The following is a 72,089-nucleotide window of genomic DNA, read 5'->3' as shown; positions in this document are numbered from 1 at the left end:
TTGATTCCTACATACTTGCATATTGCACTTGTTATATTACTCTATGTTGACAATTATCCATGAGATATACATGTTACAAGTTGAAAGCAACCGCTGAAACTTAATCTTCCTTTGTGTTGCTTCAATACCTTTACTTTGATTTATTGCTTTATGAGTTAACTCTTATGCAAGACTTATTGATGCTTGTCTTGAAGTACTATTCATGAAAAGTCTTTGCTTTATGATTCACTTGTTTACTCATGTCATTACCATTGTTTTGATCGCTGCATTCATTACATATGTTTACAAATAGTATGATCAAGGTTATGATGGCATGTCACTTCAGAAATTATCTTTGTTATCGTTTTACCTGCTCGGGACGAGCAGAACTAAGCTTGGGATGCTGATACGTCTCCGACGTATCGATAATTTCTTATGTTCCATGCCACATTATTGATGATATCTACATGTTTTATGCACACTTTATGTCATATTCGTGCATTTTCTCGGAACTAACCTATTAACAAGATGCCGAAGAGCCGATTGTCTGTTTTCAGCTGTTTTTGGTTTCGAAATCCTAGTAACGAAATATTCTCGGAATTGGACGAAATCAACGCCCGGGGTCCTATTTTGCCACGAAGCTTCCGGAAGACCGAAGAGGAGTCGAAGTGGGGCCACGAGGCGCCGCCACCATAGGGCGGCGCGGCCTGTGCCCCGGCCGCGCCGACCTGTGGTGTGGGGCCCTCGTGTGGCCCCCGCGTTTCCCTTCCGCCTACTTAAAGCCTCCGTCGCGAAACCCCCAGTACCGAGAGCCACGATACGGAAAACCTTCCGGAGACGCCGCCGCCGCCAATCCCATCTCGGGGGATTCTGGAGATCTCCTCCGGCACCTCGCCGGAGAGGGGATTCATCTCCCGGAGGACTCTTCACCGCCATGGTCGCCTCCTGGAGTGATGAGTGAGTAGTTCACCCCTGGACTATGGGTCCATAGCAGTAGCTAGATGGTTGTCTTCTCCTCATTGTGCTTCATTGTTGGATCTTGTGAGCTGCCTAACATGATCAAGATCATCTATCTGTAATACTATATGTTGTGTTTGTCTGGATCCGATGGATAGAGAATACTATGTTATGTTAATTATCAAGTTATTACCTATGTGTTGTTTATGATCTTGCATGCCGTTATTAGTAGAGGCTCTGGCCAAGTTTTTGCTTTTAACTCCAAAAGGGAGTATTTATGCTCGATAGTGGTTTCATGCCTCCATTGATATGTGGGACAGTGACAGAAAGTTCTAAGGTTGTGGATGTGCTGTTGCCACTAGGGATAAAACATTGATGCTATGTCTAAGGATGTAGTTGTTGATTACATTACGCACCATACTTAATGCAATTGTCTCGTTGTTTTACAACTTAATACCGGAAGGGGTTCGGATGATAACCTCGAAGGTGGACTTTTTAGGCATAGATGCAAGTTTGGATGGCGGTCTATGTACTTTGTCGTAATGCCCAATTAAATCTCACTATATTTATCATGACATGTATGTGCATTGTTATGCCCTCTCTATTTTTCAATTGCCCGACCGTAATTTGTTCACCCAACATGCTTTTATCTTATGGGAGAGACACCTCTAGTGAACTGTGGACCCCGGTCCATTCTTTTATACCGAAATACAAATCTGCTTGCAATACTTGTTCTTTACTCGTTTTCTTGCAAACAATCATCTTCCACACAATACGGTTAATCCTTTGTTACGACAAGTCGGTGAGATTGACAACCTCACTGCTTCGTTGGGGCAAAGTACTTTGGTTGTGTTGTGCAGGTTCCACGTTGGCGCCGAATCTCCGGTGTTGCGCCGCACTACATCCCGCCGCCATCAACCTTCAACGTGCTTCTTGGCTCCTCCTGGTTCGATAAACCTTGGTTTCTTTCTGAGGGAAAACTTGCTGCTGTGCGCATCATACCTTCCTCTTGGGGTTCCCAACGAACGTGTGAGTTACACGCCATCAATGGGCCGGCCCGTTAACACGATAGTGGGACCCACATGTGTTTTTGGCCCGGCCCACTATCTTGTTGGTCCGGCCCACTTGATATATGGTGGACCCCGCATACTAAATGGGCCGGCCCTTTAACAGGAAGGTGGGACCCACCTGTGTTTTTGGCCCGGCCCACTTTCTTGTTGGGCCAGCCCACTTGCTATATGGTGGACCCCACATACTAAATGGGCCGGCCCTTTAACACGGATGTGGGACCCACCTGTGTTTTTGGCCCGGCCCACTTTCTTGTTGGGCCAGCCCTCTTGCTATATGGTGGACCCCACGTACTAAATGGGTCGGCCCTTTAACAGGAATGTGGGACCCACCTGTGTTTTTGACCCGGCCCACTATCTTATTGGGCCGGCCCACTTGCTACATGGTGGACCCCACGTACTTAATGGGCCGGCCCTTTAACAGGAATGTGGGACCCACCAGTGTTTTTGGCCCGGCCCACTGGCTTGTTGGGCCAGCCCATTTGATATATTGTGAACCCCACGTACTAAATGGGCCGGCCCGATAGTAGGATAGTGGAACCCACATGCTAATTGGGTCGGCCCAATAACTTCTTGGGCCGGCCCACTTGCTTTAATGTGGACCCCACTTGGTAAATGGGCCGGCCCGATACCAGGAAAGTGGGTCCCGCATGTCTTGTGGGCCGACCCTTTTCCCTGTTGACCGGTCAAACGAGTGCTTTCGGCCCGGCCCACATGACCATTTTAGTTTTGACCAGTCAACCTTAGAGGTTAGGCCCGGCCCACGTAACTAATGGACCAGCCCAGCTATATGCTTGACCGATCAAACTAAGTTAGCTGGCCCGGCCCGCAAACTTAATGGGTCGGCCCGCTTAAGACGTGACAGGCCTCGTGTGGGCCTACCATCTACCACGGGGTTTCAGCGGTTAACGCCGTTAACCGCCGCTAACGGCGTCCGCCACGTGTCGGCTTGCATGACGTCGCGCAGTCAACGGGCTCCCGAAACACTTCGCAACGGTCCGATTTTCCGTGGCGGAAGGGCGCCCAAGCGCGACGGACCGAAAAATCGTCGTAGGACTTTGCCTGACGCAGTTTCGACAACAGAACCCATATCGTCGGGTTAGGCCCATAGGCGACGAAAAATACCCCTTAGCGGACGATTTTGGGACGTTGTCTATCAGAACTTTTTCTTGTAGTGTGTATCCTATGTATTGTGGTTAGTCTAACCATTTTGGATCCAACTTCATGAAGCAACAATGATCAATTGATGCATTCCGGCTTGAGTGGAGCTTGAATAGTTATCATCAAGGTCAAGCGGGATGCACAAGGCAAAGGTATGGCCTTGCTAGGTTTTCCTTTTACCGGTCTCAAGGTGGTTGTTGGGAGACCGGGTTATAGGATAGATAGCCGCACTATCAAGAGGGGCTTTCGGTTGGGTAACTTGATCACACCGTCTTAGTGAGCTCAACCCTTTGCATACTTTGCATATCCCCATTACTTCTTGGTGTTTATCTATGTGAGGTTCTTGAGCTTATTGCTAGCTTTACAACAAGCCCAAGTTCATCGAAAACGGAATCCACATGCATCTTCTATTGCGTTTTCGAGTTTGGACGTCTTCACCATTTCTTGACGGTGGGAGACTCCCTCTCTAGAATCTCTAAAAATATCCTGTGAGGAGTGTCCATATTTCCAGTTTTTGTTGGGGTTCTATTTGTCGTTATCTTTCCAACAAAATTAGTTTCATGTCAATCGGAGTTTGGGAGCATTTTCTGTTTAAAAAGAAAAAAAAAAGAAAAGGTCTTCAGGGGTCCTGCATTTTCCGGTTCCACGCCCGGCAGTGCCGGCTGTCTCACCGGCTGGCCCGGCGCCAATCGGCCCTAGGACCGGTGTCATCCGGGCACATTCCAGGGAGCCTGGCACCATCGCCCGGTGCCCGCCCGGCCTCACGTCCGGTTTCAACCGGTCGGCCCGGTGCCTGGCTCGGTGGCGCCGACCTATGGACCGGACATCCCGGCACAAGCCGGCTCCTGCTCCGGTGACATTCGGGCACATATACTGTGAGCCTTGAAGCCGCCCGGTTCTGGCCCGGTACCTCGCCCGGCAGCTGCTGGCCTAGCCCGGTCTGAGACCTGGAAGGACCGGGTGTCCCACCGGCCGGTCCGGCGCCACGCCCGGTGAGCAGGCTGGCTGACCGGCTAGGTCGTTTTTCTGCCCGTTGTTCTCCCCAACGGTTATATTTTCCCTTGGGCTATAAATAACCCTTCTTCCACCTTGGGCTGAGTAAGTTCTTACACTATCTCTCCTCCATTGTTGACTTTGAAGAACTTGCCCTATCTCTTGATTCCCCCCATGATTCTTGCTCATTCTTGAGGGATCTAAGAGAGGAGATCTAGATCTACAATCCCCACTAATCCATTTCTCCTCTAAGTGAAGGGAACCCTTTGGATCTAGATCTTGGAGTCATTTGTGGATTTCCTCTTTGTTCTTCCTCTCTAATCTCATCCTAGCATTTGTTACTTTTGTGGGATTTGAGTGTGAAGGATTTGAACACCTCTAGTGTTCTTGCTTTGCATCATTGCATAGTGTTGAGCTCTCCACCACGATTAGTTCGAGTGAGAGACCGTGAGCTTGTTACTCTTGGAGGGAGACCTCCTAGTTGGCTTGGCGGTTGGTGCTCCAGTGATCTTTTCAAGAAAGATTGTGAGGAGCTTGCCATCTCCGAAGTGGAGGAAAATCTAACCATAAGAAAAGGGCCATTATCCTTCGTGGGTTTGACTCGGAGAATAGGGTGAGCCTTCGTGGCGTTGGGGAATCCTCCGTGGGACCTCCACCCCTCCAAACGTGACGTACCTTCTTGCAAAGGAAGGGAACACGGGAATACATTCTCGTCTCCGCGTGCCTCGGTTATTTCTATGCCCGCGCTGACTTTCCTTGTGATAGCCATCAAGCTTAAAGTATCTATTATATCTTGCTATCACTTGTTGTTCATATATATATATATCTTGTGCCTATCTTGCTTATCTCTAGTTGTTGTTGTTGCACTTAATTGAGCCTAGCATATTTAGGGTTTGTGCTTGTAAAATAAACATAGTTTAATTCCGCATTCTTACAAGCCAAATTCGTAAGAGTTTTTAAAACGCCTATTCAACCCCCCTCTAGGCGATATCTCGTCCTTTCAATTGGTAGAACTTGAATCGAGGATGATCGCACTCAAAGAAGCCAAGGCGATGAAGGAGCTCTTGGCCGAGGAGAGGGAGATCATGATGATGCGCACCGAGGACATGGACGAGGATCAGCTGGCATGGTGGAAGGAGACCAAGGCGGACATCATGGCGAGGAAGATGCTTGCGCGTCAAGCTCGTGCTGCAAGTGCTGTTGGTGCGTCGACTCATCAAGGTGAGTCTCCGGCGAGTGGTGGCGGTGCTGGCGATGGACTCGTTGATGGTTGATCGCATTGATGGTGTTGGTGGTGGCTTGAACATTGGCTATGATCGCGTTGTGATGTAAAAACTATGTATGCATCACATGTTTTGGATGTGCTATGTTTGATCAGAAATAGTTGTCTGAAATAGTTGTCTAAAACCCTATTTAGAGGGGTTGGAAACTCGTCCGAGCTAGCAGACCTTGTATCCCACCCCGTAAAACAGAATATTTTCCGGGTGGGGATACGGGGCTGCTAGTTCGGACGAGTTTTCGGTCGATGGAAAGTAAATACAGGGTCCTCTACTTACATTTTACGGGGCAGAAAAATAGAGGGGTCTATTAGAGATGCTCTAAGCTAGATAAATTAGCTTAAACAAGGAGCTAGTATGGCTAATCTTTCTATGGAAATCATAAGCATAGGGGTGCAGCCCCTCCTCGCCCCCCATGTCTTTGTTCCTGTATGTACGAGAAAGCATCCGTACGTATGAGAAAAAAAATAGCGAGTGCATGAAAAAAATTTAGCGGATAAAATAGGTCTCATACATGCATGCATGAAATTTTGTTCACATTGATTTATATCATGGCAGTGTTAAGAAATAACTGAGTCATGCAGATCATAAAGAACATCCACGATAAGTCTAGATGAAGAACATGCGTCAAAGTCGAACCTTGTACCAGCTATAGCTTTGATCCATTCATATGGTGGTGGAATCCATCCATCCGATCCATGTTCTTGTACTTGTCTAATCATTGGCACCACATACTTATCACTGAAAACATGATGATGAGTAGTAGTTATACCAGAAGAAAATAACTTAATTGCGAAGAAGTCAAACCAAAACAATAATTATGGCCTCAATATCTGAAAATATCATATCACAGACGATTGAGCTTGTGATGAAGACGAGTTATGTCACAGTAACATTTCAAGTTGGACTTTGGATGTCAAGTTGTCGTCATGGTGAACAGACAGATGCCATGGGATGGCTTAAGTTAGGGTCGAATGTGCGCTAGAGGATTCGGGGAAGGGTTTTGGTTACACAAAGGTGGATTTCGGATGGAATACCGATATCTTTATTGATGAACTTGGCCTTGGCCAGAGGTTGAAGAAGAACAGTACAAGCTCTATCTCTCTGATGAACCGTCTAATGAGTCATGTCCCCCGCGCAGGGGTGTGCTCCCTCTCCTTATATAGGGGAGAGGGTGGCTTACAGAGGAAGAAACCCTAATGACATTTTTGACTAGACAAACTACTTTACAAAGCCTCTTTGGCACCAGGTGACACCGGTATGTCTTTAATCAGGGAAGATGACATCCTCCGGTAGCTTTTACGTCATCTTCTGCTTTGGCTTCAGAGCTTCGATTAAAGCTGACGTGCTTCGCTCATCCTTGTCATTTAGTCCTTGAGGGAATCTTTGACCGGCCTGCCGACGTGCTACAGTTTAGCCCCTGCCGGTACCCCGGTATCTTCTTAGCATATTCCGGTATACCCCTTTTGGGATACCGGTACAGTTTCACTTAAGAAGGGGTATACCGGAATACGCTAAGAAGATACCGGGTACCGGCACGGGCTAAACTGTAGCACGTCGGCAGGCCGGTCAAAGATTCCCTCAAGAACTAAAGGACAAGGATGAGCGAAACACATCAGCTTTAATCGAAGCTCTGAAGCCAAAGCAGAAGATAACGTAAAAGCTACCGGAGGATGTCATCTTCCCTGATTAAAGACATACCGGTGTCACCTGGTGCCAAAGAGGCTTTGTAAAGTAGTTTGTCTAGTCAAAGATGCCGTTAGGGTTTCTTCCCCTGTAAGCCACCCTCTCCCCTATATAAGGAGAGGGAGCACACCCCTGCGCGGGGGACACGACTCATTAGACGGTTCATCAGAGAGATAGAGCTTGTACTGTTCTTCTTCAATCTCTGGCCAAGGCCAAGTTCATCAATAAAGATACCGGTATTTCATCCAAAATCCACCCTTGTGTAACCAAAACCCTCCCCCGAATCCTCTAGCGCACATTCGACCTCAACTTAAGCCATCCCATGGCATCTGTCTGTTCACCACGATGACACAAGTGTATCAGAATATGTGATAATAGCAAAGAAGAGCGTTGTAGGAGGGACTCCTAGAGATGTAGGACTACACATCATCAACAAACATGCGTGCCATTTTTTTCAGCATGTGTGCCGGTAGACGCTATATTGCACGACCTTAACATTGTGATTCTTGTTGTACAACATAACTCATGTAAGTTGGCATTGGTATGGCATACATGGAATCTTACTTTATAGCACGCACACAAGAACACTAATATCCTAACACGTAATTTTCCGCCTCTTCCTCCCTACCCCCTCATAAAGCCGCCATGCCCACACACTCGTGACGCCCTCGCTCACTTGGCTGCCACGTCACTCTTTGATGCGCCTCCCCTCCACAACTCGCTGCCAGTTTGAGGTCGCCCACCCGCCGATTGCTGTGAGCTCTAAGCCTCCACTTTTTAAATTTTTACTTATATATTAATTGTAATGTTATTGTATAAACTGTTAGTGTAGATTATTAGATGCAAATTGTTAGTTTTTTTTTTAGATTGCAATATTATTAATTGTAGAATAGTTTGTAGTTTTAGAAATTTGTTAGTGCACAAAAGTTTGTAGTTTTAGAAATTGTTAGTCAATTTGTTAGTTCAAATTTAAACTAAAACTACACCACTAATTAGTTTACATTTGTTATTGGTTATTTCTTGATCGTAACATATAGCAGATCAGAGGCATTGTCGTGGTATCCATAAAAAATACCAAGGTGCCCACACGCAGGGAGCCACGATCACCCTTCTGGTAAGAAGAATCGGTATCTTGGCATGCACGCGGAGGGTCCACGAGCTAGCAGAACGTGCCTGCAACTAGGAGGCAATTTAGCACTTAGGTAAAAAGGCGCAACTCAACTCGCTCGGTGACCGGGAGATCGTGCACCTCCTCGCGGCCATGGATATTAGGTTCGCCACCAAGGATGAGGAGAAGCAATACCGCCTTGCCGAGATGCGGTTGGCATTCGAGCGCCGGGAGGACCTCTTGGTGCAATGGTGCAGCATTACTGCGAGGATAAGTGATGGCATCCAGCCACCAGTTCTTTGAGGGCGCCGGGGCGGGTCAACACGACCAGGAGGCATGTCCCTATGGTGTGGTCCAAGAGGAGGACTTTTTTAGTGACTGCGAGTTCGACTTTGAGGACAATGACTTCGATTACGGGAAAACGATTATATGGAGGCATTGACTGGAAGGCGCTCGCATCGCAGGACTCAGATTGACTAGGACTTTGAGGATTAGCTATAGGTTCTATCTTCAGATGTGTTTTTAGAATGTTCTATCTTTAATATGCAACTTTTCGTTATGTAGTTTATCTATGTTCTATGTTTAATTAACATGTGGAATTTAGTTTAAGTCGTACTATGATTCTCTGATCACATGCATGTGTATTGTTGTTACTTGATTTCGATGATTATTAATGTTGTTCATAGGAGACATGGCGACGTGCCGAACATGCAAGAGTGAGTGCGCCTCTCGCTTGCCATGTGTGACGAGCTTGAAGATTATATACTAATATTTTTCATTCTACTTTATATCATTATTTGCGGTGCATTCCCCTTTGCTCACTATTATTTTGTTTATGGAAATGTTAAGTTGAAATTCGATGAAGTAGTCGGAGAGAGTGTGCGCTTTCAGATGCTTGGGTGTATATATGTCAATGCCGTGGAGAAAGAAGAGACATTGACCTGCATGGGAGGTGAAGGTTGGAAGCAATTCAGAATCGTCTCATCAGAGGAGAAATGGTATGCTTTTTCTTTGAGAGGACAACTCACGACGATTACTATTGTCTATCTCAGTGGTGGGATGACGTCTCATATGATGATGCCATTGTCTCCCCAAGCTGCAACCTAAGCGACTATGAGCACGTTAGCCTCTTAGAGATCTTAACGCCCCAATTCCTTCATCGGGTACCATTTGTGACCCGTTTGAAAAAAGCAAGTCTTGCCAAACACAACATGGTATGTTCTTTTCAAGTTAATTCTTCTATCCTTTCCTAGTTTCTTCTCTTCATACATTACAATTGTATTGGTCTCATCCAACTTCATTATTACTATTTTGGCATCCCACAAATTACCTAAGAAGGTGGTTTCGAAGCTTCACATACCCAATTATGGCTTCACTGGACTGTGTGTTCGAGAACACTCTCCTTTGACGGGTTTGTGAGCACCATTCTATACACCACCGATGAGCATGGCCGCCTAATCTTTAGCAAAGTGACGTGGAGGGTGTTCCATATAGAAGAAGACGATCTACAAGTAGGACAAGCCATGATCATCGCTGCTACGACCATCACACACCTGATCTTGAGCATTCTCTTTGTCATTGACATCATCTAGTGTAGTTGGGCGGTGTTCCCAATTGTGGTGCTCTGTTGTTTGTTTATTAACCAAGAGTATAGTTGCTTATTGTTGTTGTTTGAACCAAATTTGTATGTTCTTTGGTAATAAATTTGATTAACCAAGATGAAAGCTTGTTGCCTGGGTTAATAATGTATTTCGGCTGTGTTTCTTGTATTTTTCTTTGTTGTCGACTTACATAGAAGCAAGAATTTCCTTTTAATTCAAAAAATAGTTGTGACGTGGCTTATTACCACACACGTCACTAGACCATTTGGTACATGTGACATGTTTCTGGCAAGTACATCAAAAATACATGTGGTGTGCTAAAGACCTGCCACTGGTACCAAATAGTACTAACGTGATATTAGTGACGTGACAAATCCATATTACTAGGATGGCTTTGCCACACAGCTTCTATCTGTGCGATTAGGATTATAAAAATCATGTGCTTCACATCCTTTTGTGCCTCATTAAGGCATAATATTAGGGTTAGCCATATCCTTGCAAACTTGGCAAGGGTAGAACGGCGCACTGCAACTTGGTTATGATCGGGACCTGAAGTAGTTCTTCAGGTGCTTGATCATGATTGTATTGTAAACCCGCCTGTTTAATAAAGTTCCCTTTTTACCCGCAAAAAAAACATAATATTATTTTCAGTGGATGAGACGTTCTAATCTATAGTGATACAGTCAATAACTATTTCAAACTCAAAGTTCCACCATCCCATTCTTCACTACATGATGTGTACTATTGTTTGCGTGATGTTACAAGAGAAAAAAGTTTAGCAAGAAAGGTATGGTAGTATAGATAACGGAACAAGACTTACCTAAGTTGCTAAACCTGAACAGCTGAGTTTGAACAATATTCTTATGAAAATAGACAAAAAACACCATTTTGTGAAATACTTTTAAACCCGGTTCATTTTATGCCGAAGTTTCAAAAGGTCCCATTATTGTCCATCTTCACGATATCCTCGAATACCTTTGTTCTACTCCAGAAAAAGCTATGCAGGATTATCTTCCTAACCGAACAAAGCGCACTATAATTCTTTACCGGCTAACGAAAAGCCACTTCCACAAAAGGTGAAGCAACCATACTCACGTGCTGGCCCAAAAGCGAGTTTAATTTGTTGTAGCACACAACAGTACTATATTTAAGACGAAAAGACTAAGATTCAATGTTCCCAAAAAGGACCATAGTTCATGGACAGAAAGAACTTTCGGTTTATTCAACTTTTTGGCTAGAAAGGATGGCAGGTATATCTTAGAGTAAGTTCAGTAGTATAGTCAGTTGTTAACTATAAGCCAAGTGCCATATCATCTATAGTCAACAGAGAGCTAACATGTACAATAGTGTGCTATAAAATTGTACTAGGAGTACTACTTTATCAATGCATGACCCACTTTTCACTCTTACAAAAATGCCTAGGAGCACGTGCTAGAACTGACTCTTGCATTAGAGCCCACCCCTCTTCTCTTTCCTCCTCTCTCTCTTCCAACTAGGCAAAAATATATTATTTTATTTTTTGTAGCCAGCCAACTAAGCCTTAGAGCAAGTACAATAAGGCTGATTCAGCGGACAGGGTGTTTCTGCACCCGGGTGCATATGCACCCTTTATTTGAAATGCATATTAAACATATTTCCAAATGTTAAAAAAATAAAAACAAAAATTCCTCGTGTATACCTTGACATGTTACATGTTCACAAAGTTGTTTCAGCAAAAACCGATATGTTTTGTGCCCTGTACTAAAAAGACAAATTTTTGATGTTAAAATAGTCTATTTCTCGAGGCATTATTTGTCTTTTTTACACATGGTACAAAAATTGTTGGTTTTACGTGAAACTTTATGTGTACACATAGAACATGTCCCTCTACATGCTAAATTTTTTTCCTAAATTTTTTTACTTTCTGAAATATGTTTTATACATACCAGGTGCATATGCACCCATGATCAGTTTTGGTTTTCCGTGATTCAGCAGGCTATAAGAATTAAAATAGTGTTGTTTTGCTTAGGTGGATGAAAGAGAAGTGGAGAGAGAAGAGAGATGGGCTCTCATGCAAGAGTCGACTCTTGCACGTACTCCTAGGCACTTTGTGAGTATGTGTGGTGGCCCTTTTACACATAAAGTTATCAATCCTTAAATCCAACTATTGTACAAGTTAGCTATAAGTTGACTATAGCTGACCTTATAGCCAGCACCCGGCTGCACTATTGTAATTGCTCTTATTGTACATGCTCTTACTAGGAAGAGAGTGTTATCACCAAGATTTGACCGAGTCGGAGGGGGGCCGCAGTCAAGATGGGCTTAAGGAAATATACGTGGAGAATTATATGAATCGGCCTGTTATACCAAGTTGGGCTTAATTGCCCGTGTATCTGTAACATATTAGATCTATTTTAGTTTAGAGATAGAATCTTAGTCGTGCACGGTTTAGTGCATGACCACATTAGAAAGTCCCCTGGACTATAAATATGTACCTAGGGTTTATGGAATAAACAACAACTCACGTTCAACCCCAAAACAAACCAATCTCGGCGCATCGACAACTCCTTCGTCTCGAGGGTTTCTATCAGGTAGCGACATGCTGCCTAGATCGCATCTTGCGATCTAGGCAGCACAAGCCCCACGTTGTTCATGCGTTGCTCGTACCGAAGCGCTTTTGATGGCGAGCAACGTAGTTATCATTAGATGTGTTAGGGTTAGCATTGTTCTTCGTTTAAGCATGCTTACGTAGTGCAACCCTTGCATATCTAGCCGCCCTCACGCCTATCTCAGGTGTGGGGGCGGCACCCCGCTTGATCATTGTTTAGTAGATCCGATCCGTTACGATTGCTCCTTGTTCTACAAGGATTAGTTTAATATCCGCAATAGTTAGGCCTTACAAAGGGGGAGGATCCAAGTGGCACGTAGGGTGGCGTTCGCAAGTCCTAAACGGGATGTTCCGAGGATCAACTTCATGTTGGTTTTTTGGCCTTGTTTAGGATCGGCTTACGAGCACCGTGCGTGGCCGCGAGGCCCAACTCTGGAGTAGGATGATCCGATTATGCGGTGAAAACCCTAAATCGTCGTAGATCTCATTAGCTCTATCTTGATCAAGCAGGACCACCAAGTATTCGTGCACCCCGTACGAATCATGGGTGGATCGGCTCTTTGAGCCGATTCACGGGATAACCTCGAGAGCCGATCGAGGCTCGTATTTAATGTTTACATGTATGCCCCGCAGAAACTAAGCGAGGCATCCCCATCACCTTCCCGACCAGGTATAGGTCGGTGGCACGCCCTTGCACTTCGCATCGCCGCGTGTGACCAGAAGAGCATTGCGGGCCGTCGCTCGGAGGGGTCTCAGCCAGCCGCAACTCTAGGCTCTTCCCGGCTCTACGGTGTTGACAAGGCCGCTGCCCGCCGGTGGGTTTTGGCAGTCAACACATTCTCGGCACGCCCGGTGGGACCATCGTCTACATCAACCACATCGCCATCTACATCTGAGATGGCGGACGGCACGCCAGCCACCTACGAGGATCTGCCTGACGAGCTCAAGAAGCAGTACAACGAGATCAAGGCCACCCTCGAAGCCGACCTCATCGGCTCTTTTCAGAGAACCCGTACCCATGGCATCAGATGGAAGGGATTCTCACCGCAAGGTGCGCTCGATGGGATAGACCTCTCTACCCCGTCGGAGGAACGCACCAGGGGTCTGCGGCAGGAGATCAATTACCTGGTGGCTCACTCGCTACACCGCCACTCTGAGAACTTGGTCAACGTGTTGGAGCGTGTCGCTCGCGCGTGATCCAGGAGATCATGAGCCACCAGCACTCGCCGTCGTGACCAGCTCTCGGGACTCATCAAGGAGAGTTGCCACTCCAGCTCCGTCCACCGCTGCCATATGCGTTGGCAGCACTCGCCGAAGTGCCGACTACACCGGCATTCCTCGTCTACGAGGATTGGTGGCGACCCTAGTGACTACCAGTTCTTAATGGAGGCGCCTAAGGAGATCCCTCAAGGATACGCGTGCATGTATGTGCCGGATTGTGGTGACTGGGCACTCACAAACCAGGCCACAACATCGGGGGCTCCGGCGAAGACAGGAGGAACGTCGGCGACAGAGCAGACGTGGCTAACTAAATACGCCACACCGACGAAACTCCCGAGCCCAGCTCCCGCAGATGGCTCGTAGCCGGAAAAGCAAACATGGCAGGCCAAGTACGCCACCCCGGCGAATCTTCGTAGTGCAACTCCTACGGCCAGCGACAACGGATCAGATCGGCACCATACCGAGAGACCAGTTCGGCATGATGCCGAAAAGAAGGGCAATCGGCTATTCCAAGCCGTACCCCGACGATTACGAGATGATCCCGCTGCCACCCAAATATCGGCTCCCCGACTTCTCCAAATTCGCGGGATCGATGGCTCCAGCTCCATCGAGCACGTCAGCCGATATTTGGCTCAATTAGGACCGGCTTCGGTGTCGGATCAGCTACGCGTGAGGCTCTTTTCACAGTCCCTCACGGGATCGGCTTTTGGATGGTACACCTCTTTGCCAGCAAAACTCCATCCAGCCTTGGAAGCAATTGGAAGAATCAGCTCCATATGCAATACCATTCGAAGCTTCCGAGTCCGGCATTGCCGATCTAGCACAACTACGTCAGAAGCGCGGGGAAACGGTGACAGAATACATCCAGCGCTTCAGGAATCTTAGGAACCGATGTTATTCGGTTCGTATAACTGAGAAGGAAGCAGTCGAGTTGGCAGGAGCAGGCCTTGCAACCCAGCTCAAGGACATGGCCTCCCAAGCAGATTATCCCTCGCTGGCGCACATGGTTCAGAAACTATCAGCATATGAACAGCGCCACCCCGACCTGTACCAAGACAAGTTCAAGCGTGCAGTAGTTATGGTCGATACAGAGGAAGATGAAGTGCTCGCGGGAGACCAAGAAATAGCAAGTGGCCGAGTGGACTCGGGAGGAACCCCCGTGGCCTCGCAAATGGGTAAAGCCACCGTGGCCGCCCAGTGGGATTTGATTTTGACGTGACCAAGACCGAACAAATCTTCGACCTCCTGCTCAAGGAGAAACAGCTTGACGATTCCTCGAAGGTCTCAAGTTCCCCACTGCGAAAGAGCTAAACGGAAAGCCGGACCGCAAATTCCACAACTCGCTTTCCCATGCCACCAACGACCGCCGGGTGTGGCGTCAGCACATCCAAGCGGCGATAGAGAAGGGGCGGCTAATTTTCAACCAAGTACGCCATGAAGGTCGACACCCAACCCTTCCCCGCCGTTAACATGGTAGAAATTACCTACCCTGAAGGTTGCCAGCCGGGTCCCTCGTGCAGCATCAACATGGTAGGACCTGGAAACCACTCTGGCAAAGATGGAGATGAGGGCAGCTGCTCTCATAGCAAGGATACAGAGGAGGCCGCTCCACGCGATCGGCTCCGTCATGATGGCAAGCGCTATGTTACAGAGGGAGAGGTGAAGAATATAAGATATCAGCGACCCCTCTCTGATCACCTCCTCAACAAATATGTGAGTCGGCATGACCAACGCCGGCGGTCCCATTACGATGATAGAGGAGATCGTCTGGCTAGAGAAGCCAGAAGATATCGTCGGCAGAATCGCGATGAGGAGGAGCACGAGCGCTGTGCCACGGAAGCATCAAGGGAGCAAGACGACAACGCCAGACACTGGGACTGCCCTTTCTTCAGACACTGCTGGGATTCAGGAATGAGCCGATTGTGGGCAATCGGCAATTGCCCAGAATGCAATCAGAAAAAGAAAGAGGCAGCCAATGTGTCTGTGTTCGAGCGCCTAGGGCCTCTCCCGCCACAAAGCAAGCGCGCTGAGTCACCTCGTTGGGCAGATCTTGAGGATTCAGAAGACGAGGGAGGAGTAGAAGAAGACAGGTATCACCGGCCAAGGTGGTGCCCTGACGGACTCAGCCGTTCCCAAAAGCGCAGTGGTTCAGCGATTGCGCGGCCTCGGAGGAAGCCGAAAGGTTGTACCTGCATACGCTAAGGAAGGCACGGCCTGATCTGGCCGCAAAGGTTCAGCGAACCCTCGGATGAAGAGGGTCGTCCACGGAAGATGGAGTGGCGCCCCAAACAGAGGAAAGCCGATGATGAGACATCGGGCTGGCACAAACATGGTACTCGTCTTGCCGACAGAGCTTAGCGCTCCACGACTCTACGGAGCACTCAAGGTGGACGACAGCAAGCGCATCAAGTCAGAGGTCGGGTTGGTTTTATCCAGCCTGACCAAGTAGCAAGATCAAACCAATGAGCAAACCAGGAGAGGCTGATCCTTGTGATCGGCCCCAAAAAATTTATGAAGGGAACTTACAAAACCTTCAACGAGCAAACAACGTGGAGGCCGATTCCAGCAATCGGCCAAAATTATCCTCACCCACCATTCTGCCTGGGTTCAACATGTTATCCAACAGAGCCGATACCATCAATTTTCTTGACAGAATCGGCTCGGGGGGCATATAATCAGATGAACATGTGCAGATAAACATGTGAGAACGTACGTGCAAGGAGACATTGGGGGCCGATTAAGGGAAATCGGCCAAATAAAAAAAAAACATTTTTGGAACAGCCGATGCAAGGGCATCGACTTCAGAATCGAGAGACAGCCGATGCGTAGCCATCGACTCTAGTTGAATTGTGCGATTTTTATCGAGTCTCCACCAAGTCCAGGCCAGCGGCGGTGCCTTCTGTTGCCTCGAGGGAGTAAAACAATGGAAACTTCTCCAGCTGCTTCGAGCCGATCCGGGTTCCTGAACCTTTTTTCGTCAAGGATTTCCAATCTTTGGGGGCTGGTTCAGTTGAAACGGAGGATTATCGGTCGTCTGGAGGAAGAAAGAGGATCGGCCGTGGCGCATTCTCTCCGACATTCTCGCCTCGAGTAAGGCTCGGGGGCGCAGCCAGTGGATACTCGTTTAAAGAACCGATGAGGATACCATCGGCTGATCCTTCATTGCAACCTTCTTCACAATGATGGGTACCGAAAAGGATTATTGGGTTTGGTTGGAAAAGTTCGAAGGTTTTCCTGAAAATCCGGCATCTTCCACCAGATTTAGAAAATCATCACTCGAAGAAGAGAAGGGTGAATTTCAAAGGACCGATGCGGTGCGATCGGTTCATTACGCATTGGCAAAGGGGACGAATCGGCAAGGTCAGTAGAAGAGAGAATCGGCTCAATTAAAAGGAATCGGCAAAATCAAGATTGGGGATAAGTTCTTCATTGATTAAGATGAGATTTCTTACATAAAGAGCTAATTGCTCTCAAAAGGGAAATACTAGGGGATCCATTGCCCCATCTACTACTACCGGCCCTATTCTAGAGGTCCTATCTATGGGCCATCACTGCCCTCGTCGCCGCCGTCGTCGCCACTATCGGCGCTGCTCCCGGCGGGCTCGTCGTCGCTCCAATGGCCGCCGACCGGGCCCTCGTTGTCTTCATCTTCTTCGTCGCCGTCGTCCTCGTCGCCGTCGAAGTCGCTAAGATTGCCCGGCCAAGGGCGGAACCGCTTGGCCGGCGGCTCGTCGGAGGAGCTCTCGTCATCGTCCTCCTCCTCCTCTTCCTCGCTCCTCCTCCTCCCGGAAGAGGTGAAGTCGCAGGAGAAGCTGTCGTCGTCACTCTCCTCCTCCGTTTCCCCAACGGCGAGGAAGCGGAGGTCGCTCTCCCCGTCCGTCGAGGACTGGTCGTCCTCGGACCAGATGGAGAAGTCGTGGTCTGGCTCCTCCCCGGCCGCAATGGCGCGGCGGGTGTTGGCCGCGTGGACCGCCGCCGCGTTGTACTCCGGCGTCGGCTCACGGGACGTGGAGGATTGGCTGGCAAGATCCGATGGGGCAGAGGAGGAGGAAGACATGGTGGCCGGGAGGGTTTTTGGAGTGCTAATGCGGAGGAGATACAAAGAAGAACTGTTCAGAGCGGTTAAATCGAAGGAGGATATAGTGGAAATTCAATGCCACAAGCAGTTTCCGAGGAAGTGGTGCCTAAAAAAGAAAAAAAACTGCCGGGTCACGCGGAGAAGTTGAGAAGGCAAGGCATCATCACGAGGGACACCGCGACGGTTCCGCCACGACATGACCCGACGAAGGAAAGCGAGTGATTTTGGAATTACCAATTCCAAAACCAGGGGGGCATGTGTTATCACCAAGATTTGACCGAGTCAGAGGTGGGCCGCAGTCAAGATGGGCTTAAGGAAATATACGTGGAGAATTATATGAATCGGCCTGTTATACCAAGTTGGGCTTAATTGCCCGTGTATCTGTAACATATTAGATCTATTTTAGTTTAGAGATAGAATCTTAGTCGTGCACGGTTTAGTGCATGACCACATTAGAAAGTCCCCTGGACTATAAATATGTACCTAGGGTTTATGGAATAAACAACAACTCACGTTCAACCCCAAAACAAACCAATCTCGGCGCATCGCCAACTCCTTCGTCTCGAGGGTTTCTATCAGGTAAGCGACATGTTGCCTAGATCGCATCTTGCGATCTAGGCAGCACAAGCCCCACGTTGTTCATGCGTTGCTCGTACCGAAGCGCTTTTGATGGCGAGCAACGTAGTTATCATTAGATGTGTTAGGGTTAGCATTGTTCTTCGTTTAAGCATGCTTACGTAGTGCAACCCTTGCATATCTAGCCGCCCTCACGCCTATCTCAGGTGTGGGGGCGGCACCCCGCTGATCATTGTTTAGTAGATCCGATCCGTTACGATTGCTCCTTGTTCTACAAGGATTAGTTTAATATCTCGCAATAGTTAGGCCTTACAAAGGGGGAGGATCCAGTGGCACGTAGGGTGGCGTTCGCAAGTCCTAAACGGGATGTTCCGAGGATCAACTTCATGTTGGTTTTTTGGCCTTGTTTAGGATCGGCTTACGAGCACCGTGCGTGGCCGCGAGGCCCAACCTCGGAGTAGGATGATCCGATTATGCGGTGAAAACCCTAAATCGTCGTAGATCTCATTAGCTCTATCTTGATCAAGCAGGACCACCAAGTATTCGTGCACCCCGTACGAATCATGGGTGGATCGGCTCTTTGAGCCGATTCACGGGATAACCCGAGAGCCGATCGAGGCTCGTATTTAATGTTTACATGTATGCCCCGCAGAAACTAAGCGAGGCATCCCCATCACCTTCCTGACCAGGTATAGGTCAGGTGGCACGCCCTTGCACTTCGCATCGCCGCGTGTGACCAGAAGAGCATTGCGGGCCATCGCTCGGAGGGGTCTCAGCCAGCCGCAGCTCTAGGCTCTTCCCGGCTCTACGGTGTTGACAAGGCCGCTGCCCGCCGGTGGGTTTTGGCAGTCAACAGAGAGGAAATGTTGGCATAAGGTTTTTCTGCTCCATCGCTTATATGCTCCTGCTCTAATAAAAATTTCAGAAAAAAGCAATTTTGTACAGGGGACGTGAACAAGAAAAGATATATTTATTAATATGTGAAGAAAAAAGACAAATCTGGTTGTTACAAACAACAAAACCAAATGCTCCAAACAATAGCAAATTTTATTATTTTTGCATAGATCACCAAACGTGTCATTTCTCACCACAATGTTGCTCGCAGGTGTTCGTCATAAAATCAAACATTTTGGATTTTGTTTGCTACTTTTTGCAAAAGAAAAAAATATTGGAGTAGGAGCATATGAGCTAAGGTTTAGATGTGCATTTTCGAAAATGTTGAGACCAATTAAGATGAGACCCATGTATCCTACAGAGCACGGGCTCTCCAACCCCTCTCCAACCCTAACCCTCCCGCACCCCGCCCTCCGCCGCCGCCGGTAGCGCCGCCGGGGGCAAAGTCGCTCGGGGCGTGGCGGCGGCGGGGGCCCTTCCTCGTCGCCGCGTGCAGATCGGCGGCCGGATCCCCACCTCCTCGATGCTTGGCGGTGCAGACGCGCGTGGGATGGGCGACGGCGGCGGCGGCCCTCCTCCCGTCGGCTGTCCCCTGGCGGACCGGTCGGCGCGGGTGGGATGGGCGGCGCTGCGGTCTCCCTCTTCTCGTCGGCTTCCCACAGCACTCCGGCAGGGGTTGGTGGTGGGCAGCGGCCAGATCCTCGGTCTGCGCCATGCCATCCACCCCCGCCTCTCGTTGGTGCGTGGAGGCGATCTCGGGCATCTTCCGCGACACGAGGGCGCCCGGGGCAGCAGCCTTGGGTTTGACGGAGGAGGTGGCCTCTTCTTCGCCGGAGAGGGTCGGCCTGCGGTTGGTGGTGGTGGATTTTTGATCTATCATCGCCAGCCGGCGGTGAGATGGAGGTGCTTGGAAGCCGGCGATGGTGTCGCCGGTGGAGGGTTGGGTTGGCCAGCCCGGGATGGTCGCCGACGTGGGGTCCGGCCTGAATAAAGGCGGCGGTCCTAGGGCCTCTCTTGCGTGAAGAGGAGGACCTACCGGAGGCCTGGACTCGTGATCCGGCCGGAGGGTTGAGTTCCGGAAGGCTCCGCCGGCGAATGTAACAGTTGCTTTGCCCGGAGTTTGCTCGGATCGGAGGTATTCGGTCGTGCGCACCCATGCGTTTATTCCGACCGTTTGGTTCCGGAGGAGCGGCGCGAAGCTCTTTTCTCGTGTTGACATCAAGTGACTATGGATCCATGATGAAAGTCGGAAGAAGAGAATTTCATGAAGGCCGGAGGGAGGACTAGCTAAGGGAGGTTCAAGTCTCCGCGCTGTTGAGGGGCTTGCTTGGTGTCCGGGCTTCACAGCAGCGGTATGAAAGTGGGGGCGACAACACATGTGAAGCGCAGAGTCCTACCTTTCGGGGTGAAAATCCAAGGTCCGGCCTTAACCGGTTGTGCCCGGCGGTGACCTTGGTGGAGGCATTGTTTTGAGAGTGGGGATTATCTTCGGGGTGAAAACCTAAGATCTTTGATCGGGCGACGACGGTGTTGGAGCACCTGTTCCCTTCTTGGAGGCGTCGTTTTTGGAGAGTCCGCAATCCGGGTGTTGTCATGGTGGTGGATGTATTGTCTGTTGTTAGGTCCGTGATACTCGTAGCGGGACTTTTGTTTCTTAGTTTTCTTTTCGTTTTTTTGGCTGTGTGCATCCGTAGTGCCATTAGGGTGGTGCGTTGTTGCAGAGGCTGGGTGTAATTGGTATCTCTCGATATTAATATATTCCCTTTATCGAAAAATCCTACAGAGCACGGTTCCTGTGCCATTGTGCCCAACACGAGGGTTGTGTAAAAACCTAGGTCTTTCTGTAGAAAGAAGAAGACGATGGTTTCTTTCTGAGACGGTTGGCCGTTGATATAGCTAAGAGCATCTTCAACGGGGTCACGGGTGCGTTCGTTTGCGTCGCCCCGTAGACACGAAAACAGTTGTTTTTTACCGCGCGTCTTCTGGGTGTTCCCAGCGGACCGACGCATAAATATTACCTATTTTTTTCCTTTTTCATTTAACAACAAATAGAAATATTACACAAATTACTACATAGTTTGGAACATGGTTTTAAAATTGTAAAATAAGAAAAGCTAACTAGTGTTGGACTCAAGGGTTTTGTTCTTCGCTGTCAAGAAAGAACACTCTCGGACACCAAATCGCTCAAGCTAGAAAATCCAGCTGAATTGTGTGTGCCTATGTTCTTACATGAGGAGGAAGAACATCCAAAAACCTACACAAGTGGCTTTAATTGGCTGGTGGCCATCTTCGCTATAAAAAAAGAACACTCAAACAACACTAGATGTTAGTGTCCTCGCCGGACTCGTCCGTGAGGTAGTGTCTGAGGCAGGATGTCTTATCGAACACCATGACGATCATCTCGTCGTCACCTTAGTAGAGGAAGGTGAGCAGGTAGCCGACCTCGAGGTTGTGGGCGCGGAGAACTTGTCTTACCCGGTGTGCAGGTACATCGTGCCCTGCCCGTCGAACAAGACCTCGACAGGACACCGGCATAAGCCGCATCTGGCCTCCCGTGGCTGCAACTCGGCCGGCTCGACGCCGTCGTCGAACTCGGCGAACTTGTCTGGTAGCCGCTTGATTCCCAGTGGGTCCTCGTCCATGCGGAGGATGAACTCGAAGCACCTCACCTCCTACGAAGACGACGACGGCGCAGGCGACGACGAGCGGCAGGGTGATGCTGCTCCAGAACTACGGCCTGGCTGCGGCGATCGCGCCCGCGAACTCGACCGCCTCGCTGGCCACCTGGACCAGCCATTGATTCCCTCGTGGGCTTGTAGGGAGTGGCGCTACGGTGAAGGTTGTGCAACGGCTAGGGTTTATTTCGAGGAGATGAGTTGAGGCAGCCGAGCGCGCGTCCCTCTTTATATACGCCGGAGGCAGCCAAGGGGCGTGGCACGCGTGGCACGCGTGGCATCGCCATTAACTTCGTTCGCAGAGGTGGGCGGACGCCGCTCGGCAGGCGAGAAATCGCCATTAATGTGGCGCAAAGTGCCGAATCAACACCTCATTGCCAGTACTGACGCCGCTAAGAAAACGCATCGAGCCAGAGTTGCTGCGAGGCGGGCCAGATGCGAGTGGTTACGCGGCGCGGCCGCGAGCGTCCGCATAGACGCATCGGAGACGCATATTTGGGTTTGTGTCTCCGCAAACGGCCCGGTCACTATGGGCGCATTTGGTAGCATGGACGCCCCTTGGCTCGCATCGGCCCAACAATTTTCGGCCCGTTTGGCTGCCTGGGCTCACTCGCGTTCTTGTATAAACCGGTTCTCAAACCACCCCTGGGACATGCTCTGGAGGAACGGGCGTTCCTAGCGGCCATGTCCAGTTCTCGTGCCTCATTGGCTCCACCGATGCAACGGGTGCACGTGCTCTTGGTTACGCTCACTCTCGCTTACACTACTCCACACACCCTCTCTTTAAATCAACACAAACATACTCCGAATCAAAATAAGTTGTACACGAAAAAGATATGTATCGATGATACGAATCAATTCCCACAATCGGTTTCGAGTTTCATCAGTCGTAAATCTACAATTTCGTGTCTGGATTTTTAAGCGAAGTTTTCCAAATTCGTTGAACACGCTCAACCGTTTAAAATTTCCTTTCAGGAGTAGGTTCACCTCACCATTCCGCATGACATGTTGATAGGTTTTTGTTTCGGTCTACATACACAGATAGATAAATAACTCACTAGTATAATGTAATGTGTGTGTGTGTGAGTATAGTTTGGACCACTGTTGCTCAACTTCTCGCTTGCCATCTTCATGGATGGCGACGTGGTGATGATGTGTGAGAAGTGAGAGGTGATAATCTATAGTGGTGGCGGCTTGGTGGTGTTCGTGTTCGTGGTCGGCGACGTGGTGATGCTTGTGAACGGCGTGACCGGCGGTGTCATGGTGGTCTTCGTCTTCGTGGTCGACGACATGGTGATGCTTGTGACGGGTGTGAACAGCAGTGTCATGGTGGTGTTTGTATTCGTGGTCGGCGACGTGGTGGTGCTTGTGACCGGCGTGAACGACGGTGCCATGGTGGTCTCCGTCTTCGTGATCGGCGACATGCTCATGCTTGTGACCGGCGTAACTGACGGTGTCACAGTGGTCTTCGTCTTCGTGGTCGGCGACGTGGCGATGGTTTTGACCGGCGTGATCGGCGGTGCCATGGTGGTGTCTGTCTTCGTGATTGCAGACATGCCGAAACTTGTGAATGGCGGCGTGAGGGTTTGTGATAGGTGAGGAGGTGAGAGGTAAGGTTACCATGTGGTTAAATGGTGAGGCTAAAATTGGGCTCGTACGATAACCAAACACACTGAGCCTTACGATTTCTATTGGGCCAAAAACTTCAGTCTAGGCCACCAAACAACAGGCCAAACTTTCACCGTAGCCCGTCTAGAACGAGATGAGGATTTATTTCCACTGCGCTAGTAATGAAAAAATCTAATCTAGGTAATCAAAAGCGTCATATGCGTTGTGCCGCTAAACCTGGATGCAGACACATTTTTTCGACCGCGGGGTGAGTGTTTGCGTGCTCGAGGGCATCTCCAACGCGGCGATCCATTCCGCGCCCGCGCGTTCGGATGGGTCCAACCAGACAAAATCGCGGCCCAGCGCGTGGACCCATCCCAAAAAACGGATGGCCGCGGCGTCCGGGACGATCCAAACCCGGCCCAAATCTGGGATGAGTTTGCGTGGCCGCGGACGCCGATGGCTGGCCGCTCGCGTCCGCTCCTTGTCTGCCTCTGGCCCGCATGTCATAGAGCGATAGATTTTTTTCATTAAAGTTAACCATTACAGTTTTTCTAAAATCTACTACTACTAATCTAGCTACGTACGGGCCGGCGGCCTCGCCGGCGACTCGCCGCCGGGGCCGTGGATTTCACTCGACGCGGGCTGCCTGTACGCGTGAGGATTCCACTCCAGCTTAGCAACTGGGTGGCTGGGCGGCGGCCTTCTTGCGGCGCTCCTCCGCGGCCGCCTTCCTCTTTTCCGCCCGCGCAGCTTGGGCGCGCTCGCGCTCCGCCTCCCGCACAGGTTGAGCTCCTGAAGGGCGGCGCGTTCCACAGCGGTTCGTGCCTCCAGGCGGACGCGGCCGGCGGCCTGGGCCTCGTGGTTCTCCTCACGACGGCGCATGCGCTCTTGGCGGCCGCGCTCCGCCGACGCAGCAGCCTCCCGGGCGCGCCGCTCGGGCGAGGGCAGCTGCATGAGGTGGCGGGCTGCTCGCATAGTGAGGAGCTGGTTCTTCTGGCCGAGGAGGTCGCCTAAACGGCGGTGGCCGGCCCGGCAGGTGGCCTCGTGCTTCTTCGTCACGCGCGTGAGGTCGGCGAGACGCTCCTCGATAGCGACGTTGATGTTCGTCAGCGCGAGGTCGTCGAACAAGTCGTCAGCGTCGACTGGCTCTTCCTCCGCCGCGGGCTCCGCCTCCTCCTCCGTGGCCTCGTACCAGCCGTCCGCGGCCGCCTCCACCAGCTCTGTGTCCTCTTCCTTCTTCGTCGTCCCCTCGGCAGCGACACGGAGCGCCTCGTCGTCGGCGACCCAACGCGCTCCGCCCGCTCCTCCTCCTCCGTCCGCAGGAACCTGGCCCGGGCGGCGAGGGAGAGCTTGGCCCACGTGGCCTACAGGGTGCGCGGCATGACGATGGAGGTGTAGAGGGCGTCGGAGAAAGAAGAGGGGGAGAGGACGGCGGAGAAGCTGTGAGGTCCGTGAGGCCGGCGGCGTCTTTTTATAGCCGGCGGCCTTGGCGGGAAACTTGGCGCGCGAGCGCGCCGCCATGGCCTTTTCGCGCGCGCGGGAACCCTGCTGCGCGGCCGCGCGTTCTCCCGCATGTCATTGTTGTCCCGTCGAGGCCTGCCATGGCGCAGAGCCGCACGTTGAAGACGAACCACATGACGACTTTTTAGGTCGCTGCGTTAGGCGCAGCGTGTGACCTAATCTAACCGCCGCAGCAAATCTATATCGCTCTTGACCACATCGTGTGGCCAGGCCTACGTTGAGCCTTTGACCCCTACCCTTTCTCCCCTCCATAATCTCACAACTGCCCACGCCTTCCATATCTCCAGATCGGCACGTGACTCACTGCAGGTGGACCACGCCGTGCCCCACATGCCAGCGGCATTGGATCCTCCTTCCTCACTGCAACTGCCGCAGATTAGATTAGATTAGATTAGAGTTGATAGATAGAGACACGCTCGCATCTCAGAAATGGCGAAAAGCCAACTCACTTTTCGGCTCACTCCCCTCCTCCTCCACTGCCGCGCTTGTCTTTTCCCCTCCTCCGCTCATGCCCTCGCGCCAGCCCCCGCCGCCCGATGCCTCCCCGCCTCCGGCATCCGCCGTCTTCTCCCACCTCCCATCCCACGCCCGCCACCACCTCCCGCCATCCGCGGTAGCCTCCGCCACGGCCTCGGCGGCGCTTATCCTGGTCGCCCTCGCGCTGTTCCTCTGGCTGCGGCGGGGCCGGAAGCGTGCCCCGGCAGCCCCAACCACGCAGCCCGCGCCGGCCCTACGTAGGCTCTCCTACCAGCAGCTGCGGCGCGCCACAGGCAACTTCGCGGCGGGGAGCAAGCTGGGGCAGGGCGGGTTCGGCCCGGTCTTCCGCGGCGCGCTGCCCCGGTCGGGCCAGCCCGTGGCCGTCAAGGCCATGGACGCCGCGGGGTCGCTCCAGGGCGAGCGCGAGTTCCACAACGAGCTCGCCCTCGCCTCCCACCTCTCCGTCCCCACCGCCACGCCACACATCCTCCTGCCCTTCGCCTACTCGCTCTCCGCCTCGGCCCGCCCCTGCCGCCGCCGGATGATGCTCGTCTACGACCTCATGCCCAACGGCTCGCTGCAGGACGCGCTGCTGGGCCGGAGGACCTGCCCGGACCTCGTCTCCCGCTGGCCGCGCCGCCTCGCCGTCGCCAGGGACGTCGCCGCCGCGCTCCACTACCTCCATTTCGTCGCGCACCCGCCGGTCGTCCACGGCGACGTCAAGCCCAGCAACGTGCTGCTCGATGCCCACCTCCGCGCTCGCCTCTCCGATTTCGGGCTCGCGCGGATCAAGTCTGAAGAAGAAGAAAACGGTGAGCTACATAGCGGGGGTGCGCTTGGGGACAGTGGGGTCGTGATTGGAATTCCAGGCCACGATGATGGATCAGTGGCTGCCGAGAGCACCACTACCGCTGCAGTGAATGACGGTGCCACCAAGTCGGCCGAGGATGATGAGGGGCTCGCCACGGCCTCGCTTGCAGAGGCGGTGTCGGCTTCCGGGTGCGACAAGACTAGCATTGGCAGTGGGTTTACTGGACGAAGCTGCAATGCTGGAGCTGCTGCAGCGTCCGGAGGAGCTAGGACTAGTGACTGGTGGTGGCGTCAGGATAACGGTGGCGGCGTTGGTGTGAAGGACTATGTGATGGAATGGATAAGGTCCGAGATCAAGAAGGAGAGGCCGAAGAACGATTGGATTGCGGGAGCTTCCACAACCACCAATACAACAGCCTCAACGGAGAAGAGGAAGCCGAAGCGCAGGGCGCGGGAGTGGTGGCGCGAGGAGTACGCCGAGGAGCTCACCAAGAAGCAGAAGCGGCGGGCGCTCGCTAAGTCGAAGAGCGACGCTGGTGCGATCGCTGGCATGCAGTGGTGGGAGAGGGACTGCGATGAAGAGGAGAAGGGGCAGTCGAGGTGGAGGATGATGAAAAGCTGGAGCCGGAGGAGCAACAACGGCAACGGCAGTGGCGGCATTGATTGGTGGATTGACGGTGTGAGGAGGAGTAGCAGGGATTGGGCTAGCACAGAATTTGTGCCCAAGAGTGGCGGAGCTGTGAGCAGCACACCGAGCATGCGCGGCACCGTCTGCTATGTGGCTCCTGAGTACGGCGGCGGCGGGCCTCTGTCGGAGAAGTGCGACATTTACAGCTTCGGTGTTCTGTTGCTAGTTCTTATCTCTGGACGCCGCCCGCTCCAGGTGACAGCCTCACCCATGTCAGAGTTTGAGAAGGCGAGCCTCATTTCGTGGGCAAGGCATCTTGCCCATGTTGGCCGCTTGCTTGATCTTGTAGACTCTGCCCTCCTGGATGTTAACCGTGACCAGGCGCTGCTATGCATTACCGTTGCACTCCTCTGTATCCAGAGGTCGCCAGCTCGGCGCCCATCAAGCGAGGAGGTGCTTGAAATGCTCTCTGGTGAGGGTGAACCACCACATCTCCCAATAGAGTTCTCGCCATCGCCTCCTGGGGGTTTACCTTTGAGATCCCGCAAGAAAGGCCGGTGAGTTTAGTTTGTTGGTTAGATGAAAAAAGGTAGCTAGTTCTCTATTCCTTTGCCTGTTTCTTCTTGTACACCACCCTGATTTATCTATTCAATTCATTGAAATCTTGATAGGAAACTATGCCAGTTTCAGTTCATATTTGATAATAGAATCACAATGATCATAATTCTAGTCTGGTAATTCATGCTCAGAAATTCCCAGCATAACCATTTACTCTATTGTTGTATTAAAAATCTTGATGGATAAAACAGTTGCAGCTTTCATTCAAGTTTAAGAAGAACCATCTCTATTAATCGCATACACGAGTCATAGTTTCATAAGTGATATGACTAGGAATATAACACATGATACTTGCAAGACCACTGAATATTGTGGAATGAGAAGCTCTTTTTGTGCTGGTAGATTGGGAAGCATCTTGCTTTTGGACATGCTTTCCATGTAGCGTTCTGCTAGGCTTTGAGAGCTGTCTGCTTTCTTCTAATGTTTGATGATTGATGACCATTTCCTCCTAAACAGGCGTGCCCCACTTTTGTGGTGACTTTAAGCTTTCCATGTTCGCAGATCCCTTTCATTTCTTTTTGTACTGAGATGGCGACCATCACTTTTTTCCATCCAATATATTCCGCAGTAGATAGTTGCTGGGTTGGTGCAAGCAGTTTAGAACACAAGACACATGTAAGCCACTGTGCTATCTAAAAAGAGCATTCCTTTGCGGTCTCTCCGGTGTGGGCATAGTTTGGAACATCAGAGCAATAATTTGTGACTTAGGTGCATGCAACGATATGAGTTGAGCTGCCTGAACTTTGTGATTTCCACTGAAGATTGTATTTACTTGGTTAGGAACACTATGAAAAGTCAGACTTGGTCAGCACTTTTAGAAGACATGTTATGCCTCTTGTGGATGTAAAAACTCTTTTTGCTTGAATTCAAATCTGACGTAAAATCATAGAAACTCTTTTTTCAGTCTGCTGATGGCTGGTGCCGTAAGTTGAATACTTGAATTAGACTAGGAAACCAAACCATTAAACAGTTTTGAAGATCTCATGTCCTAAACGTTGATGTGTCTTACGGAAAACATGGTCCATGAATAAGGTTTGCCAATTTAGTGAAAGCGGTGATAAATCTTGGTGGAAGCAGCTAAATAAACGGAAAGTACCATGTGCACATGAGCACAAGTGCTCCTTGGACTTTTGAAAATTTTCAAAACCTCGCTCTTTAATGTTTTCAAAAATTATGGCATTAAATATGTAGATAGATTTAGACACGAGGAGTGTAGTCAAAAAAGTCCCATTAAAAAATACTTTGTATTTTGGAAAATACAAAAAAGACAAATTTCTATAGTCAGAAATTTGTCTTTTTTGCATCTCCAAAAATGTAACGTATTTTTTGACGAGAGTTTTTTGATTCCAATCCTCATATACACATCTATCTACATATTTAATGTCATAATTCTTGAAAGCAGAGAAATATGAGAATCTGAAATTTTCAAAACCCCAAAAGTGAAGGGAGCACTGACTCCCATGTGCACAAAATCCTTGTCCATAAATAAACTCTTATAGCAGGCTCACTAGAAGGTTATATCCGCCGTTGTTACTCAAGAATATGATGTTCCATATTGCAAATTTTCAACATTGATGTTCTGGAATGACCATTCCATTTTGAAGCATGCCAATTTACTGAGAGCGGTGATAAATCTTAGCAGGTTATATCCTATGTTGTTACTCAAGTATATGATACTGTAGCTATTTTGTTCCTAATGTTGATGTTCAGAAATGATCGTTTCATTCTGAAGCATTTCTGTGATGTCTCTGGGCTAACTGTCATTGATTTGGAGTTTGGACAAGATGACATTGTTCCTATCTTATACTCTCTCCGTCTCATTATATAAGATGTTACTACAAACCCAAGAAGAAAAATGTTTTCAGATTTGAAAAAAGTTGGATAAAAGAAGAAGATTTCCTTGCTAGGGTTGATAGGGCTTGGCATCAGAGGGTTAGGGCAAATACCAGTATTGATAGATTGCAGAAAAAATTGAAGAATGTGAAGAATAGTTTGAAAGGCTGGGGCTGTAACTTGAGAGGGAAAAATAAAAAGAGAAAAAGTGATATTTCTAAAATTTTGGCTGAGCTGGAAAGTATGGAGGAGCAGTCTCCTCTGCTTCCTGCAGATATTAAGAAGAGGGCAGAGTTACAACAAGAATTACTTGATATTCTTGACAAAGAGGAGAAGTTCTGGAGACAAAGAGCAAGAGATAATTGCTTGCTGCAAGGGGACTGCAATACAGCTTATTTCCATAGACTAGCTAATGGTTGTAAAAGAAAATCAACTATTTTCTCTCTGAAAAATGAAGAGTCTCTGATACAAGGTGATGAAGATTTGCTACATCATACTACAGACTTTTACAGAAACCTTTTTGGCCCTGTGGAGAACAGAGGTGTTAGATTCGATGAAAATGTTTGGAGCATTGATGAGAAGTTGAATGACTCTGATAGAGAAAATCTAGGCAGAAGATTTACAATGGAAGAAGTCAAAAATGTTGTAGACCAGATGGAAAAAAATAAGGCAGCTGGTCCTGATGGGATTCCCATCAAATTCTACCAAGCATGCTGGGAGTTAGTCAAGTTTGATATAATGGTTGTGTTTGATGATTTGTATGAACATAATATTGACCTGGCTAGAATTAATTATGGGATTATTATTCTGATTCTAAAAGGGAATGATGCTGGCAGAATTCAAAAGTTTATACCCATCTATTTGCTGCAAGTTCTATTTAAAATCTTCACCAAAACACTCACTGTCGGGGCTGCTCCAGTTATGGAAAAATTGTTGGCTCAGTGTCAAACTGCTTTCATCAAAGGGAGATACATTACAGATGGAGTTATGCTGCTCCAGGAAGTCCTAAGAGAGAGTAAATTTAGGAAACAACAGGGTGTGGTGTTAAAAATTGACTTTAAAAAACATATGATAAAGTCAATTGGAACTTCCTGTTTGATTGTTGCTTCCAGAAGGGTTTCGGTGCCAGCTGGCTGATTTGGATGAAGAATTGTAGTGACTAATGGCACTCTGAGTGTGAAAGTGAATGATAAAATTGACCCTTACTTTGCCAGTTACAAGGGTGTCAGGCAAGGTGGCCCCTTTGCCCCTTTCCTTTTAAATATGGCTGCAAATAGCCTCTCCAAGATGGTGTCTTTGGCACAGCAAAATGGTTTAATCACGGGTTTAGCCAGTAACTTAGTGGAAAATGGTATTGCTATACTCCAGTATGCTGATGACACTATCCTCCTCATTCAAGATAGTGAGGAACAAGTTTTGAACTTGAAGCTAATTCTGTATATTTTTGAGTACATGTCTAGGTTGAAAATTAACTTTGACAAGAGTGAGGTTATGATGATTCTAGAGGATGATGTGTAAGCACATAATTTTGCCTCCTTGTTTAATTGTCAGCAAGGGAGTTGGCCTATTAAATATCTAGGCACTCCAGTATGTGCAAGAAATACCACTGAAATGAGCTTTCTGAGGGAGAAAACAAAGAAAAAATGGGTGGCTGGATGGGAAATACCATGTCTATTGGTGGGAGAGTGGTTAAGATTAATGGTTGCCTATCAAGTGTTGTTGTGTACCAAATGTCTATAAGATTGCTTCATAAATCTAATATTGAACAAATGGATAAGCCCATCAGATCCTTCTTTTGGTCTGGGAGTGCTGATAAGAGGAAGTATCATTTTGTGAGATGGAATTGGATTTGTAAATCCAAGAAAAAGAATGGTCTGGGTATTAAGAATTTGCACAAATTCAATGTCAGTTTGATGTGTAAGTGGTGGTAGAAATTGGAGAATGGTACAGGCCCTTGGCAGAATTTTATGAGGCAAAAGTATATGAGACATGGTGGAGTGTTTTATACAAAAAAGAAACCTGGGGATTCACATGTGGACTGATATGTTACATGTTAAAAAGATTTATTTGTGTGGCAGAAGGATGAAGGTGGGGGATGGAAGAGACACAAGCTTTTGGTGTGATTCTTGGTGTGACCAGATTCCTTTGAAAGATAGATTCACAGAGATATATGATATCTGTATTGAGCAAAATGTGTCGGCTGAGGCTGCTGATATGCATTGGATTTTTTTCCTTCAGAAGATGGATGACTCCTGACCTTGCTTGTCAAATCCATGGTCTACACCAAATAATGTCTCAAACTGTCCTCACAGCTGAACATGATAAACCTGTCTGGAAATGGACAAAAGGAGGGAAGTCCATAGTCAAATCTGTTTATAATCATCTTTGTGGTGCAGGTTTGGACAGAACCTTTAAACATCTCTAGAAAAGTAAAATTCCTTTAGAAATCAAAATTTGGCTGTGGATGATCTAGCACAATGCCATTGCTACAAAAGATAATCTGGTAAAGAGGAATTGGCAAGGGAGTGCCACTTGTCAATTTTATAATGGTGTTGAATCCGTTCCTCGTATGTTCTTTTCCTGTCCAGCTGCCAAATTTGTTTGGAGCGCTGTGGGTAGAATGATTGGTGCTCAATCCAGACCTCGATCCTTCACTCAATTTTTCTTGTGGTTCCCCCAATTCTTACCTGGAAACACGCAGATTGCGGGGTTGGCTGCAATTTGTTGGGCCATTTGGAAACTTAGAAATCGTGCCTGCTTTGAGCATAAGTTGATCAATAGTCCTTTGGAGCTAATCAGCTACTCTATTGTCTTTATGAAATACTGTGCATGTCTACATGGAGAGAAGGATGCTGAGGACTTACACGCAGGCGCTGATGGTCTGATGCGGCTTGCTAGTGCAACAAATCTGGGTTCTCCTACTGCTCCTGGTGGCTCTGGACAAACACAGTGTCCTCTTCAGATCAAGGATACCAATGTGGAGGTTGCAGCTGATAATATGGAGCTGGAAGAACAGGAATGATTTCCTCCGTTCTCCTCCCCTTCCTCCCAGTGGCTGCTGGCAAGATATCAAGATGTTTCATGGCGGTCCTTGTCAGTTCCTGTCACTTTAAGATAAAGCTTTTACCTATGTCGGTTGTTTGTGTTGTTTTATTTGGCCATGTGATATGAAACTCCTCTTTCTGTCCTTCGCTAGCATTAAGCGGCGCTTTTTTCTGTAATAGTTTCAGTAGTGGTGTTGTGGTGCTGTGAAACATGCCGAGGCATGTTTTAAACCTCTGTTTTCGTTATCCTTGGGTAATGAAATCCGATCCAATGGATCGTTTGGAAAAAAAAAAGATGTTACTACAACCAATAGAGAAGTAGAATGGTTGTAATAACATGTTATATTATAACTACTCCCCGTGCGGTGCGGCGGAAAGTGGTAGCACTATATTCTACGAATACACAGTCATGCAAATATATCATCGCTACGAATAATTTTGACTCACTCCAGCGGTTATCTATTTGAAGTGATTCACATGATTATAGAATGGGCCTCAGATGCTTCAATTATGGATTTTAGTATTGAGCGAAAGGTTACACCTACAGGATAGGTTATAGATTAGAGGCCAGGCCCATTCTACTCTATTAGTACCAGATAGGCAGCATAGGGGATAAAAGCACTACACCTAGAAATAGGAAAGGAATCAACAAGAGAAAAACTTTGTTAGAAATTAGCCCTTTCCTGATCGGTATCGGGGCTGGGAAGAATGGTTGGGATAACAAACAACCATCAGGTTTGTACTTTGGATACCCCTATAACCATCGAAGATCGTTGAAGTGGCTAATTCTTCTAAGTAGGGGGCGTTGAGAACAAAGAAATTCTTGGAGCTGTCGTTTTCTTCTAATGTTTTATTTTTTTCTGTTCTGGCTCGGTTATTCCATCTAGCCGAGCCATTCATTCCTTTTTATGAAAGAAAGATAAGGGACAGAATAAAGATAAAAAATTCAAAAAACAAGCATATTCAATAAGCAAAAGGAGAGAGAGGGATTCGAACCCTGGATAGTTCCTAGAACTATACCGGTTTTCAAGACCGGAGCTATCAAGTATGATTGGAAAACTATCTGTGGCATACATTTTGCCTAACCTTTTCCGAGTAACATATATCCGTAGTATTTTTTTTACAGAACAGAACGTGAGGAAGGCAAAAGTCGGATACTCAAAGCTCTTGATTTGATCTGCTTCTTGTCACCTTCATTCCACAACTTTTTAATGAATCACATCACGTTACTATTTTCGCGTTTCAAACTTTTCCCCACTAATCTGCAAATGGGAAATAACAACCGCGATTAGAGAAACTATTACAATCTATTTTCAGAAGCATGCTACTTATTGGCTGTTCTTGGGAAAGTAAGCTAGCCTGCCATTTTGGCAAACTTTATGTTGGCATTCCATATGGAATAAAAATAAATAAATAATGTTCTGATCATGCAGCTATGTGTTGCGACACTCCCAATCTAGCACTTTTAGTCACGATTCATTGACAGACTATCTTTTTCTTTTACTAAAATCGCAGAGGATGGGGAGATTGATGCAAGTTAAGCAAATGACAGGGGCCGAGGGATCGGACCTCTCACCAGATTGATAGTCGCCGCGACACAGACGAGCCTGGACCGTCTCCTTCCTCCCGTCTACAGTAAGGAAGGCGATTTGTGAACCCCCCTCCTGCTCCCACCTTATCGTCGCAGATCCGCTCGATTTCTCACCCTCCGGCAGTCGCTCCGGCGGCGGGAGGATGGGGAATCGACGGATCTCGGCGTGTATATAGCGTAGGTAGTAGTTGGTGGCTAGCCGGCGGCGCTGTGGAGGTTGTGGCGGTGCCGGAGTGGCTTCTTTTGACGGCGGTGGTCTCCTCCTCCGATGGTGCGGCTCCCGAGGAGCTTCGTCGCGGATCTGCTGCCCTCTTCTCGCTCGACGCTCGGAGGAGCTCTCGGGTGACTTCTCCCCTCGCCGGTGGCCGTGGGACGGTGGTGCCGGTTCGTGTAGATCTCGAAGGTTTGGTTGTGCTTGTCCAAGATCGCCTCGTCGTCTGCGGTGCAAGATGGAGGCACCCTGGTGCCGAGGAGCGTCGACCCCCCGACCGCCTGGGGTCTCCTCCCAGTCCAAGGTTTCATGGAGGAGTGGCGGGAGGCCATGCCGGCGTAGCGTGTTGCCTCACGGAGACGAAGCGGAAGCCTAGAAGGACCTCTTTTGTATTTCTCTTTGTTTCTGGGCTTTTCTGTATGAATCTTGGATAAATGCATTCTGATCCTTTTCGCAAAAAAAAAAGATAGTCGCCGCGACACTGGTTCATGGAGTTATATTCATCTCAGTTGCTGTGCCTTCACCTTCTCCCTTTGGCATGTATTCTTCTCCCTTGGATCTTGAGGCTGTCACCACCTGGGCTTCATGTCGCAGCTCCTCTGCTCCTGCATGGGTTCAGGCTGGCGTACGGCGGCAACAACACCAAGACTGGGTGAAGGCCACGGAACTTGCTTAGCCGCTATACACGGCCATAGCAATCCTTCTGACGATCAGCGCCCTCATATGCTAGCTGGTAGACCACACTCACCCGTGGGACAGGGAGTGTGCGCAGACGCATATAGGTGCTGGAGGAGAGCGTGGAATGGGAAAAAGATCTAGCGCAGCAGATGATGCTCGGCCCTGATCTCGGTTAAGTAGATGGGATGAATATGAAGGGAACCTCGACGCGTGGTTAAGTAAATCTTGAGTGGGTTGGTTACTGAATACACACCGGCTTGAGCAAATTGTCTGCTAATATAGAGATGACGTGGTCTTAACACAAAGGAGATAGCGTGGGTTGCATCTATTAGCAATAGAGGCTAACAGGGACCACACATTTGAAATCCGATGGATGAGAACAATCGAGGTGATGTGGTTGCACCAAACTTCAGCTTGCAAACATTAAATGTATTTAGTGGGGATAAACTTTATAGATACTATATATATCTTATTATGCTTTGATGCAAGTAGGATTTTCAGAATTGGGTGCTTCTAGGTCAAGTGGTCAACCATGCTCGAGAGTCGAGACTCGAGAGTCAAGAGAGTGAACAGTCTAGGAAGTTATTTTGTGGTGTAAACAGTATTTATGTGGCTGAATTCATTTATTTTGCCCACGTATTATTTCTTTGTTTCTATGTGGAAAATCACAGCAGCAGAATGGAGTTGAATTCAGAATTTGATGTGCTGATTTCCATATTACAAATTTTCAATGCCAACCGAGTTGTTGGCTAAGAGCATCTCCACCGACGGCCCCATGTAGGTGTTAAGCTTCATGCACTAGCCACTTGAACCAAAAGTCCGAACTGATGGAAAGAGCTAGGCAATCCACATATACACTTATACACTTCACAACACCCCCACTCGCGTGTGACGGGAGAAGAGAAAGTCAACACGTGAAAGAAGAAGAGCACACCGAAACAGCGGTGGCTAAAGAGGGGAGCAACAACAATTTTTTGGCTTAATTGTGAAAACCATGTGAAAGACAGGATTTGAACTTGAGACCTGGGCTCTGATACCATGTTCAGCTTCATGCACTAGCCACTTGAACCAAATGTCCGAACTGATGGAAGGAGCTAGGCAATCCACATATACACTTCACAACAGTAGGCACCGGCAGTTCCCTACCGGGGCCGCAGGCACGCCTTCCTCTATTTAGGGAAGGTTTCCTACACCGGCGCACCTCAAATAGAGACCCTAACAGAAGTGAAATTCGAAAAAACAAATGACGGCATATTTCGGCGAATACAAAAATTGAACTACCGGCAGCTGAAGGCGTTGTTGTCGCCGCTTTCTGCACTGTCGCCACCGCTGTCATCGTCAGAGAACTCCTAGTCATCCCCCTCTTTTGGTGCCGGTGGTGGAGAAGGAGTTGCTGCGGCGAGGTAAGCGAAGTTGCCGGAGTCCTTGGCGGACCAGAGCTTCGCCTCCCGCACCTGCCGGTAGTCCTAGTCGATGGAGCATCTAACGAGCTTGTGCTACCCAGCGCGTCCTCCAGGTCGTCGGGGCCATGGTACCTACGCCTATAGCTCCATTTCCCACCACTTTTTCGCTGACGGCGACGGCGGGTGCATGTCTTCCTCCTTGGGGCGGCGTAGTTCGAGGCGCCCGCGTGCCCGTGTCGGTGCGCGCGCAGGCGGTGCCGCCATGCGCTGCGCTTGCGGGAAGTACAGCGGCCAGCGAGGTAGGTTGTCGTGCCTCTGCTGGCGGTAGCCGTACGACGTGAGCGTTCTGTGGACGTCGTGACCGAACTACCAGCTCCGGCGGCCTGTGCGGTTGAACCGCCCGGTGTCAGGGCTAGCGGACCTGGCGACCTCGACGTCGCACTCCTGCTGGAACATGCGGCGCCACTCTGGGCTCGTCGGTGCCCACTCCGGGAGCGTCGCTGCTCTGGCATCATCTACGCTCTCCACTCCTCGATGAGCGAGCACAACTATGGTCCATCCGGAGGAGCCAGCGGCACCGTGTAGCCGCCAGTGGACAGTTGCCAGCCGTGCGGCAGGCGGTACTCCATCGGCACCGGGATGTGGTGCCAGTAGAGCAGTGCCTCATCGAGTGTGAACTGGTGGGAGCGCTCGCCACCAGCGTCGCTTCCGCCGGCCTCGTAGTTGTGCACCATGGATTCGAGCGGTGTGTTTGTTCTGCCGGTAATGGATTCGAGCGGCAGTGGCTAGGGTTGGGCGGAGACGGCGGTGGCTAGGGTTGGGCGGAGACGGCGGTGGCTAGGGTTGGGTAGAGATGGTGGTGTCGAGGGGGGGTTTAAAGTAGATGCACCGGCCCGCATATGCCACGCGGGGAGTTGGGCCGCCGCCGAGTGGGCATTCGTAAGGCGTCTGGCCTCCTCGCTGCCTCAGTTTCCGGTGCAATCGTCATTACGCATCTTTAAAAACGCAGTCGGTGCCATGCCTCACTAATGGGCGGGCCCGTGGGCGGTTTCCTACATGGCGCGAGGCGCCGGCGCGCCCATTCGGCACCCCGCGCGAAGGGACCAACACAGGGTTGCCGGCGATTTTATTGGACTCGAAACAGCGCCATCGCTTTATTGGGTGCCCCGGTATGAGCCAAATTTTGCCGCCAGGCCTCCAAATTGCTATTGGGGGCGCTATTGGGCTCCCTGTCGTTGGATATTGATTTCCCTGATTCAAATCATCCAGGACAAGTGCAGACAAAGGCAGGCACTGGCGGAGCTACTTAGGGGCCGAACTTGGCAGTGGCCCGCCCAGGGTTTATGTAAAAATTATGTATACAGAGTATCGGTGGCCCAATCGACCGGCAAAGCCAGCTAGGGATGAAGCAGGCTAGAAGCCTCGCAGCGACCACCAACAGCTCTTGTGAGCAGGAAGAAAGAGCAATAGAAAAGCCCAATAAAAAATAGCTTGACACAATACGTTGCTCCAACTGTTTCTTGGATTTTCTTTCTGAAATACTGGGTCTTTGTTGATTTTTCTCAGATAAATGTCGTTGCTAGCTAGGCAGCTTCCTTATTAGCCAGTTCCATCTAAGAAAATTTATTAGTCAGTTTAAAATATCATGTATGTTGGTTATACGTATAATTTTATTTATTTATCCAAATTCTTAGCTATTTGATAGTTTTCACACTATTTTCCCCCAAAATTCTTAGGTAGTAAAAAAATGTGATCTCTTTTAGTTGGCCCGCTCAACTATTTCTTTCAAGCTCCGCCACTGAAAGCAGGGTACAAAAATATAAGAGTCAATCTGTCCGTGCTTATGAACAGGGTTACATGCATTACCCTCAAAATAAAAAGGTTACATGCAGTAATATCCAAAATCGTTAAAAAAAAGGCCGACCTTCGCGAAGGGAAGAGAACTTGCTCCGCATGCGACAAGTGGCGCGATGTGGTGCCAGAAAATCTCTGGGAAGTAGTCTCCCTGCTCGCCACGTGTTGCAAAGGGAAGCAAGGTGGGGATGAAGGAGGAGAGAGAAGAGCTGAGGTTCGTCAGTTTTTCCCTTTTTTTCATAGATTCGTTTTTTTCAAAATGAAATATCTCGAGGTAAGTTCAAATGACGAACCATTTTCACTTTTGAGATCCTCTCGTCGAGATCTTTAAAACTAGATCTCATGTTGATAGGTTTCAAGATACTTTTTTTTTCCGTACTTCATATACTATTATGTTTGTATTCGTGTTGTGTATCTAACTGTACCCGTGCATGAACCGATAAGTACTTCTGTTTTGAATATTTTTGGTGCATTTTTCCCTTTACTCGTGTGAGCAACTGTATATGTACTCGTTCGTGTGCGCGACTGTACATGTCTTATGTGGACGACTGTACATGTACTCGTTCGTGTCCGCGACTATACCTGTCTCGTGTGCGCTACTGTACTTACTCGTGTGTGCGACTGTACCTACCCATGTACGCGACTGTACCTACCCGTGTTCGCGACTGTACTTGTACTAGTTCGTGTGCGCCACTGTACTTACTCGTGTGCGCGACTGTACTTGCCCGTGTGCGCGATTGTACTTGTACTCCTTCGTGTGCGCCACTGCGCGACTATACCTGCCCGTGTACGCGACTGTACCTACCCGTGTGCGCGACTGTACTTTACTCGTTCGTGTCCGCCACTGTACTTACTCGTGTGCACGACTGTACCTGCCCGTTGGTAGAACTGAACAGGTGATTCTTTCCCTGTCTACAGTAAATTGGTACTCGAACTTATCACTCAAATAAGGGATCATCCGCGACCAAATCCAATCTTGATTGAACATTTCCAGCAGGTCCAGGGCTTTGCTGGAAAGCATGATTTCTTGAGTTGGATTCAGTAGCCCCCACTTTCCCCTTCAAGAAGAATATTTCATTGCCAGGATCCTCGGTAGGAAAGCCTAAACCTTCACTAGAGTCAGGAAAAGAAGGAGACGTGTACAATAGGCGGTCTCTCTTCTCAAACTTCCATCTCACCTTTGGGTAGTACTTTCATGTTTCTCCGTTGGTAAGCTATTCACATGGAAGAAAGGAAACTAAGCTACTGTTTCTAGACTCTTAGTGCTCCTAGGCGTGAAGTTCGTAAGTGGGATCGGATAGTGAGCTCGACTCCGGACGAAAGCGAGTACAAAAAAAGACGAAGGTAGTGGAATGATGCAGTATCGGAGTAGATGCATGCATAGTTGGTAGAACTGAACCAGTACACGGGAAAGTACGGGGAAAGTACTGATCGATACATACAAGGGCCAGCCATATTTCGTTTTTGTTTGATTCTCGTGCATGCGTGTACACGAGACGTACATCGCGGGGAGGCATTCGTGGCTGTACCTACGGAGGGAATCGTTGTACGCGCCGGCGGCGCGGGACCGCGCAGCAGATGCCACGTGTCAAATGAACGTGAGCCGACTTCCCTCTGGGAAGGTCGGTCTCTACGTAACGATACCTAGTAATATCGTCTTTGCGTTTATCATCACAATTCATCATCTGGTCTATGGGCTGGGCCGCTAGGCGCTAGGGCTCTCGCTCCATCCAGTATAAAAATAATGTACGGCTATAATGTATCCATATTTGTAATAATACTCCTTGCTTCAAAAAAAATTTGTAATAATGCTGGAGAATGACATAATCATGAACTAGTGTAGAAATGTTTTCTTATCATCATGCATTTAAGACTGATCGAAAAATATACAGTCCAACAATATATCTTCCGTGATAAACCGTTGCTTCATATTCATATCTAAAAGAACTTCAAGAGTCCTTGACCAATTTGTCAAACATTATATCTTCGTGATAAAGGAATGTTAATGTCATCAAATTGTAGTTACGAATCATATATAAGCTTTGAATGGTCAAAATTCAATTTTCAAGACCAGATCAACCAGCAGTCCAGAACGAAACTCCTTTGTGGTTATTAGAAGCTGGCATGAAACGAATAGGCAACCAGTTACACCGACGTACTCTACATCAGTTTTCACAAGTAATGCATTCAAGTTTAGAAGGGTATATAATGGCATATACAGGTACGTTAACTGTCTGTTTATTTGTACTCCTCTCGAAGGCAAATGTAACTGCTGCCTTTGGTCCTATCCACTTTGGCAATTTTCTTCAAAATTTCAGTAAAATGTTGCTTCTCCTGCAGTACATGGATAACAAGACATCAAAATCCTGTGCATGCATAGGGCAGATATAACAATATACAGCAGGGCGGATGCACTGAAAGACATACAAGTCGGCAATAAGATGAATCCAAGGTATGAAGCCAGTATGCTTTACCTCTGGAGTTCTGAGTCTAGGCCTAAATCTGGAGACAAAATCTCGCGGTGCTACAGGAGCAATCGCAATAAGTACTCTCCTGATTTCCTCCTCTGTCATTGTAGATGTGTTAGTGTCACTTCCTGCCGAAGCAAATGCCTCTCGAAGGCAAATGTAACTGATGCCTTTGGTCTTATCCAGTTTGGCAAATTTCTTCACAATTTTTAAAAAAATGTTGCTTGTCCTGCAGTACATGGATAACAAAACAAGACATCAAAATCATGTGCATGCATAGGGCACATACGGCAGGGTGCATGCACTGAAAGAGATACAAGTCGGTAATAAGATGAATCCAAGGTGTGAAGTAGTATGAAAAGCAAAAGACCATGCAGTTATTAAGAACACAATATTTCAGAGCAAAACGCATCACAAAGCCAGTATGCTTTACCTCTGGAGTTCTGACTCTAGGCTTAAATCTTGAGGCAAAATCTTGTAGTGCCACAGGAGCAGTCGCAATAAGTACTCTCCTGACTTCCTCCTCTGTTACTGTAGATGTGTTGGTCACACTTCCTGCTGAAGCAAATGCTTTTGAAATAGGTTGCAATGAAGAGAGTGGCTCCTCCTTGACACCCAATGTCTTAGTTTCCTGTAGCACATTTAGGACGATCAGAAAATGAATTTCATGCAATGTTACAATTATATGATTAAATATTAACTTTATGACATACAAGTTCTTTCTTTGGCTTCTTCAGCGCTGGGCTATTAGATGTTTTTGAATCATCACCCCCTGATCTCCTTTTCTGATTGGAGCTAGGTGCATGTGGAGTGCAAATAGCAAGTCCAGTTGCTGTTAGTTTAGCAGGGTTGTTTTCCTGTGGTTCACATTTGCATTCATCTTTCAGTTTTGGAGCAAGTACTGGAGATGGCGACTCATCTTCCTGCTGAATAACAGTAAACATGAAAGCAAATCAACGAAACTTCTTGTGCACCTGCAACTCATGAACTTTAAATCATACACAAGTTTAAGAGGAGTGGTGTTCACTACATTAGTGTCTTCTTGGTCATCGTCATCAGATTCACTTTGTCCATCAGCACGACGGAGAAGTTTTATAAGTTCCTTACCGGACTTGCTCAGGCCACCCACTCCTTGTTCATCCTCGTCATCATCCTACAGAGCAGAGCATTGCAATCAAAGATGTATTTATCAACAATTCTGATGAAGGTAACACCACCTGTAGATTTAGTAAGTATACTTGCAGCATTTTGCAGCAGGCCTAGCATATTAACTGATAATGTGAGCACAAGCATGTGCACTTCTTTCTACCTGCTTAATTTCTTGTGGAGCAGGGTTTTCAGTATCAGATAAATCAGGTATTACCTCTGGGTCAACATAAGGAGTCTCATCATCCTGAAGGCCTCTTCATGCTCCCAATCATCACCTCATAAAGAGCAGGTTCCAGCTAAGACTATTGAGGAGTGTGCATATGTATAAGCAAGTATATTTCTTTGCCGTGATTAACTAGGAATGAGAACGGAAAGTATGTGCAACTTGTTGACACTGCATTCCATGTTCAAAAAGCACTTCACGAATTCTATAGCATTTTTTAAAGTATCATGCACATGATATACCACGACTTTTATATTCATGAATACTTTCACATTTTTTGGAGCTTGGAAATTGGTTTCCGGATAACAGGGTGCACTGGTAACTAATTGGTCACAATCCGCTGTGGGATGAACGAACAGCTCTTTCGAATACCAACAATAATAATCAGCATGTCCTATATTTAAGAATTCTCAAATGTTAACAGATATCGATAGTATTTGATCAGCATACCTATCTCAATTTCAGCATCAAAATCAAAGTCTTCTATCTCATCTTCCTCCTCCTCATCATCCATGCCCTACGTAGAAAGCCCATGGGCATTTCTCCTTGGAGCTCTGGCTTATTCGTCCTCCTCCCCTTTGTCAGGGTGATACCCATCCTTGTTCGTATTTTCTTTCTTGGATTGGACCTTGTCATTTGCTTCATCAAGGTTCTTGAAATCGTAACCAAAGGCACCAGGTCCATGTGTAGCCAACTTCATCATCCATGGTCCATACCCAGTTGTGCTGCTTCTCCTTCTTTTCATCTTCTCTTCAGCTTCTTCCAAAGTCAGCTGTTTGTATTGTGCGATTTTACTGAAGTTATACCTGAGAAGACAAAAGAGACTGTAATTAAGAGATCACTTTGTTGAGGCCTTCAAGCACATAATTACTAATACTGATTTTCGAAACTTGCAAGCGAATCTCTTGGCAGGGAAGTACCTCTTGAAGCTTATCTATTGCAGGTATCTACGTTTTCGTGGTGACTATTGTTGATATGAAATGGGGAAAAATAAGGAGAGAAGCAAACTTTTGAGTACCAGGAACCAACAGGAACAGCATGGAACTCCTTGCCGTGCATCATCAGCAAATAATATGTAGGGGTAGCAGGCTGTGATGCCTCGAGTTGGCTTTGGTACCGATGTTATGTTCCCCTGTTCCATCTTCCAATATCCATGGCTTTCTGCTGTAGTATTTCTCCTGCTTTGTTGAACATTTGGGACGGACGATTAACAGGATTACACGAACAGAGCATTGTAGCAAAATTATCAGGGGTAAAGTAACAATCAACGGCAGAAGGCTCTCCTTGCAGGTACGTTTGCCATCAGATGAGCAAAATAAACTCCACTTGTGCGATATATATGCTCAGTTCTAATGTATATGATCAGTTGGTCGCCAACTACTGCAGCTATATTGGGGAAGTTTGCTCACAACAGCAAGTATTGCAGAAATTTCGACACAGCGCGCTTCCTTATTGCGTGTTGGATTAGCACCAAAAATTTCGACAGCATATCAGGTTAATGATGATCACATCCATGATTTGGAACCAGTACCCGCATACTGGCAGTAAGCTGTCGACGTCCTTCGGGGCCATCCTTACGAAGAGACCAGTGGTTCCCCGCAATCTTCTTCTCCGAGAAGGGCGGTAAGCCGGTGGTGAACTTGCCTATCGAGACGGCCTTCTCCGCGGTGGTATCCACCCGCACATTGTACTCCTGCGTGTGCCGTCGGAACAACAAATCAGTCGCGGGCAACGAAACCCAAAACCGCCGAGCGCGCGCGCTGGCTGCGGCGGCAGCAACGGAACTAAAAACCTAGGGGGCCGTCGCGGGAGGGGCAGGCTGTAGTTACCCGGATGAGGTTGGTGACGGGGGCGGCGCAGACGGCGCAGGGCGTGCGGGCGCGCGCCATGGCCTGGCCGCAGGAGCTGCAGACGGTGGCGTGGCGGCAGGCCGTGCCGTAGAGGCCGGACGCCTTGCCGCAGGCGTCGCACGCCGGCTTCAGCACCAGGTTGGCGGTGCCGGCCGGAGCCATTGCTGCGCCGCTGCTCGCTACGTAGGGTTTGATTTGGGGCGGTTCGGAGGGGAGGAAGGCTGGGCGCGGGCGTGTCGGCTCAAAAGCAGGGCTGGGCAAGAACTCGTTCTTCCAGGCTCCGTCAGCATTTTAGTTCAGGAACGGCGTTACATTCTGAAGCACCTTTGTACCTTTGTGATGTCGCTGGGCTAAGAGCATCTCCACTGACGGTTCTTCAAATTATGTCTAGATTAAGCATCAAATCAAGTGTCTAGGGGACGCCGCACTTTAGTGCCGCGCTTAAGGGCGTCCCTCTCCAACCGCGTTCTCCAAACTCGGCCTCCAACCAATTTTATATTTAAAATTAAAGCTTTATTCATAATTTTAGAGATGCTTCGTCGCTTTTACATGGAAAAAACTTTGAAACGGACGAAGAAGAACATACAAAAACCTTGGAAAACACCAAGATAGGATATAAAACCTAGACTAGAGGGTGGTCCCAGTCTTCTTCTTCGCCATCGTCATCGCTATCATCGCCTGATGAGTCGTCGTGGTAGTGGATACAACAAGACTCTTTGTCAAACACATTGACGCTCATCTTGTCGTCTTCGTAGAAGAAGTTCACCATGCAGCCGACCTCGATGTCATGGCCGCGGGCGTACTTCTTCTAGCCGGTGTGGAGGTAGATCTTGCCTTCCCCGTCGAACAAGACCTCCACCATCCACCGGTAGAAGTTGCCGCCTCCTTCCCGCATGTTCACCGAGGCCGACTCCCGGCCATCGTGAAATTCGATGAACGCGTCCGGGAGCTTCTTCTTGCCAAAAGGGTCGTCGTTGATGAAGAGAATGAACTCGAAGTATTTGTTGCAGGAGCAATCCTCTTCCTTAGGCGACGACAAGTGCAACATGACCGCCCATGCCCATGCCCCTACCACGGCAGCGGCTGCCTCGACCACGGCCGCGGCCAGTTGAAGAACCCGCCATGGAGCACATGTAGAGAAAATATGGTGGCGGCTAGGGTTGTGGATGTGTGGTAGCGATGGCGAGTGGGGCCGGCCTTTTATAGCCAGTGGCGACGCGAGAAGAGATGGGGAGAAAGCACGGGAAGCGGGACACCGTATTAGGCCGCACCGGATAGAAAATGACTTTAGGGCACGTGGCTAGGGGAGGTCAAACGTCTGCCCCGTCCTAAATTTCTTTGGAAGACGGTTCCGGGGATGCGATTCAAGATGTTCTAACTGACATTGATTTGTAGTTTCGACAAGATGACATTGAGGAGTGACTTTTTGGCTCTTGGGTCCCTTTATTTTGTAATACGCGTTTTTGATAAAAAAATAGCTGTTTTCGTAAAACTGTACGAATGTATATAGATTGTCCGGATGTACATGCCAAAATTTTCTTATAATTTTATAACAATTAGATTTCTGTTTTGTATGGAGGGAGCATACGTACTGGGGAGCCGAATTCAATTTTCAATGACGTTGTTCCTACTATGTTATACTACTTCGCACATCCACTTCAATTCAAATGTGGTAGGCTCACTTCTTATCTCTTTGTGGGTTAGAAAACAGAAAAAGGTGCAGCCGAAGCTCACCGAAAATGAAAAGCCCACAAGGCACTACCCCTGGTCTCTCCATGGTCATATGTGAATGAAAGAGCCCTCTGCTCGATCTCGCCCCTAATGACGATCTCTGTCTGTCGTCTATGTCAGCGTAGTCTGCAAGGACTAAATCCCTCACACGCGTGGTGAAGGAACAATCATGGCAAACATGGTTACCGTCTTGGGGTGGATATGGCAAAGCTTGCAAATGGGGTCATGCGGCCATACCTGAAGAGCAAGATTGGCCAACGTGCGGATTGCGATGTGCGACAAGCCAAGCAAATAATTTGCATTTTGGTTCACCATGAGTTCTCCAAATATCGCCTTTGCGTTTAAATCACAAATTCATCATCTAGCCTATGAGTTCTTTCCATCGGTTCATTATTCTGGCCCAGGGGCACTCGCTCAATCCAGTATAAAAAATGATGTGCTACAATAATGTATCGATATTTGTAATAAAACTGGAGAAAAACATGATCATGAACTATATCTTGTACGCTACCACTATCCAATGCAGGACTGTAGAAGTAACTCTTTTCTTATCGCCATGCATTCAGACTGATCGACCAATATATATAGTCCAACAATATATCTTTCATGATAAATCGTGGCTGCACATTCATATCTAATAGAACTTCAAGATTCAACAGTATCCTCCTTGGACAATTCGTCAAATATTATATATCTCGTAATAAAAGGAATGCTACTATCATCACAAAATTGTAGTTACAGACCATATGTAAGCTATGAATGGTCAAAATTGAAATTTCAAGACCAAGTCAACCAGCACGAATCTCTTTTGGGGTTACAAGCTGGGCATGAAAAGAATAAGCAGGCAAGTAAGGGCAACCAGTTACACCGAGCGTATTCTACATCAGTTTTCACAAGTAACGCATGCAATGCTAGAAGGGTATAATGGCATATACAGGTGTGTTAACTGTCTGTTTATTTGTACTCCTCCCGGAGGTAAATGTAGCTGCTGCCTTTGGTCTTATCCACTTTGGTAATTTTCTTCACAATTTCAAAAAAATGCTTCTTGTCCTGCAGTACGAGGGTACAAGACATTAAGATAATAACGTGCATCCATTGATTTGATAGGGCACATATAACAATATATCCTCAAAGTGCTATTCACTGAAAGACATACAAGTCGGTACTAAGATGAATCCATGGTATGAAGTACTAGTATGAAAAGCAAAAAACCACACAGTTATTTAGAACACAGTATTTCAGAGGAAAATGCATCACAAAGCCAGCATGCTTTACCTCTGGAGTTCTGAGTCTAGGCTTAAATCTGGAGGCAAAATCTTGTAGTGCCACAGGAGCAGTCGCAATAAGTACTCTCCTGACTTCCTCCTCTGTTACTGTAGATGTGTTGGTCACACTTCCTGCTGAAGCAAATGCTTTTGAAATAGGTTGCAATGAAGAGAGTGGCTCCTCCTTGACACCCAATGTCTTAGTTTCCTGTAGCACATTTAGGACGATCAAAGAAAGAATTTCATGAAATGTTACAATTATATGATTAAATATTAGATTTCACATGACATACAAGTTCTTTCTTTGGCTTCTTCAGCGCTGGGCCATTAGATGTTTTTGAATCATCACCCCCTGATCTCCTTTTCTGATTGGAGCTAGGTGCATGTGGAGTGCAAATAGCAAGTCCAGTTGCTGTTAGTTTAGCAGGGTTGTTTTCCTGTGGTTCACATTTGCATTCATCTTTCAGTTTTGGAGCAAGTACTGGAGATGGTGGCTCATCTTCCTGCTGAATAAGAGTAAACATGAAAGCAAGTCAACAAAACTGCTTGTGCACCTGCAACTCATGAACTTTAATCATACACAAGTTTTAAGAGGAGTGGTGATCATTACATCAGTATCTTCTTGGTCATCGTCATCGGATTCACTTTGTCCATCCGCACGACGGAGCAGCTTTTTTAGTTCCTTACCGGACTTGCTCAGGCTACCCACTCCTTGTTCATCCTCGTCATCATCCTACAGAGCATTGCAATCAGAAATGTATTTATCAACAATTCTGGTGAAGGCAGTACCGTCTGTAGATTTAGTAAATAGTATACTTGCAGCATTTTGCAACAGGCCTAGCATATTAACTGATAATGTGAGCACAAGCATGTGCACTTCTTTCTACCTGCTTAATTTCTGGTGGAGCAGGGTTTTCAGTATCGGCTAAATCAGGTCTTTCCTCTGGGTCAACATAAGGAGTCTCATCATCATCACTGAAGGCCTCTTCATGCTCCCAATCATCACCTGATAAAGAGCAGGTTCCAGCAAAGACTATTGAGGACTGCGCATATGTATAAGTATATTTCTTTGCGGTGTTTAACTATGAATGAGCACGGAAAGTATGTGCAACTTGTTGACGCTGCATTCCATGTTCAAAAAACACTTTATGAATTCTGTAACATCTTTAAAAGTACTATCATGCACATGATATACCATGACTTTTACATCCATTAATGCTATCACATTTTTTTGGAGCTTGGAAATTGGTTTTGGAATAACAGGGCACAGTGGTAACTAGTTGGACACAATCCGCTGTGGGATGAATGAACAGCTCTTTCGAATACAATAATAATCAGCATGTCCTATATTATTGCATAAAGTGGGGCAAATTTAAGAATTGTCAAATGTTAGCAGATATCAATAGTATTTTATCAGCATACCTATCTCAATTTCAGCATCAAAATCAAAGTCTTCTGTTCCACCTTCCTCCTCATCATCATCCACGCCCTTAGTGGTAAGCCCATGGGCATTTCTCCTTGGAGCTCTCTCTTCTCTCTCCTCCTCGCCTTTATCAGGGTGATTCCCATCCTTGTTCGTATTTTCTTTCTTGGATTCGACCTTGTCATTTGCTTCATCAAGGTTCTTGAAATCGGAACCAAAGGCAGCAGGTCCATGTGTAGCTGACTTCATCATCCATCGTTCATACCCAGTTGCACTGCTTCTCCTTTTCTTCATCTTCTCTTCAGCTTCTTCCAAAGTCAGCTGTTTGTACTGTGCAATTTTACTGAAGTTATACCTGAGAAGACACAGGAGATTGTAACAAAGAGATCACTTTCTATTGGAGGCCTTGAAGCACACAATTATTAATACTGAATTTTGAAAATTGCAAGCGGTATCCCTTGGTAGGGAAATACCTCTTACTCTTGCAGGAAACTACGTTTTTGTGGTGATTATTGTAGATATGAAACAGGGGAAAAAGAAGAAGAGAAGCAAACTGTGAGTACCAGGAACCAGCAGGAACAGCATGGAACTCCTTGCCATGCATCATGAGCAAATAGTATGTAGAGGTTGCAGACTGTGATGCCTCGAGCTGGCTTTGGTACTGGTGTTCCCCTGTTTCATCTTCCAATATCCATGGCTTTCTGTTGTTGTATTTCTCCTGTTTCGTCAAACATGTGCGACGCACGGGTTAACAGGATTACAGGAACACGAACAAGATGATAGCCAAGTTATCAGGATCGAAGGAAGGGCCTCTCTAGCAGGTACATTTGCCATTAGATGAACAAAAATAGACTCCACTTGTTTCATATAGGTATTTACGCACTACACTGCAAATGTATGATCAGCTGGTTGCCAACAAGTACAGTTATATTGGGGAAGTTTGCTCACAACAGAGTATTCCAGAAATTTCGACTTGGATTAGCACCAAACAAAAGGGTATTGCATCGTGGCACCATATGAGGTTGGACCGTAGAAAGTAATGATCACGCACGCATCCATGGTCAGGAACTAGTACCCGCATAGTGGCAGTAAGGTGTCGTCCTTCGGGGCCGTCCTTACGAAGAGACCAGTGGTTCCCCGCAATCTTCTTCTTGGAGAAGGGCGGCAAGCCGGTGGTGAACTTGCCTATCGAGAGGGCCTTCTCCGAGGTGGTATCCACCCGAACATTGTACTCCTGCGCGTGCCGCGGCAACAAGAAATCAATCACGGGGAAACGAACCCGAAAACCGCCAAACGAGGTGGCGGCGGCGGCGGCGGCATTGGTCACGGAACTAAGAAGCTAAGTAGATAGGGGGAAGCCGCGGCCGCGGGAGGGGCAGGCAGGCAGTACCCGGATGAGGTTGGTGACGGGGGCGGCGCAGACGACGCAGCGCGTGCGGGCCTGCGCCATGGCCTTGCCGCAGGAGCTGCAGACGGTGGCGTGGCGGCAGGCCGTGCCGTAGAGGTCGGACGCCTTGCCGCAGGCGTCGCACGCCGGCTTCAGCACCAGGTTGGCGGTGCCGGGCGCCATTGCTGCGCCGCTGCTGGCTCCGTAGGGTTTGATTTGGGGTCGGTTGGGAGGGGCGAGCGGGGGCGTGTCGGCTCAAAAGGGAAGCAGGGCAGGGCGAGAACTGACGAGGGTTCCGGCTTCAACTCCTTCTTCCAGGCTCTCACGCATGCCTTCGTTTATGGGCCGCTCTAAATTGTAGCCCAATAACATGTACAGTTTTTTTTTTGAACAATTTTCGAATTTGAATAATTTTTAAATGCCAGTAATTTTCGAATTTGAACATTTTTAATAGGAACAATTTTGAATTTTATTTTTTTTCAAATCAGAAGAAAAAAATCAAATCTGAGCAAATTTCGAAACCAGAAAAAACAAGCAGAACCTCTCGTAAACCACCGAAAACCACGCAAAATCGGTCAAAAAATGAATACTACTCGCTCATTAGCGTGTGCAACTAGGCAGGGCCAACTCGCTCAATCCATTTGTGTGAGTTATTGCTGCACCGTTTAATTTGAGTATGGGCTTCGTTTGCGTCAGTGCGGTGGGTAGTGAGGACGAACCGGGATGCTTCCAATATGTCTACATTCAATTCTTGGTGGGTTGCACTGGTCCGGTCCAATAACAGATTGTTTTATCTTTTTAACAAATTCACTCTTTTCAATATATTCGGGTGCCACTCGCGCCAGACCAACCTCCTGGAAGGTCATGCACGCAACAAGCTTCCCGCTCCGTACTACATATAGCCAGCCCGCGAGGAAGCGTACCTAGCATTTTGAGAGCGGGCGGCCAACGAGGAATCATAGTTAGCATATTTGAGAGCGAGTGGGCCAACACAGTGAGCGAGATAGATACTTTGTTTTGTCTGTATGTTCTCTGTTTTCTCTGTTTTCCCTTCGTTAGTAGTACAAACTAAAAATAAAACTACAAAATATGAACTACGAAAAGGAGCAAAAAGTTTGATGAAAAATAATGTACAAATAATACTACCAAAATTTCAAAGTATAATACCGAAGTATGGAAGTACGACTCTTTTAGGAAGTACAATACACAAAACACTAATCAAAGGTACAAGTGTACTTCAAGTATAAAGTAAAAAAAGGGTACAAAGTAGGCTAAAATGGAAGTCTAAAGTACAACGTCAACTAGCAAACTCAAAAGTACAAAAACATAGAAACCGAGGTACAAAACTAAATTACACCTTAATGAAAATCCGTAATAGTTATTGAAGTAGATTTTTTTTCTAGAAACCTATCAACATAAGATGTAGTTTTAAAGATCTTGATGTGAGTAGCTAAAAAGTGAAAACCGTTTATAATTTCGATGAATAATTCTCAAAATATTTTATTTTGGAAATTCAGATTGAAAAATAAAGGGAAAACTGCATCTTCCGCCCTCCCGTGTCACTCTTCCTCATCTTCATTCCCACATAATATGCTAAAACCGAAGTACACCTCACTGAAAACGTACACTTACATACAAATCGCAAGTACATTTGTACGTAGTAGTTTACAAATTACAAAAAAAAGTATCGTGAATTCAATCAACATGATGTAGTTTGGAAGATCTCGACAAGAGGTGCTGAAAAGCAACAATTCGTAATTTGAAAAAACGGTTCTCAAGATATTTTATTCTGAAATTTTGAATCCAAAAATAAAAGGATATGGCAATTTAAAAGGTGATTTTTAAAAAAACAAACATTTTATGAATAATTGAAAAAAGGCATAAACTATAAAACCGAAAAGAAACCCAAAAGAACTGTTGGATATGGTGTCCTCGAGGCAAATAATAAAGAGTATTTATTATTATATATCATTAGTTCATAATAGTTTCGTGCCATGATATAACTGTATCAGTAGGAAACCTGCTTGGTACATGTGTGAACTAGCTCATTGGTCAATGGATGATCGAAGTTTCCCGATCATGGACATATACGTCAATTGGCAATGGGGTAATGTCATTGGTGAATGATATGATACATTTCTAATATAAGTATTGCAACATGATCAAGTCACAAATTTCATGTTGCGATAGTTATGCAAGCACAGTAGCCTAATCCTTAGACCATGAGATCATATCTAATCACTATCACCGAAAACTACTTTGACTACATCAACCGTCACACCGTAACATGATGATCATAAAGTGTGTGTTGGGTATTCCGAAGGGATGAGTTAAGACGTATGTATCAAGAGCGGGATTTGTTCATCCGCGTGAATATACTCTGGGTCCACTCAGTGAGATTACAATTCAAGTTGCGCAACGCTAGGTCATGAGGATGATATCACACGGGAACGAGTTGAATGACCTTGTCGTATCGAAGTAACAAGGGAATTGGACTCGACGTTTGCGGTTCAGCGATTTTACACATTCGTAGAATACACAAAGATCATTATGGTTCTTCAGAACCCACTAATGATCATTGATAGAGAGACGTCTCGATCATGTCTGAATTAATATTTAATTATTTATTATTTATTAATTAAAAGGAGCATCACACCTTAATGGGCCCCTCCTGGAGGGAGCCCATTAAGTGGCCGGCGGGGCGGCTTTGGGCGCGTCCTCTCTCTCTCTCCCTCCCTCCCTCGCTCTCTCTCTCTCTCTCTCTCTCTCTCTCTCTCTCTCTCTCTCTCTCTCTCTCTCTCTCTCTCTCTCTCTCTCTCTCTCTCTCTCTCTCTCTCTCTCTCTCTCTCTCTCCCTCCCTCCCTCCCTCCCTCCCTCCCTCCCTCCCTCCCTCCCTCTCTCTCTCTCTCTCTCTCTCTCTCTCTCTCTCTCTCTCTCTCTCTCTCTCTCTCGGTTCCCCGAAGAGGTGCACACGGAGGAAGTTGACTCCACCCAGTACGCGGGAGCGCTAGTGGGATACGAATCCAGAAGATCTACTACCGCAACTCTACTGGATCGGAGACGGGACCGTCGTTGAACACCGTATGTGTGTGAAACTACAAGGTGCTGCCACTTGCAGCACTTGACGTCTTACCAGGAGGACTGCACTCAGCCCTGAGGTTGGCGACACCAACTATCCTCCCATAACCTAATTTTCGAGTGGCCTTTATTAGTAAATGATCTAAAGAGGAAGAATTATTTATTTTTGTCATAATATCAACCCTAAAGTGTGATTCCTCTGTTTACCAATGAACAAGGGATAATGCCTTCTAGCCTATACACTTTCTTCTTAGGAGGTTCTGCCAAACCTCATCCTCCGTAAGAACCATGAAGAGCCATTTAATAATTAGGGCGAAGTTTTTAACATGAATGTCTTGGATACCAGTACCACCCTGATCTCTCGGATGACAAACCACATTCCATCTAACCAATCAACATTTCTTTTTTTCACCGTCGGCTTTCCAAAAGAACCTAGATTGGAAGTAAAGCAATCTATGCAGGACTCCTTGCAGCAGTTCATATTCAGTACCATGTACTTGTTATTAAATTTAATGAGAATCAATTAACTCTCATTTCCAACTACTCATCTTGTTCCCAAAGCACTAGTCGACATGTTTCCATTAAAAAAATAGTCTCAGATAATGATCGGAGTATCTAAATATCTAATTGGAAAGTGTCCCTGCTCAAAACTGGATAATTCGATATGTTAATTGGCCACGTCTTGAGCTTCCCAAATAGAATAGTTCACCCTTACCGAAATTGATTTTAAGATCCAAAAGTTGCTGAAACGATGATAGTATTAACTTCAAGTTCTTTGCCTTTTTGTAGTCATGTTTCATGAAAAAGAATCATGTCACATATACTATAAGGATAGATTGTGCACTATCCACTAGGTGTGGAACTACCCCTTCAATTTGGTCATTTAACTTTACGCGCTCAATCATGGCGGCCAACATATCTACCACAATTTTGAATAACATGGATGATAATGGATCATACTGTCTTAGCTCTTTTTTTTTAGTTTGGAAGTAATGGCCATTTTCACCATTGAATTTAATGGCCACACTATCTCCAATAATAAAAGCATGTGTCCAAGCATGCCACAATTCACAAAAAACCTTTCGTTCTCAAGGTTTGTTGAAGAAAAGATCATTGACCTTGTCATAAGCCTTTTGAAAGGCTATTTTAATATCACCTATTAAGTATTTTGGCATAATTTGTGGACCGTCTTATGAAGGATCACCACCCCTTCAAGGATGTTTCTCCCTAGCCCCAAACAAATCTCCATAATATTTTGTTCTACAGTAAAAGGGAAGTTCCAAAAATGTCTTCAAGTGGAAGTTCCAAAAAAGTTGTCACCCGGGGTTTGAAAACAATAAGGTTTCTTTCTAGCGATGGTCAAAAGCCGTTGTTAGAATTGAAAATTTTAACCCTCTAAGAAAGTTCAGATAAAAATATCTTCCCTTCAAAACTTTAACCAAATCTATTCTTTTTATCGATTTCATCCTCTATAACGTTGAACTAGGCTATGTCAACACAAAATACATTGGATTGAGCAAAATACATCTGATGAGCGGAATGAAGATTTATACCTCAACAACATGGTTGACCAGCTATACGTCAATGGCAAGGTTTCATGGTGTTGAACACCCCTCCTCCTGCTGCTAAATGGGTTACTCCTACAACACGATCATGTTGTATTTCTAAAGTCTCTAAACTGAATAACATGAGCAACTTTGAATTTATTATCAGCCCAAATAATATGTGCATGTTCTCGATCGAGTTTGTATGGTTGCAGCGAAGCCTCTTATAGTCTTATGTACGCTAGGTGCAGCATAAACTCGGCTGCCCAATGGAGGCTTTGACGGAGTGGAGCTAGCGTCTCTGAGTTTGGTCATTTACGAGTTGGCAAAAATATTGGAAGGGGTTCAACGTTAAGGACCATGGTGTTGCCCAAACAGGTAAGCCCACGAGTTGAGGCGGTCTCGAGGCGACTCGGGCTCCCAGCCGCCTTCCGTCGGCGATGCCGTTCTTCCTCGCTTCTATGGCCTTCGGGCCATGCATGGAGGTTGGGTGGATCTTGGCCCTCATCGGTGGGAGGGATCCGTTCTCCTGGTTTTAGGGTTTTAGTTTGGTAGGGCGGCGTTCAATTGGTAGCGGCGGTGGTTTCTTCAATAAAATATCCTTGGCTTTAGCCCCATCTCGACAACGACATCGAGAAGCTTGTGGGAGTGGTGTGATTCTCGAGCACTTCTTCTGGTTGGGGGATCTCCGAACCTTCATGGAGATTCATCGGCGGTTAGTCCTTCCTCGTCTCCAGGACGGATGTGGTCTTTTTGACCTGTTGGCAACTTCCCGCCCACAACTAACAATGTCTGGATGTCTCAGGGAGGAGCAGCAGCGGCGGCGTGCTGTCAACACGCTCTGGAGGTTGAAGACGAAGGGTATCTCTAGGTGTTGTTGTAATTTTTGTTTTTGTTGAGATGATTTGTATTGTTTAATGTTTCTCTTAATGCTAGGGTTCTATTCGCAAAAAAAAAAGAACCATGGTATTGACATAAAAATATATGTTTTGCTCGAGAAAACGCGAAGTTCTTCCAACATGGAGGTTGGCGGGTTATAGTCAAATTCAACCCCCGTCGAGCAAAAGAGTAAATTCATTAAAGTTTCGGAGATGGTTTTTTTCCGGCGCTTTAAATAGCTAGGATCGATTTTGCCACTTCTCTGGAAGGCTGCGTCACGAACTCGGAGGCCCAAGCCAAGCGTGTCCGTGTCCGTCTTGGAGTCCGATCGAGTATCTGTGAAAGGCACGGGGTTTAGAACTGGCGCCCCCATAAAATCGAAGACACGGCCTACTCGATCAATCATTGACGCAGGAAACCAGGCTAGAACAACAGCAAGTTAATTAACATCTCTAGATCGATCGCCTGGGCGGAAGCGATAAGCTACGAGCGCGACGAGGAGGAGCGCCACATGATGTTTGAGCATCCTGCCAACTCGTGGGAGCTGCAGCGCCTGAGATTTCTCGCCCAGATAGCCGCTCTCGACAACGAAGGCTACCGGGAGCACCCCGGCAACGTGTGGGAGCTGCAGCGGCTGCGACGTCTCGCCGAGTTAGCTGCTAATGAGAAAGACTACTGGGAGCACCCCGCCAGCGATTGGGAGCTGCAGCGCCTGAGACGCCTCGCCCAGATAGCCGCTCGCGAGGAAGACTACCAGCGCTCCAAGGAGGAGATGCCCGTCGGGCAGGCGGCCAATATATGCGCCATCTGAAGACCAATGATGATTTTGTACTTCTGTAGCCCCTCGATCATCCAATACTCCATGACCTAGTTTATCTTCTTGTAAACCATGGTTCAGTAATGTGTTGGAATTATTGTTCCTTTGTTAATTATTATCTCGTTGAGTAAAAAATATCTTTTGCTACAAGGATCCGAATCGATTCTAGAAGTTCATAAGAAGGAAAATTGCCCCAGACATAATAAAATATTATATCAACGTCCTTGGATCGCCCAACGATCACTATCACCTTGTAACGAGCCTTCGATTCGGCTCCAATACCTAAGCCGGCATGGCGTTGTTTTAGTAGCCGGAAACGGGGAACGGTGCCTCGTCCCTCGACCCGGAATCGTTGTCCCGGATTCGGAGTCGGAAACGATGTAGGGGACGATGTGATTCGGCTACCGAAACGCGTTCCGGTACAGTTGGTTCACTGCCGCTGCGAAACGGTCGGAGGAGAGCAATGTTTGGTTCTTGTCGAGCTTCCGGTGTCGGCATTTGTTTTCTTTTCTCTTTCTCTTCCGTTTCTTTTGGGTCTGGTTGTGCTGCAGCCCCAGCATGCTTGTATCGTGTGGTTGCTATATTAATATAGCGGGGCGAAAGTCTATTTCGAGAAGGAGAGCAATGTTTGGAGGCACATCAGCTCGAGTTCGGAGGAAAAGGGGGAGTAGGGGACATGCTAATCGGAGACGAGTACCATGTGGCTGATGGTGGCCTACTGCAGCTGAACGGTGGCCGATGGTGGGCAGCTTGAGCGGTTGAGCCTGGCGGCGCATAGGACATGGTCGCAAGAAAGGAAGAGATGGGGCAGAGACGTGCGTCGGCTTACAGGATTTACAGACTAGGGCCGTTTTTTATTACTATGGGCTACAATTAGAAGAGGACGTGCCCATCTATTGCCATGTACTGTATCGTCCCCGATTCATCGTTCCCAAACTGGCGGGTTCGCGTCCCCTCCATGGATTGGAACATATGGATGATGTATACCCATGGCGTTCCCTAGTTTTCGACACCCTCGTTCCCCGTCCCCCGTTCCCGTTTCTCGTTCCCGTCGAATCGGAAACTTGGCAACTATACTTGTTTATGGCAGCCAGAAAGTTGTGCACGTGCCCTAAGGACCAATGCCCCAAAACCGTAGTTGTAGCAATTGAACGCTTAAATTGATTTTAATCTTCTCACACCAAACATGTGATACACGTAGACTAAACAAGATCCACCACTCAATGGGAGCATCAACAATATGATTCCCCGCCCTCCTCAGCGCCACCGGCGAGATCGCCGCCGTCGAGGTGAACGAGGAGGTGATTACACCTTATTCTTGTCCCACACATCACAATCACAACCACCATGACGTCGCTGCTGACCAAACTCGAACTTTAAGAGCTTTACTATAACGTCGAGCACAGATTCGAGATCCACACCCCTCTCGTAGCCGAAGTGGCACACAGAGGAGGCAGGGATCCGCGCGTGATTCTGATGGAACCCTAGATCACCACCTTCTTCTTAGTCGCGGGAGGAAAACATTTCCTTCTCTATCGTCCAGTAATAACTAATGTGCTTGTGTGCTACAACTATCTCCTATATGTCGTTATAATTCGTGGCTATCTGCCATCTAGTTGGACAATGTTTGTCAGAAAATCTAGTTGCACCAGGTTTGGACCGGTAATTCTGCTATGTGAAAATGTAGCCATGTAGCTCGAGCTACATGTAGGTTGATTTCTGCAAGACTTGATGATTAATTTTTTTTTTTGGAAAACTTGAAAATGACATTTAAAGTAGCTGTGGGAGTTTCTAGGACAGTAGTCCACGCAACGCAGAGGATGTTCAAATAAAACATAACGAAAAATGTTAATCTCGATCACAATGGATATGCATATTTATCTAGTTTTCTACAACATAGATAACAACCATAAAAGAATATGGTCTAAAAATACCCAAAACATATCACATTGAGATATTGATTAGGGCTTGCACTTGTAAGTTTTGATAAAATAATAATGTGGTTTTCTCAAGAGGTTAGGCTTTATTTTTTAAAAGAGACCAAAGCATGTTTCAAGATTTTTTTCTCGAGAACTTCAATAATGCTCTAAGAAGATCCTATCTGGGCTACTGCAGATCAATTCCGCGCACACAGACCCTGACACTGTTGTCTGTAGTGTATGATCATCTTTATCTCAAATGAAACACTTCAAAATTCGCATCACTTCCAATAATTTGTTTATTTGATTGAACTAGAGAGGGTTGGAGGGTACTAAATAAGGGTTAGAACTTTGCACCTCTACTATTGAATAATGTATGGTTGTGATGCGTCCAAGCCCGAGGAGTTGGCATTCTGCTATGTTGCGCAAAGGATTTTTTTTGTTGGAGGTATTGTTTTGAGAAGAACGGACTTGCTCTACGGTGAAAATTTAAGGTCTAGCCTTAACGATTGTGTCTGACAAAGACCTTATAGAGGACATTGTTTTTTGAGCGCAGATTATGGGTGATGTCCTAGCGGTGATTCGTGTTGCAGCTACAGGGTTTTTTTTTATCACCGTAGCGATTTTTCCTTCTTTTTCTTCTTGTTTTTGCAGTAGGTTTGTGTGCATCCATAATATTGTAGGACATTTAGTTGTTGGAGAAACTATATGTAATTAATATCTGGGATATTCACTTTGGCTCATAGGAGCATTGCTCCCATTGTGTGAATCAAAATTTCGAACTGTCAAAAAATTCTAAACTAAAAATTTTCATGTACATCTACACATTTTATGTTCGTACACAAGTTTTCAAAAAAATTTATAAAAATTTGTGGCTCCAGTAAAAAAGACAAATTTTGATGCTATAACACGATTACATATAGGACATTTTTTTGTCTTTTTTGTACACGCCACATAAAATGTTGTTTCTCCATGAAAACTTGTGCACTAACATAGAATGTCACGATGTACAACAAAAAAATTATGTCAGAATTTTTTGACATTTTTAAAATTGTTTTTTTAATTATTTTGTATAATAGGAGCATTCCTATGAGCCAAAATGCCACCTCCATTAATATCTTCGTAATATCAATAATTATTATTATCGAAAACTGGTGGGAAAGAGAGAATCATGACACCGGAGTGGATATTCGCTGTGGCGATCTGCCGCTGGCACCACGGATCTCATCAATCAGACAACGTGCGTGAGTGTGAACCTAGAGCGATGAAGTTTCGTGCGGTATGATTCGCACATGGAACGGATGCAGCAGAGCCATGTTTGCCGTCATTTTGATAATAGTGTACTGAGTGCCCACTCCAATAGGCAATAGTGGCCTACACTACACGGACATAATCAGCAGTACAGGCTAGACAAATAACACGTGAGCATACAATCGACGCTGAATTAGGGCATGATCTTCCCCCTGTGCATATTCATCGTCCATACGTACATCACTGAATTATTACTTTCGTGCAAGCAGGCCGTGTCTACTAGCTGTAAACCCTACTAAGATCCTCTCAACGACACGTAACATTACTTGTAATGGGAGTAACATAGCTAGTCACTGGTGGAAAAAGGGTCTTCCATCCAGTCTCATTAGACCCCAAATATTTGGAACCGTGACTAATGAGACCTTTAGTCGCGGTTCGGCAGGCGAACCGCGACCAAAGGCCTCGACCCAGGGCGCTCGCTGGCCAGCTGGTGTACGTGAGGGGCTTTAGTCGCGGTTGGCCAGGTCAACCGCGACTAAAGGCCTTCGGGCACCTTTAGTCACGGTTTGCCAGGCCAACCACGACTAAAGCCCCTCCCTATATATACCCATCCGAGCAGCCAGCACTTAGCCATTTGGAGCCATTCTCTTCACAAACTTCACAAGGGGTGTTAAGTTTGCTTTTGGTTCCTCTTATGCACACAAGGTGTTTGATGAAATGCTCCAAGAGCATGAAACAAACATGATATGAAGTGTCGGAGCCACACTTGAGCTTCCTCATTTATTTTTTCCTCCTCGATCGCGGTTAGCAACTTGAACCTTTGATGTGTCATTGATAAAATATGCATATGTGTGTAATTCATTGTTTGATTTTTATTGTTTGTAGTTAGTTAATTAGTTTAACAAATGCATGATGGTTAATTATATATTTTATATTATAATAATGCAGATGAATCGGCAATGGATGTACGGTAATCGACTCTCCGGCGAGTTCACTACGGGTTTGAAAGATTTCCTCGTAGTGGCTAATGCGAACAAGCGGGGGTTTTGTTATCCGTCCATGTGTTGCCCGTAAGAATCAGGAAGGGCTACTCTTCCTCAAGAGATGTTCACATGCACCGCTTCGGCAGGGTTTCATGCCAAGCTATAATTGTTGGACCAAGCATGGAGAAAGAGGGGTTATAATGGAAGAAGATGAAGAAGGGGATGATTTCATCGATGACAACTATCTTGATCATTTCGGTGATACTTTCATGGAGGATGCTGAAGGTGGGGAAGGTGAAGGGGAAGGTGAAGAAGAGGCACGTGATGAGCCCGTTGATGAACTTGGTCGGACCATTGCTGATGTACGGAGAAGCTGCGAAACTGAAAAGGAGAGGGAGAATTTGGATCGCACGTTAGAGGATCACAAAAAGTCGCTTCATACGTCTCCGACGTATCGATAATTTGTTGTATTCCATGCCACATTATTGATGATATCTACATGTTTTATGCACACTTTATGTCATATTCGTGCATTTTCTGGAACTAACCTATTAACAAGATGCCGAAGTGCCAGTTCCTGTTTTCTACTGTTTTTGGTTCCAGAAATCCTAGTAAGGAAATATTCTCGGAATCGAACGAAATCAAGACCCAGGTTCCTATTTTCATCGGAAGCATCCAGAACACCCGAGAGCCGCCAGAGGGGGGCCCTGTGGGCCCCAAATGATAGGGTGGCGCGGCCTGGGCCCTGGCCGCGCCCCCCTATGGTGTCGCCGCCTCGTCGCCCCTCCGACTCCGCCTCTTCGCCTATATAAAGGTCCCAGACCTAAAACCACGATACGGAAGAACGAAACCCGCAGAAACCTTACAGAGCCGCCGCCATCGCGAAGCCAAGATCTGGGGGACAGGAGTCTCTGTTCCGGCACCCTGCCGGAACGGGGAAGTGCCCCCGGAAGGCTTCTCCATCGGCACCGCTGCCATCTCCACCGCCATCTTCATCACCGCTGCTGCTCCCATGAGGAGGGAGTAGTTCTCCATCGAGGCTCGGGGCTGTACCGGTAGCTATGTGGTTCATCTCTCTCCTATGTACTTCAATACAATAATCTCATGAGCTGCCTTACATGATTGAGATTCATATGATGATGCTTGTAATCTAGATGTCATTATGCTAGTCAAGTGAGTTTTACTTATGTGATCTCCGGAGACTCCTTGTCCCACGTGTGTAAAGGTGACAGTGTGTGCACCGTGTGGGTCTCTTAGGCTATATTTTACAGAATACTTATTCACTGTTATGAAGAGCATAGTGAAGTGCTTATTTATATCTCTTTATGATTGCAATGTATTTTGTGTCACAATTTATCTATGTGCTACTCTAGCAATGTTATTAAAGTAGTTTTATTCCTCCTGCACGGTGTAATGGTGACAGTGTGTGCATCCGTGTTAGTACTTGGTTTATGCTATGATTATGATCTCTTGTAGATTATGAAGTTAATTATTGCTATGATAGTATTGATGTGTATTATTCCTCCTACATAGCATGAAGGTGACGAGTGTGCATGCTATGTTAGTACTTGGTTTAGTCGAATTGATCTTTCATGCACTCTAAGGTTATTTAAATATGAACATTGAATTGTGGAGCTTGTTAACTCCGGCATCGAGGGTTCGTGTAATCCTACGCAATGTGTTCATCATCCAACAAGAGTGTAGAGTATGCATTTATCTATTCTGTTATGTGATCAATGTTGAGAGTGTCCACTAGTGAAAGTCTATTCCCTAGGCCTTGTTCCTAAATATCGCTATCGCTGCTTGTTTACTTGTTTTACTTGTGTTACTACTGCTGCAATACTACCACCATCAACTACACGCCAGACAAGCTATTTTACGGCACCGTTGCTACTACTCATACTTATTCATACCACATGTATTTCACTATCTCTTCGCCGAACTAGTGCACCTATTAGGTGTGTTGGGGACACAAGAGACTTCTTGCTTTGTGGTTGCAGTGGTTGCATGAGAGGGATATCTTTGACCTCTTCCTCCCCGAGATCGATAAACCTTGGGTGATCCACTTAAGGGAAACTTGCTGCTGTTCTACAAACCTCTGCTCTTGGAGGCCCAACACTGTCTACAAGAATAGAAGCACCCGTAGACATCATCGCTGTACCCCGGATGTGATAATGGTCTGAAAAAGCTGGGCTGCACACTGGATTTGCTGAAATGGAAGGCACGGGAAGGTGTAGCTGACTCAGGATTTGAAAACTTGCTGAAAATGTTGAAGAATATGTTTCCAAAGAATAATGAGTTGCCCGCCAGTACATACGAAGCAAAGAAGGTTGTCTACCCTCTAGGTTTAGAGGTTCTGAAGATACATGCATGCATCAACGACTGCATCTTCTACCGCGGTGAATACGAGAATTTGAATAAATGTCCGGTATGCACTGCATTGCGTTATAAGATCAGAGGCAATGACCCTGGTGACGATGTTGAGGGCCAGAAATCCAGGAAGAGGGTTCCCGCCAAGGTGATGTTGTATGCTCCTATAATACCACGGTTGAAACGTCTGTTCAGGAACAAAGAGCATGCCAAGTTGTTGCGATGGCATAAAGAGGACCGTAAGTCGGACGGGCAGTTGAGACACCCCGCAGATGGAACGCAATGGAGAAAGATCGACAGAGAGTTCAAAGATTTTGCAGCTGACGCAAGGAACATAAGATTGTCGAAAAAATCGGTGAAGACAAAGCGTGGCAAAACCAAGACGCTGAAACAAGGAGTGATATATACCATTGATGTTGTCAGTCCAAAAGGCAAGCCGCTGGAGCCCGAAGAGGCGTACACCAAGTTCATCAACCAATGCGGAGTCGTTGTTAGAGACAGCGTCCCGATCACCGTCCAGGAATGGCATGAGCCAGTGAAGGCACATGTTGGTTCCGAGCTTCGTCGGCAAGAGAAAGAAAAAGGAATGCTCGGAGAACGCTTATGGAGCATTTCGTTCTACCTCCGGAATACCGCAAAAAAGATGAATTCGGTAACGACGATCCGGAGGGACGTAAGAGGAGGAGGCTGGTCAAAGAGTTCGCTCTTCAGAAGATGGCCACAGCATTCCGCACATACAAGAAAAAAATAGCTGCTCAATTTGTCGAGAAGGGGAAGACTCCGGATTTCACCGGACAGTATGAGAAGATTAAAGATGATTGGCCCGAATTTGTGAGGCAAAAGAAATCCGAGGAATTCAAGGCCATATCGGATAAAAATAAGGCAAATGCGGCTAAGAAGCAGTACAATCATATTATGGGGCCAGGAGGGTACCGCCTTTCTGAGCCTAAGTGGCGTGAAGATGGAGGATGACCCGAGGGAGCGAGGAATCCCTCTAGGTACCGAGGATGGGACCCTAGGGCCAAAAGCTGGTGGTACGGGCATGGGGGAACGCTAGACCCGGTGACAGGGGAGTGTGTTCACCGAGACACAAAGTTTAAACCCACCCAAGCCCTTATTGACGCAATGAGGGATGCTCAAGAGGGGAAGATCAAGTTCAACAGAGAGAATGACCAGCTGACAAAAGCCCTCGGGAATCCTGAACATGGAGGACGTGTACGAGGAAAACGCGCCGGCGTTTCGTGGGAAGAAGGGTTTTCCCAGGAAAATGACCCCTACAGTTACAGAAGCCGTAAGAGAAAGGCGGATCGGGAAAAAGATGTTGTGGCGCGGTTGGCATCGGAATTCAATGAGATGAAGAAAACCCTGGATGGTCTAGTACAAGAAAGAGAGGCAGCTCGGACGCATGAAGATCATCCACCGGATGTCGGAAGCCAGCAGCGGAGAAGCAGCGTGGCTTCCACGGAGCCCCCACCGGCTGGTGCACATGCACCGACGATCGAAATTACTGCACCGGAGCCTCTGGAGATCGAAATTACTGCACCGGAGCCTCCTCGCTACCCCGTGGACGATGTAAAGGAAATGAAAGAATGTCATCTGTATTATCCAATGGGGAACATGTCCATGAAGGTAGCCATCGGCAGTGCTTTACCATGTGAACCTGGAGCACTCCACCACAACAAGCCCATTCAAGATGGCTATGCTCGTGTCATGGTGGAGGACATAGTACAAGGGTTTGAGGACCTGGAGATTGACATTGCTACACCTGAGGGGAGAGAAGACTTGGAGATGTCAAGCGCCAGTTCATTCTATGGCAAAAGAAGTTTATCAAGTTTCCAGGCGAGGCGCTAAGGCCAACAAGTCCACCCCCTACGGTGGTGGTGGCGGTGGCGGCGGTGGTGGTGCTTCACCTACACCTCCTTCACGTGAGCCGACGCCGCCCCCCAATTCACCTCCGGCGGGTAAGCAGCCGCCGCCCCCCAGTCCGCCCCGGGAGGGTAGCGAGACGCCGCCCCAATCCACCTCCGGCGAAGAAGCGAAGCAGTCCTGGACTATTAACCTGAGACCCTTATGTACCTAAGACCACAAAGGTGCCGGAGCCATCACCGAAGCCTCTCCCCACAAGGCCTTGGGAACGTAGTGCCGAGGAAGTCGACGCGGCCGCGACTCGCTGATTATGAGAAATGGAAGGCGGACTGCAAGAAGAAAAGAGAGCCCGAGCCCAAGCCGGTATTTTCCGATGATCAAAAGAAGTGGGCTAAGTCATTTTTGAGCACACCGTTCCAAGCCGCGAAGAATCTGCCTGACGACTATGCACGTGAACTTCGTAGGCAGGCACTCATGTTGAAGGAGAAGAAAGAGCGGGCGGAGAAGCAGGAGAAGAAAGCCTTGGAGGAGGCCGAGAAAGAAATAGCAAGTAAAAAAGCGGGAAACGAGTTGCCCAGCTCGGGAACAAAGTAAACAATCGATTGCCCCGCTCATAGTGAAAGCCGCCGGTCCGAATGCCCCCGATATCATAGCAGCTGCGGCAGCACATGGATTGACTGTAACGAGTGCCAGAGAACAAGCGGCCAACTTAGGTATGACTCTTCGTGCAGTGTTAGGCCTTGAGGAGGCGCCAATGAGTAAACCAGGTAATTACATATGTGCGGAATGGTCCCCTCGTCGAGCCTGCGCGAGAAGAGGATCTACCTCAACAAATGAAAAATCTGCTAAATTGGTACAAGGGTTACATAAAAAATAAAAACGCCAAAGAATATATTTATGCGGAAGTTAGACATGAGCATCATTTCAAACATTACTATGTAACAATTCATCCGAGTGAATTGTTCCAGCTTTTCAATCTGCGCGAGCTCGACAAATCTATCATCAGTTGCTACGTTCTGTAAGTGATTTATTTCTACCCCATCTCGTTCATTGCCTGCACTATATATATGTCCTAACTATATTGTTGTGTACGCTATTATGCCGAATGAAGATTAAGGAATGCGGAGTAAAGAACATCCATGATGTTGGGTTCATTGACCCACACATCGTTAATGGATATTGATACGTCTCAAATGTATCTATAATTTCTTATGTTCCATGCTACTTTTATGATGATACTCACATGTTTTATACACATTATATGTCATTATTATGCATTTTCCGGCACTAACCTATTGACGAGATGCCGAAGAGCCGATTGTTGTTTTCTGCTGTTTTTGGTTTCGTAAATCCTAGTAAGGAAATATTCTCGGAATTGGACGAAATCAACGCCCAGGGGCCTATTTTTACACGAAGCTTCCAGAAGACCGGAGGGGAGACGAAGTGGGGCCACGGGGCGCCGCCACACTAGGGCGCGGCCTAGAGGGGGCCCGCGCGGCCCTAGCGTGTGGGGCCCCCGTGACTCTCCCGACTCCGCCCTTCCGCCTACTTAAAGCCTCCGTCGCGAAACCCCCAGTACCGAGAGCCACGATACGGAAAACCTTCCAGAGACGCCGCCGCCGCCAATCCCATCTCGGGGATTCGGGAGATCGTCTCCGGCACCCTGCCGGAGATGGGAATCATCTCCCGGAGGTCTCTTCATCGCCATGATCGCCTCCGGATCGATGTGTGAGTAGTTCACCCCTGGACTATGGGTCCATAGCAAGTAGCTAGATGGTCGTCTTCTCCCCATTGTGCTATCATGTTAGATCTTGTGAGCTTCCTATCATGATCAAGATCATCTATTTGTAATCCTTCATGTTGTGTATGTTGGGATCCGATGAATATTGAATACTATGTCAAGTTGATTATCAATCTATCATATATGTTATTTATGTTCTTGCATGCTCTCCGTTGCTAGTAGAGGCTCTGCCAAGTTGATACTTGTGACTCCAAGAGGGAGTATTTATGCTCGATAGTGGGTTCATGCCTCCATTAAATCTAGGACAGAGTGACGGAAAGTTCTAAGGTTGTGGATGTGCTGTTGCTACTAGGGATAAAACATCGATGCTTTGTCTAAGGATATTTGTGTTGATTACATTACGCACCATACTTAATGCAATTGTCTGTTGTTTACAACTTAATACTGGAGGGGGTTCGGATTATAACCTGAAGGTGGACTTTTTAGGCATAGATGCATGCTGGATAGCGGTCTATGTACTTTGTCGTAATGCCTGATTAAATCTCATAGTACTCATCATGATATATGTATGTGCATTGTTATGCCTTCTTTATTTGTCAATTGTTCAACTGTAATTTGTTCACCCAACATCTGCTATCTTATGGGAGAGACACCGCTAGTGAACTGTGGACCCCGGTCCTATTCTTTACATCTGAAATACAAACTGCTGCAATTGTTCTTTACTGTTCTTCGCAAACAAACATCATCATCCACAATATACATCTAATCCTTTGTTTACAGCAAGCCGATGAGATTGACAACCTCACTGTTACGTTGGGGCAAAGTTCTGTGATTGTGTTGTGCAGGTTCCACGTTGGCGCCGGTATCCGTGGTGTTGCGGCGCACTACACTCCGCCACCATCAACCTTCAACGTGCTTCTTGGCTCCTCCTGGTTCGATAAACCTTGGTTTCTTTCTGAGGGAAAACTTGCTGCTGTGCGCATCACACCTTCCTCTTGGGGTTCCCAACGGACGTGTCAACTACACGCCATCAGATATGTGTTAGAACATCACCCCGCCGACGTGGAGGAAGACCTGTGGCGGTTTCTTTCAAAGCAGGAACTCAAAAGTGATATTCTATTTCCTTACCATTTTGGGTGAGTGTTTCTGTCTTGAGCATATTCTCTTTTGTTTACTCCATGCATGGTATGTGGCTAATCGATGAGTTATGCATGACTGTGCATGTATCGTGTCCGCAGGTTCCACTGGATTCTGCTAGTAATTAAATTTCACGACTCCACAGTTCTCGTCCACGACTCTCTGAATATGGATTCAAAGCTTTGGGCCGACATGTGAAAAATGATGCAGAAGTAATTATTTTCATTCATTTGTGCTCTATATCGATCGGCCTATTTCGTTCATTTCCTAATATCAAGTAACTAATAACTCTCTTGTTCATTTAATTTTCTTTGCCTCGTAGGGTTTGGAGACGGTTCGTAGATGAAAAGGTCGGTGAGTTCAAAAAATAGCTACATTTTATGCGGTCAGTGAGTGGGACTGGGGATATTCAGCCACCGGGGACCAATCTATGTGGATACTATGTTTGTGAGATGATCCGGAGATACACCTCTGAGCGGGTTCCGTGTGAGAACAATATCAAGAGGAATAACCTCCGGAAGATGCTTAGTCCGAAGCTCGCTTCCGACCACTTCAAGAGGAACTAGCTGGATGGATCGCGAGGGAAGTCGTCCATCCTAAAGGACAACACTATGTAGAGGACGTAGAACTTCGTATGCACTAAATTATGTATGGAAACTTGTTCAAAATTGTATATGGCGTCATCCGATATTGAATATATATTGTATATTCCTCTTGAATTCTTTTTGGTTATAATTTCAAATTTGTTTGAAATTGTACATTCATATGCATGTATGTAGTACCGTAGAATATGTGAAACTCCTTCAAAATTAAAATAAAACACAAAAGAAATAAAACAATACAAATTAAAAAGAAAACAGGTTTAGGGGGGGCTAAAACCCTAAACCTGCGGCGGCCTTTAGTCGCGGTTGGCCAGGAGAACCGCGACTAAAGGTCCTCCGCCCCGACGGACTGCTGGCGGCCACGTGGACGTGCCTTTAGTCGCGGTTCGTAAGAAACCGCGACTAAAGGGGGGGGGCTTTAGTCGCGCTTAATTGGTCGCGGTTGCGCAACCGCGACTAATGGCAGTTGTGAACCGCGACCAAAGTCCCTTTTCCACCAGTGAGTAAAATTACACATCCTAATAAATTTTGGTGATATAGCATGACAATAAATGAAAAAAGAGATGTGATAGTTAGCTATGTTACCATCACAACACACATTTGAAGACAAGATGGGTCTGTAACCTAATAAATATAACTTTGCATTACACCACATATACTACCCACTATAGATGTAGTGCATCTTACTGCTCTATGTTACTCCCCACTATGACTAGTCTAAGTAACCTAATTGTGTTAACTTAAAGATAAATCTCACGGTAAAAGATCTATAAAACCATTACTCTCTTCTTTTAAAAATAAGTGTATATGTTTAGGTTATGTTCTAAGTCAAAATTTATTAAGTTTGGCTAACTTTATGAAAAACTTCAGCAGTATGTATCACATGATGAAATGCATCTAGTGATATTAATTTGGTGTTGCAAATATTGCTACTTTTCTATGATGTTAGTTAGACTTAAAATGCTTGACTCAAGACAAAACCTAAAGACATACTACCTCTATCCGTAAAAGGATGTCAAAAATTTATTTAAATTCGAAGGTATCTAGACACCTTTTGGTGTATAAATACATTTGAATTTGTACAAATCTTCGTCATCCTTTTATGGACGGAGGGAGTACTATTTGTAGACGGAAAGGGACTAGTTTTTTTTTTTTTTTTTTTTTTTTTTTTTGTAGAGTGCCACAGCTCTTCATTAACACCGACTTTGATATGATTGTCATGGACCTGAGATATGTACCTAATGGTACTATTGTAGTATTGTTGATCGATGCAATGATGCTTCCATTACCCGAGCTAATGTGACAGTTTGGTGCCATAGTTTATTAGGCTGTGACTCGTGATAAACGAACAGGGATGACCCATGACCGGATGTACAAATATTGACCCAAGACTTCAACCATTTCCTTGTAGTCTTGTAGAATAACCATATGGAGGATTGAGAGGATATTGATAAGTCAAATGGGAGGAATACTTGCCACGTGGAGGCTTACTGCATCGAATTATTCATTTTTTGTACTGTTCATACCAGTTCAAGAACATACATCGTGCATTTCCACCAATTTTTATGGTACTAAAGAGTACAGATCAATCTCCAGGAAGCTAGTATATACATGTTTCAAGGCTCCAGGCTACACAACGGTGCAGCTAGGCTGTAAGGAAAGCTCAAAACTCATGAGCCTCAAGATCGACTCGTTTTTTTTTGTATTTACTTGAGATCAACTCGAAAACAAATGTGCCGATCGAACATAAGTGTCTGATATAGCTCGGTTGGACATGAGTTGATTTTGATCCAACACTAGCTCGCTTGATTTAGCTCGACAGCTGGAAAGAATGTAATTGTCTATAATATTAGGAGTGTTGTTTTTGGCTCATGGGAGCATATGCTCCCTTCATTTTAAAATGTATCTTAGATATATTTTTTATAAAAAAATTGGAACGAAAAATTCACACGTGCATCTTCACGTGCTAAGCGTCAATAAAGTTGTTTCATGAAAAATCAACTTATCATGTGGCGTATGTAAAAAAGATAAAATTTGGTGCTAAAAATAAGTCTTTGATAGGACAAATTTTCTCCTTTTCACATATACCAAAAAAAAATATCGTTTTTTCGTGAACTTGACGAAGACGTATGGAGATGTAGATGTAGAACTTTTTGTCAAAAAAATTTAACACTTCAAAATATGTTTTTTGTGGTAGAGGGAGCCACGAACCGAATTAAATATAGAAATTTATTACTCCCTCTGATCCTAAAAAAGAGTCGGAAGTACAATTTTACAAAAACATCCTCAATCTTCTTGTCTTATGAACCCGCAGTCCCCTTTGAGCTGCTGCTGCGCGCATGTAGAATGGAGCCACGGACACACGGGTTGCATGCATAGAATTGGTTGATTCAGAAGGGGTTAATTAGAAAACTTAATTAGACTATGATTTGGACATTTTTTTAGGATCGGAGGGAGTACCTTATATGTTATTGATGAGATTTATTCCTTCTAATTTAGATGACATTTGGTTAAGTGATATCGAAGGTTAATTTATTCCTTCTATGTAATGTGGATGATATTTTTATTCTTTCCTATGCAAGCAAAATTATAAAAAAAATACTTCTTTTGGTTAGCTCAAAACTAGCTGGAGATCAATTTGATATCACTACAAGTTAAGTATGAACCAACTTTTACAGCTTGATGTTTAACTCGGCTAATTATGAGCTCCCTCGGATATTTGTATGAGCTGGACTTAGCCAAATGTAACTCGCTCGAATTCGACTTGTTTGCAGCCTAGGTGTAGCCATGTAAAAACATCTCTAGCAGATCCCGTAAAAATTAGACCCTTAAAATATTTATAAAGGGCGTTGTAAACATCTTTTACGGTCTCAAATAGGCTATGCCCTGGGAGCTCTGCTCCGCTCGCACTGGCTCGCAGTGGCGACCTCTCCCGAGCATATCGGCCTAGCTCGCGATGCCCACCTCACCTGCCTTGGTTCCCTCGACGGGAATGGGCACTAGCATGGCGCGCCCGGTGAACGGGGCCAGTGTTGGCCAGCGAATCTAAATGTGTATATGATGCCCCCCATAGGGGGTCTCATAGCGCTTTGGATTTTCGGCCGTCCGATCGAGCTAACGTGGCGCGATCTCGGCCGGCCGATCCGTCCAGGGCGCGAGGCCCTCGCACGAACCCACGTTTTATCCATGGGTCGTGTAAAAGCCCGCCTGGCCCGGTCATGCCGCCAATCATGTGTCGCGCCTCTCCTCCCCAATCCCATCTCTACCCGTCGCCCTCCCTGCCCAATCCTCCCTCGCCTCGTCGTCGCCGCCGTCGGGCTGCCCGGCGGAAGTAGCGCCGCCTCGTCGTCGCCATCGCCAGCGGCTGCCGGTGGAGGCAGCAGGTCACCGCCTCGTCGCCGCTCTACCGCTGGATGGCTCCGACCCGCGGCCGCGCCTCCGATCCCCTCTCGCCTCGTCGTCGCCGCCGCCGGGCTGCCCGGCGGAAGTAGCGCCGCCTCGTCGTCGGCATCGCCGGCGGCGCCGCCTCGTCGTCGCCATCACCGGCGGCTGCCGGTGGAGGCAGCAGGTCGCCGCCTCCTCGCCGCTCCAAGCGAAAGCAGCGCTGCCTCATCCTCCAATCCTTGGTCTGTCCTCCTCTTCTCAATCCTCACTCTCTTCCCAAGCGCGGCGTGTTGCCTCCACGAGCGCGAGCGTCCTGGTGGGTTGCCCCTGGCACTGCATAGGAACTTCAATGGGGTCCTCGCTCCTTGTTTTCTCGCGGACGACTTCTACACCAGTACGTCACCATGCCACCACGAGCCCCGTCGCTCCCTCCTCTCCAAGGAACAGCTGCATATGTACGAGCTCATTGCTTCTTTTAGATGCACTAGATGTATTTCATAGTTTGCCCATTAGAAGATTTGTACCTTTCAGGTTCCTAGGTCTCTCCCAGATTTGTTTAGCTTACATACACTAGAGGTATTTGATAGTTTCCCCATTAGCAGATTTGTAGCCTAAATGACCTCAAGCTTGAGTTTGATTCCATTATGTCCGGTCTTCTATCTCTTATATATCCATCCAACCTATTTTTCAGATTGGGATTGCCAAATAGAAGAGGTCACCTGGGAGTGGATTCAGGAGATGAAAGATTCCATGATGACTCTGTTGGAGCATACCAATTGCATGGACAAGTATTGCAGCTGGTTAATTTGTTGCTTGCCAATTTTTATTCCATTATCCATGAAAGTGTTCTGATATACAATATAATTAAGGTGTTCCATCCACG

General features: G+C 47.0%; 1 protein-coding gene and 2 pseudogenes across 1 annotated transcript; 1 reads left to right on the top strand and 2 right to left on the bottom strand.

The window, feature by feature from the left end:
- Window positions 1-25,500: 25,500 nt before the first annotated feature.
- On the top strand, window positions 25,501-27,541 carry LOC124695204 (receptor-like serine/threonine-protein kinase At2g45590). Its single transcript, XM_047228081.1, has one exon. The coding sequence runs from the start codon at window positions 25,501-25,503 to the stop codon at window positions 27,466-27,468; it is 1,968 nt and encodes a 655-aa protein (XP_047084037.1). The 3' UTR covers window positions 27,469-27,541.
- Window positions 27,542-40,272: 12,731 nt separating this feature from the next.
- LOC124697627 lies at window positions 40,273-43,868 on the bottom strand (annotated as a pseudogene).
- A 2,646-nt stretch (window positions 43,869-46,514) lies between these two features.
- Window positions 46,515-49,713, bottom strand: LOC124697628 (annotated as a pseudogene).
- Window positions 49,714-72,089: the final 22,376 nt, after the last annotated feature.

Source organism: Lolium rigidum, chromosome 3 (assembly GCF_022539505.1).
Source record: "Lolium rigidum isolate FL_2022 chromosome 3, APGP_CSIRO_Lrig_0.1, whole genome shotgun sequence".
In the NCBI taxonomy this organism is placed as follows: domain Eukaryota; kingdom Viridiplantae; phylum Streptophyta; class Magnoliopsida; order Poales; family Poaceae; genus Lolium; species Lolium rigidum.
The sequence above is the reverse complement of the archived record's forward strand: the minus strand, read 5'-3'. Positions and strand labels throughout refer to the sequence as shown.

Excerpts from the sequence above, each read along its gene's own strand:
- LOC124695204 (XM_047228081.1), top strand. The coding sequence starts at position 25,501 with ATGCCCTCGCGCCAGCCCCCGCCGCCCGATGCCTCCCCGCCTCCGGCA.